Source organism: Schistosoma haematobium, chromosome 1 (genome assembly GCF_000699445.3).
Source record: "Schistosoma haematobium chromosome 1, whole genome shotgun sequence".
NCBI lineage: Eukaryota > Metazoa > Platyhelminthes > Trematoda > Strigeidida > Schistosomatidae > Schistosoma > Schistosoma haematobium.
The window spans coordinates 54,286,281-54,358,369 of record NC_067196.1 but is presented as its reverse complement, the minus strand read 5'-3'; the positions used below and the strand labels follow the sequence as shown (position 1 = coordinate 54,358,369).

General features: G+C 34.8%; 2 protein-coding genes across 3 annotated transcripts in view; one reads left to right on the top strand and one right to left on the bottom strand.

The window, feature by feature from the left end:
* The window catches only part of SSR2 (SWI/SNF and RSC complex subunit Ssr2), a 7,993-nt gene extending 5,302 nt beyond the window's left edge, over window positions 1-2,691 (bottom strand). Inside the window, exons 1-2 of the mRNA XM_051209087.1 lie at window positions 2,465-2,691; window positions 1,403-1,610 (exon numbers count right to left, since the gene is read on the bottom strand). Coding sequence (XP_051074510.1) covers window positions 1,403-1,610; window positions 2,465-2,631 — 375 coding nt within the window. The 5' untranslated portion in view covers window positions 2,632-2,691. The remainder of the gene's footprint in view (window positions 1-1,402; window positions 1,611-2,464) is intronic.
* A 14,514-nt stretch (window positions 2,692-17,205) lies between these two features.
* TRAK2_1 (Trafficking protein, kinesin binding) lies at window positions 17,206-66,540 on the top strand. Of its 2 annotated transcripts, XM_051209086.1 has the most exons (14): window positions 17,206-21,956; window positions 29,960-30,036; window positions 31,199-31,315; window positions 33,345-33,496; window positions 42,023-42,131; window positions 45,011-45,220; window positions 47,151-47,282; window positions 51,879-52,204; window positions 52,854-53,041; window positions 55,396-55,528; window positions 56,922-57,146; window positions 57,879-58,177; window positions 58,797-58,851; window positions 64,115-66,540. In XM_051209086.1, exons 1-14 carry the CDS (start codon window positions 21,911-21,913, stop codon window positions 64,857-64,859), a joined length of 2,814 nt encoding a protein of 937 aa, XP_051074509.1. In that variant the 5' UTR covers window positions 17,206-21,910; the 3' UTR covers window positions 64,860-66,540. The 2 variants fall into 2 exon arrangements, with proteins under 2 accessions (XP_051074509.1, XP_051074508.1); XM_051209085.1 differs by lacking the exons at window positions 17,206-21,956; window positions 29,960-30,036; window positions 31,199-31,315; window positions 33,345-33,496 and having other exon boundaries at window positions 40,379-42,131; window positions 47,151-52,204.
* The last annotated feature ends 5,549 nt before the right edge of the window (window positions 66,541-72,089 follow it).

Below are 72,089 nucleotides of genomic sequence, written 5' to 3'. Positions count from 1 at the left end.
CCTTCGGAGACAGCGATGATCGAACACAGAGTCGTCTAACGTCCTCAACTCGGAGAGGCCAGGTTTCACAAGCATAGAGCAAAACTGCTCTCACCGACGCGTTGTAGAACCGAACTTTTACAGCCAGACTAACATCACGAAGGAGCCAAAGACGGCCCAGATTGGGTCATCCGACTAAACTCGTGTCTACTTTTTTATTACTGCCGACATCCAAATGGGATTAGAATAGGTAAAACATACGAAATCAAATGAAGAATCTGTGCTCATGGTTTATTCATCGTTCGTTCGTTTGATCAATAGCAGAGCTAGACAAGCGGGCCTAAAACATCAACTGTGTTGCCACAAAACTAAGTTAGATTTTAATAATACTAAACATTGGTCTGGATGGTTTGTAAGTATTTGTAAATATTTATACTTCGTCAGTGTTTTTCATGTAACCAGTAATACAATCGAATGTTAGTCAGTCAGTCAGCTACAACGTGGGACCAGGCATATATATGCATCGGTCCAAGTTGCCATACCTCATTAACACAACAAGATGGACACCAGATTCATAAAAGTAGTTAATTCAGAGGTGGTAATATATAAAAGAAAGATTGCAATAAGGATATAGTACAGGAAGAAAGAATTAGTTCGTAGAAAGAAAGATATGTAAGGATTTTAATCTCTTAGTTTAAGAGAAGACAGAGAGTGTATACACCGACGCCATTGTGGTCGATTCTGAGCCATGTCACCAAGAGTCTCCAACGATTGGTTACGACAGTCACGCGGACCCCAACCAAGTAGTCTGCATCTATCAACATGGCTCAGACCAGAAGTTAGTGACTTCAAGCACTGATGCCATGTTTTGGTTTGGCCACCCCTAACTTTCTTCCAACCATCTCCAATACTGGATAGCATTGCACGTCGTGGTAATCGGTATTCAGGCATACGTAACATGTGGCCCAATCATCTCAGTCGATGAAGATTCACAACCTCATCAACTGATTTACCATCATTCCCTAATACCCTGCGTCTAACCTCACATCGAATGTTAATGATGAGAATATTTGTTTTTAATGTATCCCCTACTTTTTGCTAGATTCCTTAGATTTGGTTTTACTGAAAACTTATGAACCAATATCGAGTCATTTCAAGGATGTTCATCTGTTAAAAAACTTTTATTAGATATTTCGACAAGAACGTCATGAAACTACATGTAACCCTGAGAAAAAATCATTTTAAAAGAGCCAAAACTTTTCTAAATACCTTACACATACTACGAGATGACGACACCTACTCTATGCATCAATCAGAAGCTTAAAACACGGAAACGAATGAAACAGTTAAACAGAATAATTATACAACAATGTTATGGAAGTTGGAAATATAATACGCAAACTAGCAAGAATTTAAAACTTACGGAACTTTTCTGCAAATCACCAGATTTGTAAGTAATTGTAGCACTAGAAAAATTATGGACGCCATTTATTTGAGGTTTGAGGATTAAGACATGAGTGACGTTCGAGGAGGCAGGTATAACAGCCCACCGAGCAGAAGGGCTCCCATGAATCAGCGTAAATTCTGTTTCGGCAAAGATATCAAATAGCTCAACATCTTTGGCAGCGCGGCTGTGTAGAAGGACAACAGCATGTGTTTATGTATTAGGGGACGACTAGGTATAACTATAATATTAAAAAAAATTAGTCTGTCCAAATGCAAACATGGAAAGAAAACCAAGTAAAAGCAACGTAGTTTCGACCTGAGTTAGTCAAGAATGCGTCAAAGGCCAATATGAACAAAACAATCACTTAATACGGATAATACATAACTCCCGAAACAAAATAACTAAAGCTATGAAAACCCCAGAGGATGATGTAAATGAATGAATAGACTACTAAAACTGAACTGATTACACTTTTGTACTTAATACCAAAAAACATAGTCTCAAATCGATAGAACCACTGAACCACGAGAAGCGAGGTGGCAGTTATAAAGCGTTTACTGCTATACGCAACACTCCAAAGCTAATGTAGGATTCGCTCTTTTTTCCTCACGTTCAGTGCTTTATTAATAAAGCTACTTTATGGGTTGAATTCAATCTTTACCTAGTCAATCGTTTTCTCAACCCTCAGATTACATTTCTCCTACAGTTGTCAATATCCTCAATTTATCCTATATTTACGAAAAGTAGTTTAACTTCCCTTCACAACTAAATCAACAACAAGAAAAATGCAATAATTGAGACTAGTATTTCCCCTGAAACAAGGCGAACCGACTGTTCCAATAATATACCACCTCAAAGAGAACGCATGACCCAAAAGGTGGCCCCAAGTATGAAATACACAACTTTCATATGCTGTTTCCACACTATTTCAAAATCCTTAAAATATCAGCACAATAGGTGCAGCATAGAGAGTAAAATTTAAATGTGTAAATTTACTTGAAAACAATGACTTGCGAGTATAACGACATTAAAACTCACGACTCATGGAAATTATATATTGTATATAGAATAGTGATTTCTTTTTCTTGAAAGACGAACTCATTCAAGATTTCCTTGGAGACAGCCAGTCGGACATTGTCCACGGAATCTGAAGACACCAGGACAACCAAATAAACAGCCAAAAGGATAGCTAAACCAAGCTTCATCACGTTGAACAAACTTCAAAATACCCCCCAAGCAAGGTGCACTACGTGGCAAGGTCACTCATGTGTAATACGATAATACTTTTAATGTATAGAAAAATGCAATAGAATGAATATGCTCCTAATCAGCCTCTCTGTCAAAAAGAGGTAAATTGACAACATTTTGCGTTCAAATCTTATAGCTTTCAAGAAGATTGATTTGGAGGTGTGTTGTCATTGTGTTTATTAGATCCGAGTGAGAATGGTAAGAATAGGGATTATGAGGACTAATCGAACGGCATCAGTGAACTCACAGGGCTTCAGGCCACAGAATGAGTGAGGCATTAAGCCAAATGTGTGTGGATTCAGTGAGATGTCCATGAGCCCTAACCAAATAATTCATCAGGCTGAACCATTTCTAAGTGAGACGACATATCAATGAACATCAGACAGTCTGTCGAACAATTTCAAGGTCAAGGATGACGTAAAGATTAGTTGATTGAATTCCATGGACAGGAGTTTTCGGCAGTGGTTCCGCCCTGTACACTTGTAACGTTTTAATACTAATGTGTGATGTTTACTACTGAGATTACTCTTGCTAGCCAGTCATTAAGAAGGTCGATTAGCCTGGTTACACAATATCCTTCAACTAGCCGTGCTGCCAAAGATGTTGAGCTATTTGATATCTCTGCCGAAACAGAATTTACGCTGATTCATGGGAGCCCTTCTGCTCGGTGGGCTGTTATACCTGCCTCCTCGAACGTCACTCATGTCTTAATCCTCAAACCTCAAATAAATGGCGTCCATAATTTTTCTAGTGCTACAATTACTTACAAATCTGGTGATTTGCAGAAAAGTTCCGTAAGTTTTAAATTCTTGCTAGTTTGCGTATTATATTTCCAACTTCCATAACATTGTTGTATAATTATTCTGTATTTGATTATCTCATCCGTTGTTTATGCTCCCAGACTAAAAGACTAAGCACCTTGCGACTGACTCATCATTATGTGACTACCTGATCTACATGTTTTCACATCGTAGTCATATCACCGTCAAACCTATCTCACCCTATCGGTGAAGTCAGGAGTACTCTTTTGCGAGAACCTCCAGTAGTAAGTACAATGTAAGAAATGGAAAAGCATACTTTGCACAAAGTCAAACGAAATAAATTCCGTGTGACCACTTATGCATGGCTAAACCGTGTAATCTTGATGTTTCCACACTGACTGTAGTGAACACTTACTATTCTTCGACAAGTATTCGTTGTCCAGTGTCTTTTCTTCGAACACAGTAGTGGTCCAGATTTCTGGTTTATTTATGGCGATGGTTCAATGTTAGTTGGTTGTCACTACAATCGCCAATTTAATAAACGTTGAAAAACGTTCGGTCAACCCTAACCGCCGATCGATAAAAATACAGGTAACATTCCGTAGTTGGTGAAATGTCTAGTGATGAAGGCTCAAAAAGAGTACGTGCATGACATCTAATAAGATTATAATAACTTATTTTTTATATCCTCATCTAGTTTTTGATTTCTTCACACAAGAATGAATAACACGACGAAGTTCTGGTGTGGTGTTGTATGTTGAATGTAAATCACGCTTATTATATGTTCGGCTTCTAGAATCGTGTGGTTAGGAACAAGTACCACTACACCTTCACCCCAGAATTGCAAAAAATAATGTTTTGGTGTCGTTTTAGACACCATACAAGGACATTGCTACTGATCTTTCCATACTTTACATTTACCATGATTGCTCTGTTTGTTACTTCTTATCTGAATTCCAGTCCATACCTGACGGTAAGAGTACGTTTGGAAAGCTTGGGGATTATATTTCATACATAACTAATACCTCAACTGTAGGTTAGATTTTCTTACAACACACCAAGGTACGTTGGTGATACGTTATACCTTACAAGTAAAACAATATGTGGTCGTAGGATAATTTTTTGCACCATTTAGTGTGGCGAAAAACGTAAATTGTATAAAATGCGTTGACGAATGATAACGATAGTTTACACGGCAACTGAGTTGCACAGTCGTATTTGTACGATAAAATACGAAATGCAACAAGAAGATAAATTGCTAAAGAACACAACAAGATCATTCGTGAAAGAAAAACCATGCCTCTGACAATCAAATGACATAATGATCTAACAAGTTGACCGCTCAAAGGAAGACAGGTAGAGTCAGGCTGTTAAGTAGCACGTAATTAAAATTTTCATACACAAACGCACGAATAGATATCAGAAGACCCTATAATTGATGTTTAACCTACTGGTTCAATAGTTTGCAGTGAAACACCAGAATAGCTCGAGACAGTAATCTTCGAAATGTTGCAATAACTTCACCTATTAAGGCACTGTCTCAATAATTTGGCTTTCATCACATACGACAAGTCCATATTAGTCTACATAATGACACGGTATGGAAGGATGAAATGCAAACACTGTCACAATTGATTGATCACTGGGTGGTGATCAATCTCATGCTTGTCTAGTCCTTAATAGTGCAGATCGAATGCTATCGTGATTACATCTCAGTCCTACAGGAGGTTAGTCACGGCTCGGATAGCTCAGTGGTAACGTCTCTGACAGTGAAGCTGGGTGACACGAGATCGAATCCGCCAGGGAGCACCAGTTCCCTCAAGATTACAGGTACACCTTGCTGACGAGTGCCAAGTAGCACGAAACCCGGGTCCAGGGTTTCCTGTTGACTACCTCCAACCACCATCTAATGCAAACACTGTGGTAGGAAGGAGTTCATATTACATACTGAAGAACTGCCACAGTATGGACAAGACTTCCCTTAAATGATGTGTTTGCTGTAACTTGATTTGATCAAGATTAGAGGACATCACATCGTCTCAATTTTTTACTTTGTCGAACACAAACAGCCAATATATTTTTCCCTAGGATATATATATTGATGACATAAAACTACACAAAGAAATGGTATCGGCATCTATGTCTTGCAAGTGTTTGACCTACAAAGTAATTGAGGTAGGAACTGACAATCATGCGATGAAATAAGACACATACCCCTTACTGAAGAATATAAACGTGAGACTTTTAAGGTAAGCCTGTTAAGCGAAAGAATCTTCTATTCTGTCCACAACCATTTGAACCATTTGAATGTGTAGCATGGCGTCGAGTCGAGATTGACTATGAACGCCGCTACCAAAAAGCACGTGCCAAAATATCTATAAAATCCCCCGGAAGCCAAGTATCAGAAGTCAGTTAATGGACCAAGTCGAGATATATTTGCTGGCGATCTCGTGGTATCGAAAGGATACCGAGATCGTGCCAGGAATAGTACAGGTGGAAGCAGGAGAAAGGAGTACGTGCGTACCGTACCAAAAACTGTGGAACAATGATGGAAGGTAATGGGAGCACAAAATGGCTATAACTAGCACAGTTGAACAAAAGCACATTAAAACAAGAACTGGTACGGTTGGTTATAATAATAATAATAATTTTTTATTAAACCAGTCGTGTTCTCGTGATAAAAGTGAGTCACTACGAATCATCTATGGGAGATGCTCTTCATAAAGTCTATTCCTCAATTCGACATTGTTACTTGAGGATATGCCCTTATATGGTAGCTTTAAGCGACTACTAAGCTGTATGTTTTTGGAAATCACCTAACGTGTTGGTTCTGGTATCGTAAAATGGATGAATTTTCATATTAATAACAGCATTAGACAAACAGAGACTATATTGTCATCAACATTTGTGAAAGATATGATAAAATAGCTTATATATAGACGGTTCATTTTGATATCTGCAGGCATACTATGAAAAATTCAGTAGTCGTTAAGTTACTGCGAAAGTTATGTAATGCTTTAAAACATGCAAATTACAGGTCACACTGAATGTAAATATGACCTTGTCCTAGTCTTATTTTGGATTATGAATTCCATGTTGACGACACCATAGTTTCCTTGATTTCGGTATTTAAGACATGTAGGTTCATACCTTATTGCCATGTTTTGCGCAATAACATATTGTTTTTCTGGGCTTTTTCTATCGCGAAATTTTAGGAATTATAATATATATATATACTGTCTACAAAGTGAACTGAATCGCTACTAACATTTAGGAATGTAAATCTAGACTTGTAAAAGTTCTCTATCTATATTTACAGTTCTGTATCGTTTTATCAACTTATACTCTTTGTTTTCAAAAATTCGTTTTCTGTGTGTTTTTCGCAGTTTTCGACATGGAAAATCAATTGTGTGTGGTAATATCAACTCGCCCTACTAACAATCTGATATAGGTCAGTAATTCTTGAAAAGTTTGGTGTCCTTTACTCTCGATGTTCTTAGGTCCTGTAAGCTAGATGATTACGTTGGAGGAGCGTTCACTGTCATTCTGGATAACATTGTCAACGCCCACTTGATGTAGGAGTCAGCGTCTTATTTATTACACGATTTTTCCCTGGCAATTTCGATCGTGACTGGTTATTCTCATGTGTTTTACCGTCCTTAGTCATCTTTGTGTTCAAGTTGACTGTTTGACCGGGTTGTTTTTTTAACCTTTTTCAAACGGGTTAGTAGATGGAGTACAAACTGTACCCATTGATTACTGAATAATTTAAATCCTATGCTCCCAAAACTTCAACGATCCGAATTTTTGACGTTTTCCTGGTTAAATTCACGTTTGTATTTGTCCATTCGCATGAACATCGGTGATAGCGCATCGTGTCGTTTCACTGGTAGTTTGCGTTCGTGTTTGATTAGGTGGAAAGGGGATCTATTTTGTCCTATATGATACTTATCACAATGGAAAGCATCTGTTTTATAGGTGGTTTTGAGTCTGTCTTTTGCTGTTGTATCATTTGGTCTGCATGAAATAACATTGTTTACTTCTAAAGAGGTACTACTCGTATTTCAGAATATTTCTACACTTATGCAACTGATTTTTGCAAATTTGATCGCATCACCCGTTTAAAATAACTAGAATTTCGTGTAGCCCGTTTATGTTTGCTTCCTTCAATCTTCACTTTAGTTTTATTGTTACCTTTATGTTATGATTTCTCTTATTACTCAGTCAGTCAGTCAGTCAGTAACAACGAAGAACTTCGTTCGTACGTACATCAGTTCGAGTTGCCACACCTCATTAGCACACAGATGTAGTGGCCGATTCAAATCCCGTAGTGGTAGAGGTAATAAGAGTACAAGCAGTAATCGGGAAGATTAGTGTTTGGAGATGTTATTTAAAGAGTATAATACAGCGAAATAAATTTGGGAAGAGAAAAAAAGCAGACAAGGAGGAATAAGGAGATCAAAATTTGGGAGAACACAAAGAGTGGATGCACCTGCGCCATTGCAAACGATTTTGAGCCATGTCATTCAAAGTCTCTAACCATCGGTTGCTATCATCTCGCGGTACCCAACCAGGTAGTCTACACCTACCAACATGACTCAGTCCACTTGTCAGTGACTTCATGGACTTGTGCCATGTTTTGGTCTGGCCGCCTTTAGCTTTCTTCCAACCTACTCCTACACCACTGAACATCGCACGTCGAGGCAGTCGGTCGTTGGGCATACGTAACACGTGTCCCAGCCATCTCAACTGATGAAGTTTCACTACGTCATCAATTGATTTACAATCCTTACCTGGTACCCGTTTCCTAACAACTGCGTTACTCGATAGTCCCAGAATATACGACCAATATTTCGAAGACACCTATGATCAAATACTAGTGACCTACGAATATCCTCTACTCTTACCGGCCATGTTTCACTGCCATAAAGTAGGACGGAACGAACTGTTGCGCAGTAAACCCGTCCTTCTCTTATTACTACCCAGCTATTTCTATTGCCTAGTATTCTTGAACACCAATTCACTCGACAAGTCCCCAAATCAGAACACGGTTGAACAAGAACGAAATTATATTCCAAATAACAAGGGTTGATGCAAGTAGGAAGCACAATAAGAAAAAAACATTAGTATATTTATGGTTCTTACAAGAGAAGACTCCAGAGTCTTCTCCAAGTTTCCGCTAACACTTTAACTTTCGCTGTTCCAATTGTGTTCATATTTATCCATTGCCAGTTTTGTGATTTTGGATAGACATATTGTTGTTTCCGTTTATTTATATTGCGTACAGATCGTAATAGTGCATGAGGCTTCAGTAGGCGGCTAATAACCAGCCTGTCGGTTTTCATTGTTTCTATTCATGTTGATATGTATTAACCATGCTAAACATTTGTTGTTTAGCTTGTATTTTATCTACGAGAGTGTATCGTTAAAACTATCCCACGATTTCCGGTTTATATCTGATGTTTAAGTTAAAGTGCAGTTCTTGCAACACTATTGTGTATTCCCTTTTTGCCGTACTGTTTTTAATCCTATTATCATTTCAGAGGGATGCCAGAGGAAATCAAACATCTTTGGAGCACTTACTGATGGGTAAGGTGCTTATACAATCGTTTCTTGTTTGATCACAGCTTTGTTCACCTTATCTTGAATATATATTCTGAAACATTATTTATTTAGTTTCTTGCATATTGTATTCCAGGCAGAAACAGACTAATTGTCTATGCATTCTTAAGTTCTTGTGTATCATACTCACCAGGCCTAGTGCCCTCAAGCCACTCAACTTGATCTACCAAACAAGGAATCTTACACTCACGCTCTTTGCGGAAGATAATCACTGGATATTAGTCATCGGTACTAATGCCCAACTTATATTTCAGACCGTCAATCTCATCAATCTACTAAGTTCCTCGCCCATCAAATTTAGTATACGGTTTTTACTAAAGCTTCCTTCTGCTTTTACTACTTTAAATGTTTCTGACATTTTTATTAGCTGGCTGAAGAACTGTTAAAATTTCTCTGACAATATCTACAATTAGTCCATATTATTTCATTGTATAAGTGTGCTAATGATAATAGGCATAGTAATGCCAAACTAGTGATTTACAACATTCTAGAAGTATAACAGTGGTGCTGAGGTGACATAAGATCTCAATGAGATTTTTTTGTACAGCTCAGAAACAGAAAGTCATCTTGAACTTACATAGTAGTATTAAAAATGCATGTAATATATCTATCGCTCACGTAATAACATATCCTTCATATTATGTAAATATTAGGTTTCGATATATTAAAGGCTCTATAAATATGTTATACAATTATTACATATAGCCGTATGAGTTACGTCAACGATCCAATCAGAGCTGCTACCGTGGCTCATTGGTTGAATCTGTTTGTAAAGTCAACGCAGTCGGGCTATAGCGGTCAAAAAAATTGGTCCGCAAAATCCCACCGTGCTAGCCAAGTTTAGTAACGAGCGGTAAGGTCAAAAACAGCAAATTTAAGATTTTACTGAGTCATACTGCTAACTTTACTAAAGTGTAGTGTCAATAAAGTACTTTTTTGTGAATGACCAACATCTTCAGCGATGCTACCTTCACAGCAACGAGAGGGTGGCTTTAAACAGATTAACCCTAAAAATAGTATGCCTTTTGTCATACAAACTCCGCCTGTAGCTCTTCTAGAGTTACTGCCGGTCCCAAGCCCGGGTAAAGGAGGAGGGTTGGGCATGGGGTTAGCGTCCCCATCCCGTAGAAAACTAACTCGCTAAAAAAACGCTTACCAGAAAAAATAATTCAAACCATTTTAACTCTGCCCTGAGAGTTAGAAGGTCTTCATTTAGAAGAATTATGACGCTTCATGGTGAAAGCCGAATTCCTTCGGAAGCCACGAGGCCGATGCCCCTTCTAACAACCAGAGCAAAAATTTTTATAGGTACATGGAACGTTAGAACAATGTGGGAAACCGGGAAGACCAGCCAAATAGCAACGGAAATGAGGAGATACAACTTGGCAGTACTGGGAATCAGCGAAACCCACTGGACCCAAGCTGGACAGAAAAGGCTAGCTACGGGAGAGATGCTGCTATACTCCGGTCACGAAGAGGAAAATGCTCCACACACACAGGGAGTTGCTCTTATGCTGTCCAAAGTAGCACGAAATGCACTTGTAGGATGGGAATCCCACGGATCCAGAATCATCAAAGCATCATTCAAAACAAAGAAGGAGGGGATCTTAATGAATATTATCCAATGTTATGCACCCACCAATGATAGCAACGACGACATTAAAGATCAATTCTACGAGCGGCTGCAGTCAATCATAGAGAAATGCTCAAGAAAGGACCTCACCATTCTGATGGGAGATCTAAATGCCAAGGTCGGAATAGACAACACTGGATATGAAGATATTATGGGACGACATGGACTGGGAGAGAGGAACGAAAATGGAGAAAGATTTGCAAATTTGTGTGCATTCAACAAATTAGTCATAGGAGGCACAATATTTCCACACAAACGTATACACAAGGCTACGTGGATCTCACCGGACCACACTACAGAGAACCAGATAGACCATATTTGCATAAAAAAATTCCGAAGGACAATGGAAGATGTGAGAACCAGGAGAGGAGCTGACGTAGCTTCAGATCACCACCTAGTTGTAGCCAATTTAAAACTGAAGCTAAAAAAGAACTGGACAAGTGGACAAACAGCAATACAAAGGTTCAATACAGCCTTCCTTCGAAATACTGACAGACTCAATGAATTCAAGATAGCTCTCAACAACAGTTTCCAAGTCTTACAGGATCCACTGAAGGAAGAAGAAACTACTATGGAGGACAACTGGAAACGTATCGAAGAAGCATTAACTTCAACGTGTCAAGAGGTTCTCGGTCTAAAGAAACACCATCATAAGGAATGGATCTCTATAGAAACACTGGACAAGATCAAAGAAAGGAAGAACAAGAAGACAGCAATTAACAACAGCCGAGCACGAGCAGAGAAAGTCCAAGCACAAGCTGAATACATAGAAGCAAACAAGCAAGTGAAGAGGAGCATTAGAGCCGACAGGAAGAAATACGTGGAAGAATTAGCAACGACGGCAGAAAAAGCTGCTAGAGAAGGAAATATGAAACAGCTCTACGATACAACGAAGAAACTATCAGGGAAATACAGTAAACCAGAGAGGCCGGTCAAAGACAAAGAAGGCAAGCCAATCACTGAAATTCAACAACAGCGAAACAGATGGGTAGAATACTTCGAGGAACTCCTGAATAGGCCGGCTCCAATGAATCCACCGAACATCGAAGCAGCACACACAGATCTTCCTATAGATGTCAACCCACCAACGACGGAAGAAATTAGAATGGCCGTCAGACAAATCAAGAACGGGAAAGCAGCAGGACCCGACAACATACCAGCTGAAGCACTGAAATCAGACGTCGAAGTAACCACAAGCATGCTTTACCCTCTATTCAAAAAGATTTGGGAGGAGGAACAAGTGCCAATGGACTGGAAAGAAGGACACCTCATCAAGATTCCAAAGAAAGGAGATCTGAGCAAATGTGAAAACTACAGAGGCATTACACTACTGTCAATACCAGGGAAAGTCTTCAACAGGGTGTTGCTGAACCGGATGAAGGATGCAGTAGATGCCCAACTTCGAGATCAACAAGCTGGATTCCGAAAGGATCGGTCGTGCACAGACCAAATTGCAACACTACGGATCATCGTCGAACAATCAGTTGAGTGGAACTCGTCACTATACATCAACTTCATTGATTATGAAAAGGCATTCGACAGTGTAGATAGGAGGACATTATGGAAACTTCTTCGACACTACGGAGTTCCTGAGAAGATTGTCAATATTATCCGGAACTCATACGACGGACTACAGTGCAAAGTAGTGCATGGAGGACAGCTGACAGATGCATTCCAAGTAAGGACCGGAGTCAGACAAGGCTGTTTACTCTCTCCCTTCCTCTTTCTTCTGGTGGTCGACTGGATTATGAAGACCTCAACATCTGAAGGAAAACACGGAATACAATGGACAGCTCAGAACCAATTAGACAATTTGGACTTCGCAGATGACCTAGCCCTCCTATCACGTACACGTGAACAGATTCAGATAAAGACAGCCAATGTAGCAGCAGTCTCTGCATCAGTAGGCCTCAGCATACACAAAGGGAGAACCAAGGTCCTCAAATTCAAAGCGGAGAACAGCAATCCAATCACCCTTGATGGCGAAACTCTGGAAGATGTAGAATCCTTCACATATCTGGGAAGCATCGTCGATAGACATGGAGGTTCAGATGCAGACGTAAAGGCGAGGATTGGCAAAGCAAGGGCCGCATTCCTACAATTGAAGAACATATGGAACTCAAAACAACTTTCAACCAATATCAAAGTGAGAATCTTCAATACGAACGTCAAGGCAATTCTACTGTATGGAGCTGAAACTTGGAGAACTACAACAACCACAATCAAGAAAGTACAAGTATTTATAAATAGCTGTCTACGCAAGATACTCAACATCCATTGGCCGGATACCATCAGCAATAGCCTTCTGTGGGAGAGAACAAACCAACTTCCAGCTGAAGAGGAAATTAGGAAAAGACGATGGAAATGGATAGGACATACATTACGCAAATCGTCAAACTGCATCACGAGGCAAGCTCTAACTTGGAATCCTGAAGGGAAGCGGAAAAGAGGAAGGCCAAAGAACACATTACGTCGGATAATAGAAGCAGATATGAAAAGGATGAATTACAACTGGAAGGAGCTGGAAAGGATTGCCCAGGACAGGGTTGGATGGAGAATGCTGGTGAGCGACCTATGCTCCTTCACGAGGAGTAACAGGTGTAAGTAAGTAAGTAAGTTTTGTCATACAGATATCAGATACTGGCGGGAAACTTTAACAGGTATGGAGTCGACACAACGGAAACTGTTTAAAAGGTATGGGTGTACATCCATTGTCGGAAAACTTCTCTGTGGGTTATATGGTGTTACTCTTAGGTGGTTAAAACCTTTAACATTAATCCGCCTTTTTAGTTCGAGCCGAAGCGTCAGGTATTTACATTTGCATTAAGCGAATAAAATAAATTTGACTTCCCTGAAAAAGGCTGTATAGAGTCATTTCGAGTAGGGAAAATTGGTGTCCACTTCCAATCTTGCTAAGGCCTCTGGAGAACTTCATATTCCACTGTTCGAAAAAACGGACTAGCGTGGTGTTCTGGATATTGTACAATCACGTTCATAATTATCTTAAAACATGAAGTGTTACCTCTCCCATTCTGTGTTTATCGGCTCATTTTATGATAAATATCTTGTTACACTGTTTTATCCGGCTCAATATCGTTGTTTAGTCTCAATCCTTTCCTTAACTTCAAGTATTAATTAATCTTCAAAAGTATGTTATTTTCAATATTTAATGACCAGTGCATTTCTATAGATAACACAAACTGCTCCGACGTTCAATTATGCCAAGATGTTGATAATCAGTTGCAAATTTGTTTAACAGAAGAGCTCAAATCCCTACATTCGTCCTCAGAAACACCTCCCAATCATTCCCATTATTCTTCTCAGTTAAACGCAGTCAGTCATCCAGCTCATACTGTTTCAAACCAAATATCTGTGATTGGTTCAAAAGACCAGACGTCTAATAGTACCGTTGTTCAAGACGACAATTTTGTAGCGGATATTGAACTAATTAGTCTTACCAGTCAACGACAGTCAATCCCACGCTATCGTCTTCGAGTAGATCCATGCACTGCCTTCTTAGGTTATAGAAACAAGGATTTTAGATCTGCCAGACGAATTACTCGTGACTTTTCTAGCAAATATCCCTTGCCCAAATCATCATCCGAATTAGCTACAATAGGATACATTAGTTCTTATACAACCAATACTCTCAATAGAACAACTGAATTGAACTCAGAGGAGGACCGTTCTGAAGGAGAAGACGAAAACGACGACACTCTCAGTTTAACAACAGAACAGATTGAAAATACTCTTGATTATTTTAGTAAGCAGATTTTTTCGATTTGTTTGTTTGCCCAAGTTATCAACGATTAAATCCAATTATTTAACTTTTCGGAAACGTACTTTCCAGGATACTCTCTGGTCAGCTTAAATTACGCAAACAATATTCTTTAGCCATAGTTTAAAACAAAATCCTGTCTTTTTAGCATCTGGAAGTATGGCGTGAGGTGTGTACTTTTTAATGTAGTTGTTTAATTTAAATCTATGCTCAGTTAGTAGAAATGTATTCAGTTTATTTAAATGATTTAAAAATCAAAAATATAATTCATTAGGAATACCACACAAATCCTCTGTAAAATGCTTCTAACTGAAGTAGGATTGAGTCAATGGAAGGAAAGCAACTCCAGTCTATGCAATCAATGGCCCTCATCTTGAGTTTAGCACATATGAACATACCTAATGGGTGAGGTCTTTTACATGGTTGATTTACTGGAAGAAGTGATTCACAGTCGATCAAAATTTTTTATTATCAGTTATATTTCTTTCCCAACCAACATTCTTTTTTTCTGAGTTTCATTTCCTGCTTCACAGAATTTATATACTTTCGCACACGGTTTCATGTTAATGAATTATTTTGACATTACTTGGTTTCATAAAGTGATGTAAGTGGGGTAGAGTGCCAACCTAAAATAGCTGTTGAAAGGTCAATTACTTATACTAGTTAATTTCAACCCTTGGTGGTTTTGTTATTTCTTGTCTTGACTGAATAATTTTTTTATAGGTTTTTTATTATAATGTGACATCGGGTACCAGGTAATCTTATTAACTTTTATTGATTGTCGATAATGTAAATAAGCAGTGAAATCGGAAATTTTAAACTTAAATATAAGCTTAGTCACATTTGAATCACTTCGTTGGTTCCTTGTTTAACGTTTTCCACTCTAACACACTTGCTGCATAGAGTACCTCTTATTTCAGTATGTGTTAGTGTTATCATCTTCGTTGGTTCAGTTAGTCACAACTTTTCCACCCATAACTAACTGGTCACGATGCCACATATACGTTCATTTCTCATCCACCTCTAAATCTTTACCATGATATTATTTCAAACAGTTCATCCCATCAGTCATTCGTTTTGAACTATATCTCTCATGTTTGGTTTTCCAGTGCTATTGGCACCACTAGTTCAACTTCTTTGTTTTTATTTTGTTATTGTTTTGATTCAAACTACATACTTATCCTACGTCATAGATTTATTTATTTATTTATTTGGACACATGAATATTGGTACAAGAGAGCGCCAATATATATGCGCCACACAGAACAATGAAAATTCGAAGAGGAATACAAAGAAAGAAAGAAAAAAGCTAAGGAGCACAAAAAAAAGAGAGAACAATAACGAAGAGATTGGTGTAAGGTAATGTGCTAGTAATCAGGGAACGCAAAGGTACAATCGGAAGAAATCTTTCAGGTAAAGGAGACACAACCACTTTTTATGAAGAAGGTAAAAGAAGGTTACAGCAGGATCGCCACTGGCTTCTATTCTGAGCCATATCTGATAACGTCTCTAGCCACTGTGTTGCACCATCTCTCAGACCCCAACCAGGGAGTCGTGAAGGACCGACACAAGCCAGTCCTTTGCAGCTTTCTTTCATACCACGACACCATGTCATGCACTGACCACCTCTCCGCCTCTTCCAACCAGTCCCAGTATCAACAAATAATGCACGATGTGGAATTCTCTGGGACGACATTCGGAGAACATGTCCAAGCCACTGAAGTCGGTGTTTCAAGATGGTGACACCAATTGAATTATCATCTCTGTGCCCGAACACACGATGCCGAACCTCTGCATTACTGACATGGTGTTGCCACTGAATGTCAGCAATCCTTCGGAGACAGCGATGATCGAACACAGAGTCGTCTAACGTCCTCAACTCGGAGAGGCCAGGTTTCACAAGCATAGAGCAAAACTGCTCTCTTCGACGCGTTGTAGATCCGACCTTTTACAGCCAGACTAACATCACGAAGGCGCCATAGATGGCCCAGATTGGCATAAGCCGCTCTGGCTTTCACTATTCGTGCATTGATCTCATCACTCACACCCCCACCAGCACTTACACAGCTACCCAGATACACGAACTTCTCGACTACGTCTATCTGCTCACCATCCAGGGTGAGTACAGGATTGGAATCCTGCCAGTCTTGTAGAAGTACTTTGCACTTCGAAGGTGCAAAGCACATACCATACCTACGGATACTGATTGCCAACTGATTAAGTGCGGATTGCATGCCTTGGGCATTATCGCACAGTAAGACAATATCGTCCGCATACTCAAGGTCGAGAAGTCTTTCTCCAGGCAACAGATCCATACCACCATTACTTACCTTCATCAGAGCTGTTTCCAGAATGTCATCGATGGCAAAGTTGAAGAGGAATGGTGAGATTGGGCAACCCTGCCTAACCCCACTACTCGAATGGAACAATGGAGAGAGGTGGTTGTATGCCCTCACTCTGCCTGAAGTGTTTGTATATAGGGCTTTTAGGATGTTAATAAACTTCTCAGGCACACCCTTCTTCAATAGACAATCCCAGAGAACAGTTCTGTCCAACGAATCGAAGGCAGCCCTGATGTCAAGAAACACTACGATTGTTGGCCTTTGATAAGTATGGCGGCGTTCTAACATTTTGCGGAGGGTGAAGATATGATCAATACATCCTCGACCAGAACGAAACCCAGCCTGCTCCTCGCGAGTCAATCTTTCTCGAGTTGTGAACAACCTACGAAGTATGACGGAAGCCAATAGCTTGGACGCAATCGGAAGTAGACTTATCCCCGGATAGTTGTTGCAGGAACGACGTGAACCCTTTTTAAAGATAGGGACAACTATCGACTCATTCCATGACGTTGGTACACTCTCTAGTTCCCAAACCTTGGTAAACAACGTCGTCAATTCCTTAGTCAAAAAGTCACCACCATCTTTAAAAAGAGTCGGAGGTAAGTCATCTGGGCCAGGTGAGTTGTAACGCTTCAAGAGTTGGAGCTCCTTGCGGACTTCCTCCTCGTTTGGTGGATCAGTCGTCACCGGTCATGGAGGGCAGGACAGTCTGACCGATGTTGCCGGAGCAGCAGGCCAGTTGAACTGCCCTTCGAAAAATTCTGACCATCGTCCAAGACGTCGATGGATGTTAGTGATTGGCATCCCATCATCCTCGCAGATTGTTTCACTCACATCAGACTTCTTGCTTCCAGTGGCTCGGATGAGCTGGAAGAGCTTCCGGTAGTTACCAGATGCAGCTGCTGCTTCCAGCTCATTAGCACGCTTCGACCACCAGGCTTCTCGGTCCTTACGCAAGCTTCGCCCAATTTCCTTACGTAACATCCTTCGTTTATGGTCAAACTCACGGTCACCCGGAGTAGACCGACGGGCTTCAATGAGTTGTAAGGAACCAGAAGAAACCCAGTGCTTAAAAGCGGGACGTTTCGCAAACCCACAACTGACTGTTCCCGTCATTTTCATGGCGTCATGCAATTGCAACCAATGCTCATCTATAGTTTTCGGTGGAGTGGTAGCTAGTCTAGAGGCTAGCTCGGTTCGATACTTATTTGCAACAGAAGTTGCAACCAGCTTGCTAACATCAACCCGTTGGTGGCGGTCACTTCGTTGTCCACTGAAAAGTAAGGTAAGATTGGCGCAGACCAGGGCATGGTCAGAGTCCAGATAGGTACTCCAGAAGGAGCGGCAGTCTTGTACACAACCACGCCAGCGGTAGCTGATCGCGATGTGATCAATCTGAGTCCAGGATTGAGATACAGAGGGAGGACGCCAGGTGGCACATCGGCGATGACTGTGCCGAAAGTTAGTGCTAGCCAGAAACAGGTTGTGGTCTGTGCATAGTTGCAGTAGACGGTCCCCGTTATCTGACCTGAGACCAACGAGTCCCCATCGGCCACCTAAACGACTCTCTTCTGTGCCTAGACGCCCGACCTGAGCATTCAAGTCTCCGGCTAGTACTACAATATCTGTCGAACGCACTTTCTGGAGAAGAACAGATAATTGGTGGTAAAACTCATCCTTGATTGCATCCGGGCTGAAATCTGTCGGGGCATAGGCGGAGATAACGAAAAGACATCGTTTCTCACGCCGATTTCTTCTCACTTTGATGGAACTTTCTAATCTAACAGCACATAACCGACTGTTAATGGGGATCCAATCGACTAGTGCTGCCTCAGCTCTAGCGCTTAGTGCGACACCAACGCCAGCAAGACCAGACGAAGATGCCACAGGGTCCCCGGATAACCGCACGTAAAACAAGCCTTTTGAAGTGACAGATGGAGAGCAAATTTGTAGTACTTCACTAGAGTCTTGAATACGGGTCTCGGATAGACAGCAGACATCGATATTAAGACTTTCCAAAGACATAGCCAGCCCTATCTGTTGTCCGACCTGCATAAGTGTGCGAACGTTGAAGACAGCCAGTTTGAATGGCGCACGTGGTTTCAGAAAAGCTGCTTCAGTACTCCTATTCGATGGTAACATACAATTTTCGACCGGACAGTGACTCGAGAACGTTTAGATACAGTCGGATTTCCACCAAAGACGAGCCTCTGTATAAGTATAAAAGAGGGTGAATAATGTGGATAATAATAATAATAACGACAATAATAGTAATAATAATAGTATTAATAATGACAATAATAGTAATGATAATTATTTGAATCGATTGATTGTTTTTGTTTTTCGGAGCGATAAAAGTAGTTGCCATAGACATAGAGTTCATCGTTTGTGTGTGGGCTGTGATACTGCCCGGGTGCCCAAACCGAAGCAGGTGGTTATCTTAGGGGGCCACTCCCCGAGCCTTTGACCTAAAGGTCTAACCCACAAGGCAGTGGAGCATCGTAAGGAGATGCAATCCCATGGTAGCCGGTGACCAAAGATTGGTTCATACGCCATTTGTTCCCGCAGGATACTGGAGCCCATGTGCACCATTGGTTTGTGATCCGGTTAAAGCGCCGGACATTCGCTTTTCGTCCTCTCATTTTCGTAAACAACACCCCCGCCACGAGAAGGCAATGAGTAGGACTTCCCTGGCAGAGGCTGTATACGCGCAGCCGTGTGAGAGTATTTCGAGAGGGAGAGCGGACTTACCCCACTCTCGGCCGTACCAGGGCATTCGGGGGCACGTCATAGATTGTTTATATCGTCTACACAAATCACCTTGTTTATTCTTACTTGTCCAATATTTATAAAAATTCTGCTTTTAATTAAAGATCTGTTATATGCTTTTCTTCGCTTTTTTTATCGTCCAATAAAATTGAATTTTAAGGTTAATTAACTGTTTAAACATAAAATCATATGTTTACATAATAAAGAAATTGTGGTTTGGGTTATTAACTTCATTTCGTTATTTTTTATCAATCCATTCACAGTAATCATACCTTGACCACGCAAATGTAGTTCTGATTCAACGATTAATTACATTAATATCAATGCCGTTGTCACTGTATTCATCGGAAGCTTATTATTTGAATGGTTTTGTCATTATTCTTGTAGCTTTTGCTTATTATTACATTTGATGTTGAACAGCAGTTAAATTTTTCTTATTTGTAAGTTGTCTGTTAGAAGTAGCCATATCCTGCTCATTTTTGTTCCTATTAAGATCCGAATTAACACCCTCTCCATTTCTCTTTCTTTTCACTGTTTGATACAATGGATTACATTTTGCTGAAATAAAAATTAGGTGTACATGAAGCTAGTGCGCTGGATTATTAAGATAGGAGTCCGTCTAAACTAGTTCACCGTGTCATCCTCTTCGGCGAAAAACTCTTCTTGACTGTGCTTGACAAATTTCGCTGCATTTTAATCTGGAACTTTTTGAATATTAATCGAAGAGTAGGAAATTTATTCGGTGATAATGTACTACTTTGCATCTATATAAGTAGTTACAAATGGTTTTGTTTAAAATCCAGCCTATCAAAGCACTGATTATTGAGATGAATGGCTTCGTCATAAGAGATAGTTATTTCTTGAATTAAATAAGGCATCTAAGGTAAATGGAATACCGGACTTCATACTTACTGTTTGTGGCTACTGAATATTTAAATTTTTATGGGATTCCTGTTTTTTTTACAGTCTTGATTTATACAATAAAACCACTGTACACACGGACGAAAGGACTGCAGGTATGGTAACATGCTTTTTTCTTGATACAGATTTGGGTTAACTAAAAGTAGTCGGCTGTAACATCACTTTCCAAAATTCTGACTCTATGATTTTTTTTATACAGTTATACTTGGATTTATCGTCCCTAATGTTTACTGTGCATTCTATCCGGCTAGTAAATAACTGATGTATGGAGAATAAAGGTATAAAACTAGATCCTAGATCTTTTGGTCCCTCAATCTCCAATATCCTTTAGTCACGTCCAAGTTTTGGAATGATTACACTAGGTCCACTTATGTTTCAACCACAGTTTGTCGTGTTTATTTTACTTTGGCTTAACGTAGCAAGTTACTAACGAGACGTAGATTTGAGTGAGTTTACTTATGACTGTCATCCAACAGTCTATGATTTTTGTCGGACCTATTTCTAGTACATCTGTCTGCTCAAAATATCTACAATAATAATCTGCTTCTTTAAATCTCAACAGAAGTAACATGGTGATTAAAAGGAATAAGCACACTTCATTGTAAATTTGTACAAAATAAATTATTAATTATGACAAGTTATTTTCCAAGAGGGTGGTCTGTATTATTTTCATAAAGTTCTTAATATGACTGATTTTTTCCGGATTCTGGAATTTACTAGTTCAACATGATAAGTTGCATTTTGCATAGAGGTCAAAAGCCCTTTTACAGAAAACTGTTGGTCTAGACAGGTTGCTCTTAAAATGGCATTTAGGAAAGAAAAATTTTTCTGTAAAAACCCGTAGCTAAATCCTGTGCTGATTGACCACATCAGGGTTGCAGTATCATGTTTCCATGTGTTTAAGTAACATTAATCATAATTGATATATTCGTACAGGTTGGATTTCATGTATATTAAGTTATTCAATCGATGCAACTAGATAAAACTCTTGTAAATCCTCCAATATATCCTCAATTGGCGAATTGATCTAACTTTTCACTTTCTTATATTCTTCATGTCTGCCCCTAGCTAATCACGTGTCTTGTATAGAATCTGACATAAATACAAACTATTTCATTATCGAATCATATGATTGGTTAATTCACCTATTAAGGTTGCTGTAACCATGTCCATCCTGTCCGTATCACTATCACCACCACACAATCGATCACAAATATTTCCACAATTGAAAAAAAAGTTCATTTTTATCGCCTTGTCGATTATTTTCATGATATGGATTACTCGATTGTCTGATGGGATGAGTGTTCCTTAAATCGTTGCTAATTTTAAAATTATCATTTGGATAAATTAACACTCATGTAATGCAAGAATATTCGTCGTGAATATTTCTTCCATCTTTCTGTTTAAAAAATGGGAACACCTGTTGAGTTTTTAACACCACTGGAAATAGAAGCTGGTAAATTGGTTTCATTTTTAGTCCCGTTGTATTGTCGTTTGATTTATTCGTCTCATTTTTCTTCATGTTTATGTGATGCTATGATAAAGTGAGTGGCAATTCGAAGGTCATAAAACTAAGATGTTATCTAATAATTGAGTTGTGGTAGGAGATTTCTATTTCTAGGAATCCCTACCAAGCAAGTCAGAAACTCGCGATCTCAGAAGTTTTTATTTCTATTTTGTTGTATGATTTTCAGTATCCTATTCTCATTTCATCCGTCTTAAAATGTCTTATAGTAGTTTTAATAGTAAAACTAAATCATTGGGACAAATTTAAGGGACTACGAAAATGATGTTGAGGATTTTTTCTCCCGTTTGTATCTAACCAAGAAGTAAGCGATGTAAACGACTAGTTTCTGACAAGCAAATTATAGAAAACAAGTAGTTGAATTGTATACCATGTTTTTATGTGATATGAGTTTCTCTATGTTATTTAGAATTTCTTGAGATTTGATATCAAAGGAGTTGCGATATATTAATTCATCCACAAAGCTGAAAAACATTTTTCATTTTAAACCTTTATGCGCTGTAAGATGGTTTCTCAGGTGCACCCACTGTAAAATGTGATCGATAGACGAACTCACCAATAATAAAGGGAAACGCTCACCACCACATTAACTCCTTTTGACCTTGTACTACTGTATCTCTTTATTAACCAATCACAGTTTGATGTTCATTGTAAAACAATATTTGCTTGTTGACTCATTTTTCCTATTCTTTGGCTACTGTTCGGTATGTTGTTTGTCTGTTTTTCCCTGTATTAATAGACCGTACAGTTTGTTTGTACACTAACGATGTTAATTTATATTTTAGAAACAGATAAAGTTTATCTAGCCAAATAGCTTGCTTGTTCTGACTTTGGCCAAACCAAGACTCTGTATTCGACGGTCTAGAGAATAGCTCAGAATTAAACCTGTAGGAAATTGCCCCCTACACCCACATTGTCTCGACGTTTGCGTACTCGCCTTTGAGAGGGTTTACAAATGCCACTTGTGAACAATCACTTATTCAAATATCCTGAGGCACTTATATACCTTCTAGTTGTTTTTGTAAATTTTTATCCCTGGCTCAACTGTTTATCAAATATAAATCAACATAGAAGTCATTCAATCTGGTACTCTTCCAGCATTCTTCACGCCGGTGTTCAAAATGCCGAAAATTTCGTAATTAGAATATCAACACTTACCCCTTCCCCTTTTAAACTTCTACTTCTGGATGTGCTATCTTTTAACTCAAAGAAAAACAATTAACATCCGAAGATACAAATATCGCCTACCATTTTTACCTCTATTATACTTTCTCCTCATGATTGTTTTATCAATCTTCACGATTCTACCTTTACCACTAACAGATATTGTTGTCTTCATCACGAATTTCTAGAACATGACCTAATAGTAGTGAAATCATTGTACAAATGTAACTTCACCCGGACCATCAGGGGTCTGTTTTGGTTACTTGTGCTTGGATGATCCAGCACATCCCTAAAAATCTATACTTTTCAGAATCACTTTTAAATGAGAAAAAAGTCAGTTCTTATAGACTTATTGTCCTAACATAGTCGTTGCCATAGTGTAAGTCATTGTGTTTATGTATCTTTGTTTAGTCTTAGAAATATTTTCATTGTAAATTAGTCACTATTATAAGTATTCTTATTAGCTTAATGTCATTTTGTTCGTCTTGATGTGACTTTGTTAATATATATATATATATATATATATATATATATATATATATATATATATATATATATATATATATATATATATATATATATATATATATATATATATAGTCCGATTTTAATGAGTCCAAATCGACTCTTAAGTGTCAATAGTATTAGTAGAAAGTTTCTGTCTAATAATTCAGCATGGATTCCGAATATGTATAATGTAGTACTCATTATCATTTCATCAGCTTTATGATTAATGAGTCTGTTTAACGGTCAACCCAGTTTTTTGAGCATATATCATATTTTGCCTATGAGTTATCTATGTTTTCGGTCACACGTCTTTTCTTAAGTAATTAAGCACGTTCTACATCATCATTGTCTTTGTCCGTTTTTCTCTTTTTGAATATTCACTACATAGATACTAAACCAGATAAATTACGACTAAGTTTACTTTTAGGCAACGATTTTTAAAGCAATACAGTCGTCGATTTTAATTTCCCACACCTTACTGGAATTGCAAGTTTCTTATCAATAGATCATCGCGTAGATGTGTGGACCTAATAAATATGTAAAGCCAGGTTTCTTGAGTTAAAAAACTTATGGACGAACCAATAAGATTTAAGGTGAATGCCTTTAGATTTTAGCGCGAAATCCATTGATTCATCCAATCAAATAGCATTTTGTCTTAGTAGCTGATGTCAGTTCGTGATGAAAACTCTAAGTCGTTACACTAATTCTTCACACTAATTCATAACCTTCTCTTGACCCTAGCTAGCGGTTTAATTTCCTCAAGGTCATTCTAGTATCACTCTAAGGTCGTCCATAGATGATGGTCTTACCGCATGAGTCTGTGTTTACTTCTAAATAGTTCCCGTTAAACATAAGTCTAATAGTGCGTTATTTATCAGCAAGCTTTTTTCGCTATTTATCTGGTTATAACTTGTTTTAACTTATTTTTCAATATAAAGTTTTCACTTAATCAAAATCCCTTTGTTTAGTTGTTCATTTGAGAATATTAAATAATGCACTCAACTAGTTAATGTTTATTTAAATGGAGCTATAGCTTACTAGTTGGGGCGATCGGCTGTCAGCCACTTATTCCTTGGTTTGAACTGTGCCACACTTATGTTCGGGGAACTGGGTGGTATCATTAGTCTTCATACTTTTTGCGTGACTTATACCCGTTTACCTAGTAAGTAAGTTAATCTTCTCTCTATTTTCTATACCGGACTGACTACTCCTTGGGATCTGATTGGGTTAATGCTGATTTCTTGAAGTATAGTAATCGGTAGCGCGTTCAAAATTTTGGGATAGTAAAAACTAAATTTATTAGGATTTCCGATATTCAGTGTTTCTCTCCACATGTAAAATGTAAATTCAAAACTGGTGCAAGTGGAAGCACATAGTTTAACAACAGGAAGAATTGTTGAGTTACATTGACCATTTTATTAACTTAAAGGTTTTTCCACTCTCAAGGATTGATGACTTGGGAAATGTTTGCTGAAATAACAAAATACTTGTTAATTTTCCGCTGATATGGACCATCTGTATCGGTTACCTATAAAGTATCATGAGAAAGTAATTAGTAAATCGAAGGTAACTCATACGTAAATTACCTAGAATTCAGTATGAAAATGTTTCTTATAAATACATTTAAACTTTAGAACATTCTTGTCCTGGTATAATTTTAGTTAAATAAAATTTTTCTAGAAACTTTGGCGTATTAACATGAGTTACCAAAAGTTTGTTATTTTTCTTATAAGATACAAAAGTTGTTCATTCTTTGATAACATTCAGTAAACCTTGGCAAAATTCATCCATCCCATTTTTTAAAACATCATTTAGTGTAGAACCATTTTTAAATGTTATGAATTGTTTCAGTGTCAATTTGTATTTAAACATGGTCTTTTTTCCTGTTCCATTCAATTTCATATTTATTTTTCCTGAATAATTGGTTTATTATTATTATTATTATTCCAGGACACCATTTGCCATCTGTATTTTGATCACCTTTCACAATAGGTTCGTCCATTTTATGCTAATTTTATCATAAGCTGGTCACACCCTTATACACTCATCATTATTGGTAATCTTTGTCTGATGTGAGTTAATTTAAGAATTAGTTTTCATTTGTTTACCAACTTTGTTTATTCACTGACTTTTCTTTGTCTAATAATGAGTATTTTTTAGAAATAAACTCAGATTGTTAACTGTTGATAAGGAAAATAGTTAGATACTGTTTTGTAATGCGTAGATTGACTAACTGCGTAAGTATAGAGTTCATAAGTTGGAATATTACCAGGATATATTTGTGTATCTCTGAATTGTCACCATAAATAATAAATGTTCATTATTTGTTTATACTGAGATATTTATCTTCCAGAACTATTAATAACCCATAAATTTATTGAGCTATGTGAAGTATGTGATGAACCCAATTACACTATTTTTCTCAGCTTAGTGTAGTAGAAAATATGAACTATTGAATTTCAGTCTATTAATTGGGAAACGGTTTCTTAACAGCGATACTCAAAACACCTCAGGCTTTTTGCTGTAGAGGTTAAATCTCTCGAACTCGTAAGAAGCCTGAAACTAAGACAAAACGCCTAGTAAATGCATCCTACTTTTTATTTACTCCAGTTTTTCCAGTTTATGTTGTACTCAAATTAACAGGACCCACTGAGTTACAGGTTTATAAATCCAACCAGTTTTAAGTTATAGGACAAATGTAGGGAGCTGAAAATTAATAATGTAAGCTTATTTTTCGTGGTTGTTATAATGCTTAGTCAGAAGCAGTTATTGACGTTATGATTGATCCAACTAAGTTATAGGTTATTTTAAAGTTACTATTAAAATTTTGTCTTATGTTAGTTTTTCACAATACTAATATGAGTTCTTACCTATAATCATATAAGTATGAAAGCTCAATCAATCATTCCAAAGTATTATTGAACTAGTGTCGTAATAGCGTGTAAAAATCGGATGTCATTAGGCTTTTTGGAAACAAGTGTTCTACTATATGATAGTGACATCTAAACGGAAGTGTTGCAGAATAAGTCAAAGCCTCTGTATTTAAATAGGTTTCACAATAAATGACATTTTAATAATCAATTATTGAAAGCGGCCCATTCTAAGTTAAGAGTTTTTTGTTTCTACATATCCTATAAATCGATTGCATTGTCCAATAAGACAGCTAGGAATGTAGGAAAAAAAACTACAACCGAATCACAGTTGAATTTTTTTAAACATTTCTTTTATTCACCTATTGGTAGTAGTGGTAATATGCATTGTACAACTTATAAAGAGTATGAATCTGTTATTTTTTGCATCTAAGTAGAGAGTGAATCGATTATTCTAACTGAAATATATTATTTATAGGCGTGTGTATAGCCATGTGTATTGTCTGCTTGTGTATCTAATTAACAATGTATAATTATTGGTACTTCTTTTTTGTTCTACAGAGATTTATTTTCTGATTGTACCTCTTGGTTGAGAAATTTCATAATTATGCACTTATTATCGTATTAGTTTCTTTTAATAAGACATATTGTTGTTTTTCTTCATTTCATCTTAGATAATAACATAAAATGTCATTATTGTTATTTAAGTAATATTACAGCTTTTCATTATCCATGTATGCATACTTGTAGATGACTTGTCACTGATAACAAATGTTGCTATAAGCATCGATTCTTATTGTAAAAAATGTCTATTAATTAGGCGTTGGTTTGTTTTAATGCTTTACATATTGTTGTTGTTATTATTGTAAGTCTCGATTGGCACTTGTCTCTTATGGCACCAAAAACATAGATTTCTCCATCAATTGTAAGTGATTACATTAGATAATACCCCTAATGTATTATATAATGTATTTTTCAATTTATTTTGAAATAATTTGGAGACGATTTTGTCTTCAGTGTTTCTGATTGTGAGTTAATTAACTGATCATTATCACCTAAAGACAGCATCATACCTTTTAGTGTTTATACCATAATCCAACTACTTCGGTTATTTGATAGAATTATCGATTGCTAAACATGCATAACACTACAATTGTTTACTCTTTCCATCTGGAGTTTTTCTCTGGTATTATTTGTAATTGACTTAATAAATATTGATTGCTTATTGCAGGAATGAAGGCTTTTTCAATTAAAGAAAATGGATTTTTTTTTATAGAATTACCAACATGTTTCCACTACAAGAATGGTTATTTATCAGCTTCTGTTCTAAGACGTTGAATTGAGATAGATTGGGGTGGAAACTAATCGTCATTTGATGGTGAATTAGTTGGTAGGGTTGCCTGTTTATTGTCCTATTAATGTAGATATCTGAAGTCTCTACATTTGATACAAACAGTAATGTATTCTTACTTGGGCTTCAACGACTTATCATCACTTGCTCTCCATTTCCTTCAATCTTTTGTCACGGTTCCCATTTTGCATTGACGTGTACGAGTAACATGTTTTTAAAACGGGAACAATTTTTTAAATGTATGAAATATCCCACCTCCTCAGTGTACACTGGTAATGTCTTTTATGTGTAAAAGTGTGAACCAATCTATCAGTTACTTCAATCAACCAAATACGGTGATTGCGCTCTTAGTTTACTGTCAACATGTTATACGATCAAAGGTATATGCCACCACATCACGTATTACTATGTCGATTTTTGTTGAGCTGTTTTGATCTATCTTTTAGGTTTAGTTCAGAAAGTCCTTAATCCTGTTTTGGAGATTGTTTTTTTGCACTTATCACGTTTATGTACCTTTCTAAGCTAAACAGTCAGTTCGTGCCTATCTAGTTTCTTTTCAACACAGGAACTTCAGAATTTTAATTCAAACAATGGCAGAGGATTGCCAACCATAATATATGCAAGCGTTCTCGCTATCGTCTTTTCCTCAAGTAAATCATGATTACAAACCAATTCTTGCTCATCTTGTCTTTCCTTAAAACTCTACATTGGTTCATTAGTGAATGGGGCATTGTAAGGATGAATTGTGACTGGCCTTAATTAAAACGTGATTTTTTGAGAAAGAAAACTCATATGCCGATAGAATTAGGATCATTTCTAAATATAGAGTTTTAAATCCTTTAAACACATTAATCCATCTATAAGAGGCGTTGATAAATTATCTTCACATGATTTTCTATCCTGCTTGCTCGGGATAGTAAAGTTACATTTTTTCATCAAAAAATAAGATGATAATATAGATTATTTTGTGAATTGATTGATCGACTTCAATTCCAATAATTAGAATGTTTTTTTGTGTGGTTTGGCAATGTTTAATACATTTTGGAATGTAAATGTATATATGACCTTAGTTATTCTGAGTTTCAATAATTATGTAGTAACGATTTGTCATCTAATATAATTTTTTTGATTATACTTAATTTTATCTTGGAAAGGGTACCCTGTAGAGTAGTAAGATAGATTTATTGCATCAATTTAACTTGTTCGGTAATAAGTATACTACCTTTAATAAATCCTAAATTAATTCGATTGTTCAATAGTAAATGGTGTCTATCGCAACTTTTTCATAGCGTACACTTTTGTTTGTGTATCAAATGTAGCTAAGAGTGTATCTAATACTAAGATAAGAAATTTTTTAACGTTATTTTCTCTATTTGGTTATATTTAAAAGAAACTTTTATGCCAGATTCATTGTACTAACAAGAGTTCACTAAATTGAATCGGATAAGCTAAAACTCAAACGTGATTACGCTACTACTACTCACTCATGATTTCAATGGTGTTTTATAACGTCTAATCATTTAATACGGATGGTCTACTTACTAAACTATTGATTTCTATCCATAAATGTTTTGTTTGGAGAGTAACCAATCTATTTGCCATAATATTCGTCCTAATCACTATGATACACTATCGTCTTTTTAACTATACAGTGAACATTTATTACTATTACATATATTTATGTGTCAAAGACTAATATATAAACGAAGAATATTCTTTTTAATAAGTTCTCTTCAGGTTCTACAATCATATATCCAAATTAATAATCCGAAAAGTGGCCAGGTTTAGGGCACAGTATATTGTTTAATTGAGGTATTTGAATTTAGGATTGTTGAACAAAATAAATTTGTTCATGTTGAGACGACTCATATGTAATGTCAACTTGAGTCAGCTAGCAGGGTGAGAGAAAGAATAGTGCAATTGCAAATCGTGCACCTATTCAGATGATTCTTTACTTTCGTTTTACTGCTCTATATCTAACCGTTTAGGTTTCTGCGTAAATATTTCTGTATAAAATGTCAATCTCTGCATTTTTCTTTCAGTTCTTTGTGGTCTAAGAGTTAGTCAGATGGCTCAAACTTATGAAGATTTGGATGCTATTACCCAACTTTTAGAAGAAGTAAGTATTTCTTTTTATTAGCAGTTATGGGAAACCAAACTTGAAGTAAAGATTTATAATATCGAATAATTTATATGGTCTGTTTTCACGTTAAACTTCCATTCCGGTTATAAACAGTTTAAAAAGTTTTAATATGTGCATATCTTTTAAAACTGAAGATGTGAATTCTCAGTAGGTTTTTTTCATTTATTACATTACAAATAAGCGCAAAAATCAATCAGGATTTAGACACGATGCGAATATTCAGACTTTTTAATAACTCCCAGTTTATTTCCTATAGGTGTGTGGCTAAACTGTTTCATAGTTATGAATCTTCATCGACTGAGATGATTGGGCCACGTGTTACGTATGCCTGAATACTGATTACCACGACGTGCAATGCTATCTGGTATTGGAGATGGTTGGAAGAAAGTTAGGGGCGGCCAAACCAAAACGTGGCATCAGTGCTTGAAGTCACTAACTTCTGGTCTGAGCCATGTTGGTAGATGCAGACTACTTGGTTGGGGTCCGCGTGACTATCGTAACCAATGGTTGGAGACTCTTGGTGACATGGCTCAGAATCGATCACAATGGCGTCGGTGTATACACTCTCTGTCTTCCCTTAAACTAAGAGATTAAAATCCTTACATATCTTTCTTTCTACGAACCAATTTTTTCTTCTTGTACTATACCTCTATATGCAATCTTTCTCTTATATATTACCACCTTTGACATAACCACTGCTATGAATCCGGTGTTCATCTTGTTGTGCTGATGCGGTATGGCAACCTGGACCGATGCACATATGTGCCTGGTCCTACGTTGTAGCTGACTGACTGATAGTTAATTGGGAAGCTTCACTAATTATCAATGGAATCTTTCTTAATTTATTTCTTACTCTGTACATGTATTTAGTATAACAAAATTACTTTGATAGTATACAAAAATTCCTATCAATGAATATATATATATATATATATATATATATATATATATATATATATTTAATGCTAATAATGGAATTTTAATGAACATCAAATATCGATGGAAAATGTGTTCTGACATTCGTCATTATTCTGATAATTTCAACAAACCTAGTGTCAATCAATGATTCTTGTTTTTTAGAATCGTTTATTCTCCTATTACAGTTTCAAAATATTTGTTATTCTGCACTATAATCTAGAAACAAACAGATCTTGAATTGGCAGCGAAAATCGGTAAAAATCTGTTGGCGAAAAATCATGACCTTCAGTCGAGACTATTAGAGACTGAAAAGAATCTTAATGCACGTGATGAAGTTGTAAGTCGTATTTATTTGTTTTATTTGTGGAATTTTATTTTACGTATTATGTAATCAGGACAAGTAAGGAAAAAACAACTCGTACCTTTTGTTTTCAATGAGTTATATTTTTTAGCTTTCTTCAAACCATTTTCAGTTATTTAAGAAGTGATTTCATTGTTTTTCACGGTCATATCTTTTTCTATATTGATGTTGCTTTTCTTCATTTATACCGTCTACCCTCTTACCAGAATATTTTATCATAGATCTAGTATCGTCTAGAATCAGTTACCAGTACTACTGCTGGATTTTAATCTGATCTTGATTCTTTGTGTATTTCTTAATTTATTATTCATAGATTCTTATTCATTGTTGCTTAATCATTAGCTTTTTTTGTTGTGTTACCGTCCGGTGAACAATTTCCAAATATAGTAAAGTTAATAATTTATTTATAGTGTAATAATTAAATTTAAGTGATATCAAAACAATGTATCATAGATACATGCCTATTTGTTTGCTTGAATTAATAATGTACTTTGTATGGTGATGATTGTCTTTAATCTAGACCAAGTTCTTTTGTTGTTGTAAGTAGAATAAAATAATAAATTATTGTCACGATCTCTGGGTTTTTTTCTGCTACATTAAGTAACCTAAAGTGGAAACAAAAGTGATGGGATCACATCAGAACAGTAATATTAGCGTATGCAATTTTTCTTCTCATGTCAACTAGAACTAGTAAAATGAATTAATCCCTTTGATAAATTTCGAAAATGTAATAAGAAGACGAAGATTATCAGAACTACGTGATATATTCGCGCAATACATTTCGAACAATCTGATCACACATATACTTGATAAGAACATTTAGATATAAAAATAAAAGATCAACTAGATTGGAAATGGGGTAAGAGGATCAGATTGTTCGAAATGTATTGCGCTAATATATCACATAGTTCTGATAATCTTCGTCTTCTTATTACATTATCGAAAATGAATTAAGTCAAAAATGAGTTATTTGGTGCTTTCAATAGTTGAAATCATGAGTCAATTGAAGTTAGACCACCATGGAAAACCTGGAAGCACTGAACGGCCGTTTCGTCCTAGTATGGTACTCCTCAGCAGTGCTCATCCACGATACCGTTCCTCGTGAGATTCGAACCCCAGGACCTATCAGTCTCGCGCACGAGCGCTTAACCTCTAGATCACTGAGACAGCATCTAACGATGTCAATGTCTAACTTCAACCAATCCACGAGATCGCGCCACCGTACACCATTGTCTTCAGTGAGCTGATATCTCACAACAGACTTGGTTGAACTCCACTGATCACGGCTTCTTGCTGGAACTCCAGGAAATGCCTCTTGAAGTCAGTCACTAGTGAGCAGATGATTATTATCAGAAGGGGTTTTGTGGAGATCTTAGCAATTTCAACAGTTGAAATCATGAGTCGGTTGAAACTAGACCATCATGGTAAACCCGAGGAGTCCCATACTAGGACAAAACGGCCGTCCAGTGCTTCCAGATTTTCCATGGTGGTCTAGCTTCAATTGACTCATGATTTCATTTATTAAAATTACTAAAATCTCCACAAAACCCCTTCTGATATTTGGTGCTTCACAAACGTATATATATATATATATATATATATATATATATATATATATATATATATATAAACTTTTCTAATTAAAGATGTTCTGGTTATATTTTTTTCTATGCTGATTTAAGTTACAAGATAGCAAATCTTTTGATATATAAGTAAAAGTTGTGCAGTCTGAAATTCACCAGTCTTGGTTATAAGACTTCAGTGTCATACAGTTAAAATGTGACTGAGCTTTTAAGGAGAACGTTACTATGACTTAATTTCGAACGATCTAGCTGCACAAGTTCAGTTTTTCATAGTTCATTGTAAGTGAGCACCAAGTCGGTAATTCAGTAAATTTCCATTCCCTTCTATTATTAGCATACTAACAATGTAAAGTGTATAAACTGTGCTATGTGTATACGGCTTATCGATTTTGATTAACTTTATTTCTTGTATATTTTTTCAGATTAGTCAGCTAAACCATAATCTCTCTGTGAAAGATAATTTACTACGTATATTCCTAAGAGATTCCGATCAAATTACTGACATTAATGATGATGAAGTTAGTGTATTATCCAGTGGACGTGCATCACCTGTTCGCAGTCAGCAGGGATTATCGTAAGTTTGTACTCGTGAATAGTTTTTTCTTTACTTTATTGTTATATCGCTCAGTTACTTACTTTGTAAGAATTACTACTCAGTAGTTTGATCATTTGTCAACAGAATTTCTTATGCTCACTATACAATAACTTCAATTTCAGCACATAGGGTTACCAAGTTACGTCAGTTGGTAAAAATGATACGAATACTATTTATTAATTGTCTTCTACATTGTAAATATATGACTGAGATAATGACGTGTTTTCGAAGTATTTCATCCTCTGTTGCTTACTTACTGAACTAAACTGACTACCCACTATTGGCTTAAAGCTTACTTAAGTAACAACTTTTTGTGCATGCTGATAAGCACTGGATTTGGTTTCTTCCGTGAATGCCAGTACTGGGATCCATTTGGATCTAGATGCGAAGTCCTAATTAAAATGAAATATGTTTACTATATTTATGGTGGTATGAGCTATTGATAATGAATTAGCTATTGCTTATTAAGAATCAATCAAACTTTCGCATGTGTAAATTTCGCTTTGTGTATATATCATTATCTACTTCAGTGCTACAGCTATGTGCGACTTATTTTCATTCATTTGGTTTCTCATAGACACAGACGATGTCACAAATATATATTGTTTCATGTAAACACATTCATAGTCCAAATTAAATTACCTCTGTCTGTTCGTGAGATAGTTAGACAAAGGCAGATGTCAATGCTCAGTTTTATACAGCCGTACACCCTACCGATATTCTGCACAATGCATCACACAAAGTACGCACCAAGTCGACACGTTTTGCATCAGTGCACTGAGAGGAAATAAGCAAGATACAAGGTAGGATAGTGAATATGGTGGACCAACCAAAGTCGCCAAGTAGAAAGACTGCGTTGCGTTAATCGAAAGTGTAATCGACAGATTCATGTTATTGGCCGTGAAATGGTTTCATTTTCTATGCAGACGCGCATATTTGTATAAATGAGTGCTTCCTTCACTTAGTCTTCTCATTCAGTAGCCGGTTTGGCGCTTGTATATCAAAAGTTTGTGCATCAGTATCAGACTCGGACACTGCGCGTCATATATATATATATATATATATATATATATATATATATATATATATTAAAATTGAAGATTTATTTAGGGATAAACAAAAGCTGATTCACATCATTCAACGTTTTCAATCATAGGTCGCGTTTATTGCACTTTCTCTAACCAAGATTTTTACGTCTTACAATGTAACTACTAAAGCCAACGGTTAATGACCTGTTTACCATTAGACTTTCTTCAACCTACTCTTCATGCTAGTTTCGATTGTATTTCACATTGATTTGGTCATGGTGTTTACGTCATATATACTTCAAGTAATCCAGTCGATGAAATCCAAAGCCTCATTTTAACTTATTCAGTATTACACATTTGGTCGTTCATTTATACGCACAAAGCCACCTGTAATCAAATGATAACAGTTTACGCCTATCATCTGTCTGTCTGAATGTCTAATTTTCCATGTTCTCATTACTTAAAACCTATTAGAGCAAATATAATAAGCTTAATTTCCAGTAGTTATACACTTATTTTCTAACATTGCCAACCCTATTCATAGACAATTTGTTTTCTACTCAATCTGATTTCCTTCAAGAAAGCACTTGAAGAGAAAAAGATCAATTGATTTTTCAAAATTGTTTCACTACTGGCATTTAACATTTCAACATAAAAAATAATGCATTTAATCCTGTCGTTCACATCCATTAATGAGTCACTTAGCTGGTTGCTTGACCTTATGGTTGATTAATAATGATTTCGGGGCAGACCAATTAACTATTGATTGTCTAACTTTTCTAAGCGTTTCTATCCCCGTTGACTCATTCCCAACCATTTATAGCTGTGCCTTAACATTTCCCTTTTGTAATTACCCTGGGGTTAAACTTAGTCTTTTTCTTTTCATTATGTCCCGGCTACAGAACTGTTATTCCAAATGATGGACAGTGAGTACTTAGCGAAAGTTATATTTTGAATGATAATAGGATAGTTTGGGAAAAACACGCATTAGAGTCGTATTTTGTGTTTGATATCAGTTTTCATTTAGGAGTATATAAATTAGTTAATATATTTTATCTATTTTTTTCCTAGTGATACTTTTTTAGTAGTATAAAGGCTGTTATTTTGTACTTTTGCATATTCTCAGCCCTTGTTTAATGGTCTCCTTTGTAAATGCTACGTATTATTTCTACTATTCCAGCATTGTTTTTTTTATAAACATGTGTATGTATACATAAGTTAAGGTGTAAATAGAACTCATGTGATCGTTAGTTTATTCAATTGATTCTATTACATTTTACTAAATAATGTAATCTCACCTTCAGACAGTTATTTCTTTCTGCATAACACGTTTTTATTTTTATTTTCGATGATATAAAGGAAAACCATTCGGATTGAAAGCTAACTGTTGTCGAATTTATTGTTCCTTTACCCGATAAATTGAGGTGTACAGAACTCAGTTACTTACTGATGCTAACCCGTAACTGTAGGCAAATTACGGTAAATTATGCCTGTTTCGGTGGGTGACTTGCCTAACCAGTGGGTTGGAAGGACCTCCTTCTCCATCCCGCCATTTTAGCCCCCAAATGCCCTGGTACAGCCGAGAGTGTAGAGAGTCAGCTCTCTCTCTCGAAATGCTCTCACATGGCCACGTGCATACAACCACTGCCAGGGAAGTTCTATTCACTACCTTCTCGCGGCGGGTTGTTGTTTACAAAATCGAGAAGACGAAAAGCGAAAGTCCGTCGCCTTAATCGGGTTGGTGGACACGAAAGGGTCCACCTAAGGAAGTTGGAAAACCCTGATTTCAAACTGACGGCGCACATGGGCTCGAGGATCCTGAGGGAACAAATGGCGTATGAACCTATTGTTGGTCACCGGCTACCATGGAACTGCATTTCCTTACGTTGCTCCACTGCATTGTGGATCAGACCTTTAGATCGAAGGCTCCGGTGTGTGGCCCGTAAGAAAACCACCTGCTTCGGTTTGGGCACCCGAGCAGTATACCAGCCCTCACACAAATCGAATGATTTATGTGGTGTATATGTATTCGGTACCCCTTTTGTACCAATGTTTATGTGTTTAAATGAATAATAAAATAAATAAAACTCTAGGTACCAATTATTTCACCCACCCATTATTACTGTTCTCTCTCCACAATAGTGTTTGTTCAGCTTAGTTTTCTTGTTTCATTTCGAGTGAAATTGAACTAAACATCGGAGTTCAGTTAATTGTTAATAAGAACTGACAGGGACTGATTTGAAAACTTAAGACCACTTTAAAAGCTGTATGGGTAGAGTACCTATTAAACTGTTTGTGTTTCTACATAATCCAACTTTTCTCTCATTTACAGTATTCCCCATTTGTCTCGTTGCATTTTATTTTGTGGATGAAAATGTTTTTAATCTTCATCATTCACTTAGTATATGTTGTTTTGGATTGAAAAAGTTTAGTCAGTTATCAATTGTGTATTTCCAATTGGGTCATTTAGTTAATTGTAAACATTCTTATTTTTCAGTCAATAGTAGTTGCAAACTGACAAGTATGTGTGATGAAATTTAAAGATATTGTTTTTTTCAATCAACTAAAGGACATTTTTTAGCATTAACTTAGCTATATGTATAGTGGATGCTGGAGATTTGGTTGTTCATACAGTCGATCCTTAGCCAGTGAAACTCAATAATGCAATCTGAGAAGATAATTTATGTTGATGTCGTTCATCTACTTATGTCTACGAGTGGTGATATTTATTACTCTTAACTCTACTTACCAGGTAAATATTTGTGCATTTAGCTTCGAGCCATACTTTGAGTATAAGAGCTAGTGATATTATATGGTTCCCCAAACTGAGTCATGTGTAGAGGGGTTGGAAGCCTAACTACTAAGCCACCACTCCAACATTTATGTGATTGCTATTATTCATATCTACTTCTTAATGTTAATCCTCGTTTACTGTTTTGCTAGAATCTTCTCGTTATCTACAAGATTCTTGATGGTATATACCATGTTAAGTTAGTTACCTGTTTTAAATGCAATATCTTTGAGTTATAAATTTATGTCAATATTATGTGGTCTGTCTTATCCTAATATGTCTGTAATCAAACTAGTATTTGTTCCTACTTATCTTGCTAAATCGCGGTTTTTTCTCAGTAGATAGAATGTATTTGACCGTTATTGTTTATCTGTAACATGGTGGCATAGTGTTTTTTTTTCAGTTATCGTTGTAGACAGTTAGGTAGTGTTTCTAAGACAGCTTTTCCTCCACATTATGAATTCATAAACATTTGTTTCTTTTGCCCTAGAGAATTTAGTCTTTGTTCTCGTAGTTTCTGTTCTTTCTGCCAAATTTGTATGGGTGTTTTTTCTGTACTCATTTTTATCCTCATTGTTTAGTATGTTTTAAAAAAGTTAAGTACACCACTATGATTATTGCTTCACACACAGCTAAGTGATTACAAATAGGATCAGTAATGTTTAAGATAATAAAGAAAATAATCTACTGAAAAACTACTTGGATGTCCAGTCTAATTTTTTGCGTCATCAGATGATGTTCATGTGTATTCAAACTGTATCTGGTTTCACTTCATCACTAGTCCGAGAAAATCCATCCTTAAGACTTATTTACATGTCCAACTTTTGATCGGCTAACAACAATTTATTTATGCCTGAATGAGTATTTAATTCATCACTTCACAATCAGAGTAGTCATTACATTCATCTCCTTCGTATGGTGATTTCGGCTCATTTTCTTCGTTTCTTCTTGTATTACCAATCCCATTAAAATTACGCGATGCATCACACCTGAATAGTATGCTAACACATAGACTAGTATGAGATAATTTCAAAGTCAATCTGGACTATACAGTAGAGTAAAAAAACGCCACTAGTTTATGTCACTCATTTTCCGTACCAATAAATTAGTTGAATTATGTATTTGGTTTTTCAATTAATCTATTCTTGTGGATTCGGATATCCAGTATGTTGATTTTTTAAGCTACCATCTAGGTGTCCTTTTCGACCAGATAAGCGGATTTGATTTATATCCAAATGTAATGCAAATAGAAATTTAAACGTTGAATAAATGAAGTATATTGTGATCATAGCGTTGGATTGATAACTGATATTCATTTAGCTAAAAGCATAAAAATGAAACTTTATATCCTGTGTGTTACGTCGGAATATTGGTAGAAAGTGATCATGATGTTTGAATATTTTATTCTTTTGGGTAACACTGTTATATTTCAAGATTTCTCGTGGTTATATGATGAATACATTATATTATGCAATTTTTCACCCAAGAATTCCATTTTGTAATGCATTACTTTTCTCAAATATACATTGTTTCCTCACTTCTCTAACATTTTATCTCAATATATTTTCCTGCATATATATGTATGTGTAGATTCTTCAAGTCACATGATCTTTGGTGTGTAGGTTTTTTTCTTTTGTCATTGAAATAATAATTTTGTCAATACGATCATTTTTCTTATCTAATTGATAATTTAACGATATTGTGAATGTATAAATGTACTTTAGTTTAATTGTTGACCAGCTTATAAACGGAATTACTAATTAAAAATAGGTGAATACGAGATTGTTAAGTCCTTCTCTTTTTATTGTGTAACATTTTGTATTCACATTGTTTTTCAAATTGAAATTCCTTTAGATTATTGTTTATTTCACTTATCACTTCCAATATTTCCTGCAAAGTATAAATAGTAGCTCACGGTGTGGTGTTTATCGGGTTGTTATGAAACTGTATAATAATAATAATAATAATAATAATAATAATAATAATAATAATAATAATAATAACAACAATAATAATAATAATAACAACAATAATAATAATAATAATAACAATAATAATAATAATATTCAGTTAACTATTATGATTTGCTCAATTGTATAAAGCGGTTTAACTAATACAGTAGACCAACTTGCTAGCTTTCCGTATTGGTTTTATTTGGTACATGTGTATGAATCGTTTTTTTTAAACAACTTATCTCTGTGTGAAGATTTATGTTCAGAATAATTGTTCAAGGAATTGAAGCAATCTGATCATACGTTTCCTATTACATTTCTTCTAAAATAATCTAGTTCGAGATATTTTCATGTTAATTATTTGTATAACAGAAGTGTTATAAATAACGGATCGTACGTTTAGTGTTGGAGATATTGTCAGTTTTTCTCATCTCACAAGATTGTTTGGTTTTTTAGCAAAATAAAACCTTGGAGTGGGATAATTGTATTATTATCCACTACTTATATACTTTGGGTATAACAGTTGTTGGATTGTTATTATGGCTTGTTGTAAAGACTGTTGGATTTACAGCTTCACATCAGGAAGCACTGGACATCTGTGCACGAATGGATTAAAATTGGTTGCCAGTTCAGTTATCCATAAGTCAGTTGTTCGTCATAAGGCTCTAATATCCTGTATTTAGTCCCAAGTGAGGCCGTTGATTTACACTTCTGAGAGATCTCTTATTAAGGTGAAATGGCTTCTTGGTGCTTCCTCATCTTCGATGATTATTTAACGAAGGCAGATCATGATATGAGACCTTTAACTAGCTGGTGGAGATTTGTAGCTCAGGTAGATGATTTTGATGGAGTTTTGTTCTCTGAGCTGGATGGTTTGGTCGTGGAGCTTCCATCGTTCTTCTGAACGACATCATCAGCACAAACTTCAGATAGAAGTGAAGTGTTCGAATTTCTCCATATGCGTTTCACAGCTTATTCTGTACACCTCGACGTTTATTGGTTCTTATTGACCTTAAATTTGTCATTGTTTACTCCTTTGTTTTGGTTGTGTCTCTCATTGGTTTGATTTTTGTTCCTATATTTGTGCATAATTTTCCTGATTGGTTGATAAATTGAGTCGATTTCAATGTGCTTGTTGATTGCTGATTGACCTGAGTGCCAGGCTTCTAAAAGTTCTCTAGTGTTTTTGGAATTTCCTCTGTCCAACATTTCCACATTTTTCCAATCGAATGAGTGTCCGCAGTTGTCCACGTGTGCTGATATAAATGAGGAAGTATCATGGCGTTTGACTGCTAATTGATGTTCTTGTAGGCGAAGGTGAAGGGGGCGTCCGCTTTGTCCGAAGTAGTGTTTTTCTCAGTTGGCACAATTTATTTTGTAGATGATGTTTGATTTGTCTTCCTTTGTTATTTCATCCTTTGGTTTGCATAGGATTGATTGTAGTGATTTTGTTGGTTTGTGTGCCACACCTATTCCGAAGGTTTTCAGCAGTCTCGTTGCGATTTCTGATATATATCAGGAACAAAAATCAAACCAATGAGAGACACAACCAAAACAAAGGAGTAAACAATGACAAATTTAAGGTCAATAAGAACCAATAAACGTCGAGGTGTACAGAATAAGCTGTGAAACGCATATGGAGAAATTCGAACACTTCACTTCTATCTGAAGTTTGTGCTGATGATGTCGTTCAGAAGAACGATGGAAGCTCCACGACCAAACCATCCAGCTCAGAGAACAAAACTCCATCAAAACCTTTAACTAGCAGAATATTTTCATACAAAATGATTCAGAGACTTATATTCATCTCTTTTCAAACTGTAATATAGTGCTATTGATGTACCTCCGTAATATTTGATATTTCGTGAGATTAGAATTGTACGAAGTTGTATTGATTAATATTTCAGCAGTCAATGCATATGTACTCTTAATGACTTGTTGGTCTGTTACATTTTACAAATTATTCAATACATATCTATACGTTTTTGGAGTTAGATATGAAGACCGTGCAAGTTGAAGTTCCCTATTTGTTTTATTCACCAAAGTCTCATCTAATTTTTCTTGTATTTCATTATTGTGTTCAATGTTTAGGGATGTGTTTGTTTATACTCTATGTTTCTAACTGCTTTCTTTAGAAAATTAAATTGATGATTGGCACAAAAGACACTATAAATAACTGCATAGTCGCTGGCATAACAACGTTTCACTGGTTATTTTGTGCATTGAGTGTGTGTGCATGTCTAAAAGATTTTTTATCATCGACAAGATTTTTTATTTCGGGGATGTTAGTCCTTGAAAATTTTTTTCTTCAGGACGTCTTGATTTTTTTTTTTATTGTGTGATATTCTGCTGTGTTCATGCTTAATTGATTTCCTCCCTAGGGATTCTACTTCTTCGTATTGGATCCTCATGTCCTTTTCAGTCGAGGTTACTGTAGTAACAGCTATTGATATTATTGCAAACTCTTGTCTGCTGAATATCAATATTGATTATAAATATACTTGAATATTTGGTTGTCTGACAGGATAAATTCAGTTCTCTGTATATATTGCATCAGTTTCCTATGTATGTTAAAGGGAAACGAGGTGTTGTTGTTTAGTCATAAATAAATAATCTTTAGCAAAGCGATCGAAAGTCTTTCGATGATTACCAGGATCTTGTGTTTCCGTGTTTTTCGTGTTTCTGGAGTAACTGTTTGCTCATTGATATTATCATTATATTATAATTATGACAGATCTAGTGCCGGAGGAGGTGATGGATTTTCCTTATCTTCAGTCAACTTTGCACAGTTGCATAAAAAACTTGAAGATCTAGAAGAGGAAAATAATCTACTACGTCAAGAGGTATGTATCTATGTATGTATGTGTTACTGAATGTTAACATTTATTTCATGGTATATTTAGGTTGCCCCAAGAATTATTATTATTATTATTATTATTATTATTATTATTATTATTATGTTTTCCGTCCTAACACTGTGACTAGATAATGCCTACGTGGTTGACAACTATTTCTAACGGGTTGCTCTCTGTTGTAAGGCACTTAGGTACAAATCTTCTTATGGCGACATTAACTATCCAGACAGCTCCTACTATCGAAATCCTCTTACATATACAGTTAAATTATCCGGGAATTAACATTCAGTAACCCTGACCTCGATTTTATCGTCTCGCTTTACTTCCTATGTGTATGCGTGGCATTAAATAAAGTGCGGTTTCCCCTTGAACATTGCTTCAACTTAATAGATACCATAGGCTGGGTTTGGGATTATTCTATGTGCCTTCAGAAGATTCTCGATCATTTCCTCTGTCGTTCCTTCCCCTTGTGAATTGAGGAGGACTCGCTTGGATTTATCAACAAAACTCAACCTGGCCGTTCAATTGCGGGTGGTTGATCTCTTCCTCGCAGATGCAGACGTAAAGGCGAGGATTGGCGAAGTAAGGGCCGCATTCCTACAGTTGGAACTAAAAACAACTTTCAACCAATATCAAAGTGAGAATCTTCAATACGAATGTCAAGGCAGTTCTACTGTACGGAGCTGAACCTTGGAGAACTACAACAACCATCATCAAGAAGTTACAAGTATTTATAAATGGTTGTCTACACAAGATACTCAACATCCATTGGCCGGATACAGTCAGCAACAGCCTTTTGTGGGAGAGAACAAACCAGCTTCCAGTTGAAGAAGAAATTAGGAAGAGACGATGGAAATGGATAGGACATACATTACGCAAATCGTCAAACTGCATCACGAGACAAGCGCTAACTTGGACTCGTGAAGCGAAGCGGAAAAGAGGAAGGCCAAAGAACACATTACGTCGGGAAATAGAAGCAGATATGAAAAGGATGAATTACAACTGGAAGGAGCTGGATAAGATTGCTTGGGACAGGGTTGGATGGTGAATGCTGTTGAGCGGCCTATGCTCCTTCACGAGGAGTAACAGGCGTAAGTAAGTATTTATTATTAATTAATCAATGATTTTTTAGGTGGACACATTTTCGGTATCAGACTGTTATATCTAGAGCTTAGATTTTCGTGCTATACAGCGTATTACTTGAGCACTGAAAGGTAAGTGAGGACACAGAAGACCATTGAGAAGGAATGTTATTCCAAACAGTGTAAAATATGGTACAAAACTCTCAGGTATTTATAGTTTTTAGTAAAAGTGAAATTATCATTACAGTCATCCAATCCGCGTTCACTGGTTTTTAGCTTTTGTTCAATGAGGAAGCTACACGTCGAAGTCCTGGAGTGTTCTTCCCAAAGATGATTGGATGGAATATCCGGCTTTTTCTGAGCTTCTTAGAGTTCATCCGGGGGCTGTCCTCACACAGACTGATCGATTTTCATACTGACTTGATTTTGCTCTTTAGATCATGTTAAATCACTTTCCTCTCATGAAAATAGGCTCGACCGAAAGCATCGGAATCAGCTCACAGTACTTAAAACATGAATACTGTTTTGTTAGTAAATATGTTGATTTATTTGTCTCACATTTTTCAGTTTCACTCCTGGCGGTTGATTATAGGACAGTAGAAAAAAGCTCCATTTTGATTCATTTAGTCGAGCTTGCCCCATGCTTCCCTAATTCATCTATTACATACGGTATAAGCTATAAGAATACACATCAATAAACCTAATCTTTATGTGTCAAACTGTACAATCGCATAGAAAATTATTTTAAGTATTAGTTCCGTGAGGACAAATGAACAAAGACTAAAGATGACGATGTAATAGAAAGGTTATAATACTAGATTATGCAATATAGATAATAACAATAAAAGATGTGTACAAATACAAAGCCTTGTAAAACTAAGTTAGCAATGAATTATATTATGAATGAAGTAAGGTATTTAGAACATTTTTATTACGGTAATTTAAGGAAATAAAGGGATTAGATTAAATGTCGTGATATCAGAAACAATTATGAAAGAAATCATGGGGATATGAGAAATAATTAGATAGTGAGGGGAATATTTTCAAATGGGAAATAATAATAAGTCAATTAGTATATTTGTAATATCCCAATGAGTAGAAAAATGAGATTTTCTGACGTTTCGTGACTCAGTGTAAGTCACTTCTTCAGAGAATAAATAACCAAATATTAATAATAGTTTAAGGTCATCAAAATTTATCACAGTGAATAAAGTAATCATACATATACTAGATAAGGAAAGGTTCTGATGTAACTTATTTATCCGTTTCATTCCTAGTGATGATATTATCAAAAAACGGTAAACACATGTATCTATTTTTCACAGGGAATTGGCTTTAAGTGTTTGAAGCACCCATTTTTTAACCGGTAAGTTACACGTTCGATTCCATCTCCACCTTGATTTGACCAGCCGAGTTGTATCATTAATTCCCATATTTCACAGATGACTCATGATTTCAATCTGTGAAATTTCTAAAATCTCCACAAAATCCATTCTGATAATTCCCATATTCACAGTTTTACGCAATGTCGTATACACGAACTCGTACTTGAGGGAATAAATAAGTTACATTGATTTGCCACGTTAATTATGTTTATACATCGACTGCTCTTTTTTCAAATCTCCGGATCTATGTTTATAGCTGTTTATTTGACCTTAATATTTAAGTTTTTTTTCCAATAAGATTGATTCAACTAATCGATTCATTCTATTGTTATTTAGCATGATCATCAATACTATTATTGAGTAATATGAGTTCTAATAAAACCTGTATTTTTATTTGTAGCGTAATCGATTGTCTACTACGGCGGACCAGTTAGATGAACATGAAGCTGCATTAGTTCGAGATTGTGCACGTCAATTAATTACTGCTAATATACATATACGTAATTTATCCGATGAGTTGGCTAAGAAGTCTGATGCTTTCATGAATCAACAATCTGAAATTACTCGCCTACTTACAAGAGGTTTAGATTTAGAAAATCGTGTTAAACAGGTAAACTATATTATTATTATTATTATTATTATTATTATTATTATTATTATTATTATTATTATTATTATTATTATTATTATTATTGATATGCTGAAGATTAACCTCATATATTATTGATATGTCTTCTGGATTGAACACTAATTTTTATGATTGGTGGTCGACTTTTATGACTGCATCATCACTAATATGTATTCCTTTTGAACGCCAGATCGGGCTCCTAAGCTCTGCTAATAACGCCGAAACACGACGACGACGTTAGTCGAAAATACACTCATTTATATATTGATTCATACACCCATTTTTGATTAATAATTAGAATATAATCACATGAAAAATACTTACAGTTATAACAAATCATATGCTGAGTTCATGTTAACTTAACACAAGAATATCGTACAGAATAAAGTATCATACGAGAAAACAAAACATATACTATACTGAGTAATCACCACATTAAATTAAAACGAAAGTAATGTTAAATAAAGATCATAATGAGTAAATCAATCGAATTTTGACTTTTCTTCTCGTCATATCAATTATTATTATTATTAAACTGTAAAAGATTGATCAATAAAGGATATTTGTGACACTGTAAAAGTTGAATTTACCCAATTGTTAGATTTGTAAAAATAAAGTTTTTGACCTACCACCTTTCTGAAAAAGTTTACCTTTTCCTTGAAAATGGATTTTATTTCTCGGTCTCCAACATCTTCAATCAAGGTGATCTCGAGTGTTGTTAGAGGGATGAGAAGGGTTTTCACTCCCTAGTTCTTTTCTCCGTGGAACGATACCGCTTCCTAAAGGGTCTGAAAAAGAAACTGGGCTGGAGGTAGTCTTGATTACTTAGTCCTAACGCACTTCAGTTGACGTGTTTCGTATGGCAGGACCCAAAAAAACGAGTCTTCCACCTAATATTACTTGATTGAGTCATCAAGATATGGAAAATTGTCCAATACATCAAGTTAATGGCTACTATCGGGCTAAAGTTTAACGGACCAAGTGGTCGCTGTTTTAAATCTTGCCAGAACTTTGTCTTCGAACACCGATCGCTATCCGTAATCCCAAAGAATTGTTTTATCAACTAACTCTTGCTTGCTACAGGCTGATTGCAAATACTAATATTTGGTGAGCCTATGATTGGAATTCTGGGCACGCCGTTTTGTCTGGAACCTATCAGCTGGATATACCTGCTTTCCAGTGTTACTATTCGCACTTTTCACTTTACGTCCTGGGTTACACTGCTAACCACATACCAAATATGATTTTGACATAGCTCTGTTTTAAGTTAATCTGAATAAGAATGTTGATATTAATCAAATAACTATTGACAATTAGTATTTACTTGACAGTTCATTGTATTTAAGGTTAATCCATATTGTGGTTAGAATTACTGAATTTCAGTGTTAAACGAATGTTTCCCAACGATACCAATCAGCTTCACATCAGATGAATATCTATAGTAGATTAAAAATTAATTATTTTTTGTAAAAGATAATGGCAACAACTCTCATATTGTAATTTTTATTGGTTCAAAAAATTTTAATTCTCTATTTCGAGTTACGTCCTACTGATTCGAAATCTTGACAATTTATTCATGTAGGAGTTCTGTATATTCAGCATGTATTTACTTAATATTTAACCTCTTTCACCAAGCATCGTTATATTGTATGAAACAGTCATTTCCAAGCTTCGTAATATCCATCTGCCAAATTCTATGGAAAATAATACTCTGCTTAAATTAAATATCACAACTTATTCTACTTATAGTTTTATCTATGGACTTTTATTATTATTATTATTATTATTATTATTATTATTATTATTATTATTATTATTATTGATTTAATTTTATTCCTTATGCTCGTTTAATTCGTATTCTAATTGTTGAGAATTACATCTCTCCCTTTTTCTGTTTTACTATCTAATTTAGTTGACAGCAGAAAATGAAATGTTAATTGGTCGGCTGAAGGAAACACAAATATCGCAATCATTACTGACAAGTGAATTAAAAAATTCACGTGATAAATATGATGAGTGCCTAACACTTTATAATGAAGCTAGGGTAATCACTGTTATTTATAATAATAATTCTAACCATGTTAAAACTGTTGGTGTTATTTATTTATTTTTATTGATATTAAACACTGGCAGTTGGGTCGAAGGAGTACTGGACAACTGCTTTGTTTATATTTATAAGAAAATGTTAGTAGTGTTCCCTTATTGCTTATTCCCATTTTTGGTGTATATAGCTCTTGTAACAGGCATCTTTGGGGAAATATCTTTGATTGCTTCGATGTAGTAGTGTAATACGACTACCGATTATTTGACCCTGTTACCTCTCATGGTACATAGACCGCTGATCAGGCATCACCAATCAACTTTATCCTCGTCTCTTCTTTCCAGATATCACCAACTGGTATTCATAGTCATGCTGTATGCTTTCAACTACTGGCACCATTTGTTATTTGGTCTATCTTGTCTTGCCTTGAGAACCTCAAGTTGGAGCCTGCTTTGTGATACGGTTCGATGGTTTCCGTAAGTCGTGACAGATCCACCTCCAGAGTCTTTCCCTGATTTCCTCCTAAGCTAGCATCTGGTTGGTTCTGTGCCATAGTGGGTCATTGCTGATGGTAGTTAATGTAAGCAGTTAACATAGATTGCCGATCAGAGGTCTCTAAATAACTATTTGTGAATACTTGTAATGTTTTGGTGATGTTAGTGGGGGGTTTTCGAGGTTTCAGCTCCATACAATGAACTGTTTTGACATTAGTGAAAACTCAGACTTTCTTGTCGAGTAAAAGTTGTTTTGAGTCCGTGATGTTCATCAGTTGTAGTAATGGATAGTGTTGTCCTGTCAATGCGTACCTTCACATCTGTATCAAATCTGTATCTTAGTTTGTGGATGATGGTGTTGAGGTTCGTGAATAAGTGCATGTATTGCAGAGGAGAGCTTCAGTAGCGAGTGTGACTTTATTGGTTCTAGGTTGTGTGCTTTTTGTGATTGTGTGTTTTGCCTTGTTTGTGTTGAGCCCTATTTTTGTGGAAGTGGTTGCTGCACTAACTGTCTTCGTTTGCATTTATTGCTGTGTATGTGTGTGTTTTAATATCAGTGATTGGTTCTTATTTGTTCTTGACTGGTTTCTTATTTTTCTCTGCTCGTTTCTTAGCTGAGCTATATAGTTCCTCACATTTCTTCCTCTTTCAGCTTTTCTTGCTTTCATTGTAAATTGTTCCACACATTCTTGCTTATCAGCTCTACTTCTCCTCTTCATTCTTTCGTTTGCTTCTGTATATTCTGTGGATGCTTTTAATTCCTCGGCTTTTGTCTGGCTGTTGTTCATTTTTGTCTTCCTGTTTTCCGTTGTAGAATCTTTGTCAAGGTATATATGGAGATCCCTTCTTTATGTTGGTGCCTTTTAGAGCCTAATATCTCTTGACACTTTGAATTTATACCTGTAAAACTTATATATCTTTTTGTATGCACGTATGAGGGAAAATTCTCCTACCTGTGTCCATGTTATTTAAAGCATATAGATCTGTCAGTCTCTCATCATTCTCCTTCCTTTCTCTCAGTCCATGTCGTCCTATGATGTTTTCACACCTGTTGTCAATCCCAACTGTAGTGTTCAGGTTCTTCATCAGGATTGTCAGGCTTTTACCCTGGGAGTTTTTTAAAGATGTACTGTAGACCCCCATAAAGTTGATGTCATCTTTGCCGCTTTCGTTGGTGGGTGCATAACACTGGATGATATTTATTGTAATCCATTTCTTTGTTTTGGAGGATATTTTGATTATTTTGAGGGAATTTCTGCCTCCCTTGGAGAGCATCAATTCAACTCCTTGTGTATGTGGGGAATTCGCTTCATGAAAAAATTCAGCAACATTTCTCTTAAAGTTAGTTTTTTTCTGTACAGATTATGTTCAATGGGCTGCACTCATTGAAAGCATAGCCAGGTTTTGTCTTCTCATTTCCACTGCTATTTAAATGACCCTCTCAGCCTCTCACAATGTTTGGACGATCTGCGTATCTATATTTAATTTTACTCTGGTTGTCAGAGGGGGCATCAACCTCGTGACTTTCAACGAACCTTGGCTTCTATCTTGAGCCTTTATAATTTCTTTTACGAAGATCCGTTAACCCTTAGGTTCGTGTAATAATACTCAAATCATTCAGTTATTTAATAGTGTTTCGAATGAGTGTACTATTATTTAAGGCGTAAGTTTCACACAAAAGGTTTTCACATTTGGTTATACGGTTGTAAGCGGTTTCCTCATAAAACGATATTATTATAAGGACAAATGGTAGGATTTTGTTGGATTTTTTCCATGAATACGTTTCGAAATGTTCGAGTAGTTAATTTTAATTTTCTCGGCATGATGGAACTGTATTATGAACTTCCCGATCTTATATTCAGTTTTCTTATACATTAAAAAGTATTTGCCTGATGTAATTTCGTTCAGGGAGGCTTGTTTATTCATGTATATTTTTTGAAGATCCTAATCATACATACCATCTTTCATTCTTGTACAGATCAGAATTCGATTTTCATTAAGCTCACTGTATCACTGAATATTGATCCGAACTTTCTGTCCAATGAATTTATTTCCTGTCTTACCTCTGATTGGTTTAGATAATAGGACGCGTAGCTTAAATCAGTGTTACCTACTGTTGTTGCCCAGTTAGTTGTCTAATTTCCTCACAGTAATTAATGGTATATCTATTTAAGTAAGTGAATTTTGATACTTAAGAAGGTGTACTTCAATGAAACACTAGTGAAAGAAATACAAATTAAAAGTACAAGGAGGACCTTTTTTAAAAGAAAAATCTCGTTTTGTCATATTTGTTCTGATTAAATTATGCCAAAATTTATACATGACACTATTATTCCACATATGAAATATTGCTTAAACTTAAAACACATTCTTTCGAGATTTTTTGTTTATTTTTTCATACAATTCTATTTTTAAAAGGATAATTTCGTGTTCATTATTCAGTTGTCAATAATAATATTGGTATGTTTACCATTGTTAAAAGAAATCTAGATTCATTGACATAAAGTGAGTGTATCGATGAAGAAATAAATGCTAACAAGGAAGAGAAAGTTGCAAAAACATTAAAATAGGATAGCTTTCCGTGTCTGGTACTATGTCAAGTCCGCTTGGGTTATTCTAGCTTTTGTACAGACCTATTTATCTATTCTTTTTCAGCGATATTTTGACCTTATTTTAGTAATTAACCCTGACTTTTTTCATACGAACGTATGTATGTGCATAGTTTGCCTACTCATCATATGTCTGTAACTTATTCCACCTGACTATAAATTCACCCTTGAGATGGCTCACTCGCCACTTCCAATCCGCTTCACTTTTCCGTTTCCTATTCTCAATATCTGTTTAGACAAAAGAATTCTTGAAATAAACTCCTCTAACGCAACCTTTATTTGGCTTCTTAGTACCACCGTCACACAAACGTGGTTAGTCCAAGTAATATACGTAATTAAATGGACGATTTCTGTCCATACCATGTTCATACGTCCATCCAAATCGGAGTCAGATCAGTGGGCTACAAAAAGCTATTCCTTGGTGAATGAGTTTTTCCTATTTTTAGTATCTATTAGACAGTTGGTTCACTGGTTTATTTGTCGGAAATCTTGTTTGTAAGTCACCATCTCAGACACATTGGTCATTTTATTATCTTTTAATGCTCTTAAACTATAGTTTAATGGAACTACAGGTATGTTACTTATCTTCATGTCAAAATATCCTAGTTCCATGCTTGCTGAGATTTGTTATATGTGGTGCGTTGTAATCGTATATTTCAATTATATGATTACGTGAGTCATGAGTTTAAATAATGGAAGTATTTATGACCACTCATCTGGCTTTCCGATCTCTCGATTGGAGGTGTTAGAACATAGTTTATCGATCGCACTACAAATACATTGATATTTATAGGATTATTATTACTTGTGTAGGCGAAAACATAACTGAAAAACGACCGGTAGGCTCGGCTTATGGTTTTGCCTTTATATTCTACATATCAGAGAACTAGTAATAGTTTCGATTTCGGTGTTGAGTCACTTTGTTTAGACTCTTTGAAAAGCATAAGCTTTTTCAAAATTTCAAATTTTTCTAGTGATAAGCATTAACTTATACTTAACTATATCACGTTTACTACCCTAACTTGGTTATAAATTGTTTTTGAGAATTGAGACATAGGTCCTTTGTATATTTTCGTCAAGATACACGAATTAATACTTTAAAGTCTTCAGTGATATTATGCAGACGTATATACTTGTAAATTCTAAACACGTCTGTGTAGCTTTCGTGGACTCACCTATTTTCGGCGTATTTCATCATACAAATTTCATTGATCCCTTCTTTGGATCATAAGTGTATCATTTCAATCTTTGTGTTATTGCTTACAAACTTGTGAACTAGACTATTAAATTAACCTTAGTAACTAGACTAGGGATGAGATGTTGTTTATGCCAACGAACATGGGAGCTAGTGATAATGTTCAATCCAAATATAATTACAGAAAATTAAATTCAATTGCTTATGAGTGAATCATGCCAGCAAATTCAAAATATTTATCTTTACAATACAATTTTTTCCAGTCCTATCTAGCATTGAACGTCTACTTTTCTCGTTTTAGTTGGAAATTCGGGCCTTACGTAAACGTTCTCGTCGTGGTTATTATCGTCCTAATTCACTTATATCCTGTAGTTCTGTAGTGAACACTGCAGTGTTACCCTCACTACCACCTTATTTAAGTGGAGCCGCTCTAACACCACAGTCAGATCCGGATCCTATGCATTACTGTCATCATTCGTCATTATCTGCTCATCAGCTAGCCAGTGATGGCAGTACATCTTCTCTGGATATGTTGACTACACAAAATCCAAGTTCAGATCCTGTGGAAACTTCATTAGCAGCAGATTTGGTACATGCAAGAATGAAAGAACATGCGAAAGATAATATGTATGTTTTTTTATTAACATCAAACTCTAACAAACTATTATTGTAACTTTCAACTGTTATCCGACTGTATAATTTAACAGTCTTTCTTGATCTATTGTTTAGATGAACTAATAAGCTATGTAATAATTTTAAAACTAAAATACCCGTTGTTTGAATTAATCACGATGTTCTACAAAGTTTTTCGACCCAGCAACGCTATATAACCGTTGTTGAGAGATATACCACGTTCGTTGTTATGTGTTTTACAGGAATAACTGATAGAAATGATAGCCTACAAATTTTTGTCATTTATCTTTAGAGGTTTGAAAATAATTCCGGTTCATAGTAATGCCAGGTTATTTAACTCGATGATTTACTCTGATCTGTCCGTTGTAACACCAATTATTGTGAAATCTATTATAGTGCTGGTGTTCATCATTTAGTTTTTCATGCAGTAAATCTGCTTCAATCAATTAGTCACAAATATTTCTAGTTATCGCCCTGAATTTTGTGTTCTTAATCTGTAATTCAGTTCTGTTCGGGTTGCAAATGCTACACTACGTTCTAGTTGTGAATAATCTTTGAAGACATTTTATTTGAAGTTATTCCATTCCTGTTTACATTGTCTATCTAATATGTAGTTAAATTCAATTTTCTCACTCCACTTTAGAAAGCATTTATTTCGAGCAATGGATCAAGTTCGTCATACGCGTACACTCAGTAATGGTCCTACTCCTACTCCTACTGCTACTACCACAATTAATTCTAATAATGACGATAACAGTAGCCATAATATTATACTGATTGAATCAGGTCTGGAAGATACTGTTTCTAGCAGTGGTTTTGTTAGTGGGTCAGGTAATTTTCTTTCTTTTCTTTTTTTTTTTTATAAAAAAAAACTATCTAATCACTTCATCTTTGTATTCGTGGTGAAACTATAATTTATGGACGACCTTTGAGCAATGCTAAAATAACCCTGGAAATGTAAAGGACTAAATGAGGATTATAAAGCAGCGTGAGGAATTAGATGTAGGGTTTTCATAATGAACTGACATCAACTATAATACCGAAATAGTATTTATGAGTGGATGAATTTTGCGCTAAAATCCAAGTCCTGTTATCTCAAATTTGATTGGTTCGTCTCAGGATTGGGTTGGATTGACACCCGAACTAATGATAGGGAGTGAAGTAATTGAGCGTGTCGATCGCTTCACTTATCTTGGAAGTCTCATCAGCCCTTGTGGTCTGGCGTGTGACGAAACCTCAGCACGGATACAGAAGGCCCGATTAGCTTTTACCAACTTGCGTCATTTATGGCGTAGGCGAGATATCCGTCTATCAACTAAAGGACGTGTTTACTGCGCAGCAGTTCGTTCCGTCCTACTTTATGGCAGTGAAACGTGGCCGGTAAGAGTAGAGGATATTCGTAGGTTACTAGTATTTGATCATAGGTGTCTTCGAAATATTGTTCGTATATCCTGGGACCATTGAGTAAGTAATGTAGTTGTTAGGAAACGGGTACTAGGTAAGGATGGCAAATCAATTGATGACGTAGTGAAACTTCATCAGTTGAGATGGCTGGGACACGTGTTACGTATGCCTAACGACCGACTGCCTCGACGTGCTATGTTCAGTGGTATAGGAGTAGGTTAGAAGAGAGCTAGGGGCGGCCAGACCGAAACATGGCACAAGTCCATGAAGTCACTGACAAGTGGACTGAGTCATGTTGGTAGGTGTAGACTACCTGGTTGGGTACCGCGAGATGATAGCAACCGATGGTTAGAGACTTTGAATGACATGGCTCAAAATCGTTTGCAATGGCGCAGGTGCATCCACTCTTTGTGTTCTCCCAAATTTTGATCTCCTTATTCCTCCTTGTCTCTATTTTTTCCCTTCCCAAATTTCTTTCACTGTATTATACTCTTTAAATAACATCTCCAAACACTAATTTTCCTGATTACTGCTTATACTCTTGCTACCTCTACCACTACGGGATTTGAATCAGCCACTACATCTGTATGCTAATATGGTGTGGCAACTCGAGCTGATGTAGGGACGTACGAACGAAGTTCTACGTTGTTACTGACTGACCATAAATTATAGTCTCACCGTATTCGTTTTTGTTTTTATGTTAAGTATATATGATATGAGCATATGTTACCAAGATGTTCATGGTTTTGTTCCAATACAAGCAGTTGGTAGGTCTCCAGGACGTTTAGTTTAGTTCTTGTTAGTACTTTTAGTCTACGTTTGTTTACCTTATCTACATGTTTTTTTCTGAACTTTTCTTTCTTCTGTAATCTAACAATATTACTGTATTATGGATTGTAAATAAGTATATTTTTTAACTGGGAAATAATCAAATTTGAAAATAGGTAGTCTACTATGTACTTATATGTGAAGAAGAACAACGTAAACTATCGGTCAGTAAACTTAATGAATAATTACAATTACTTCATTGTTTGTTCCATTTTGTATGTATGATTCGTAAATTTTCACATTTATCATAATAACTGATTAGTCGGAGCGTAATTGATGTTTCATATATACTCTTCTATAGTTGTAGAATTAAAATTTAAAAAAAAAAGTAGGAAAAAAAGATGGTTAATAGGTTTGCGTTTACTTTCTCTTAAAATAAAAATTAATAATTTATACTCTGAATAATATTCATAAGAAATTCTGTTTTATGTAATTGTCTTTGGGATTATAATTTCTATGTACTTGAATCTTGAGAATTAAACTGGCTTCACAAGACACATGATCTAAAATGTTGAAGTATTGTATTCTCGGGAAAATTATGTATAATATGATATACACTTTAGCTTATCTACTAACATATACTCTTGCAATATTTGACCAACCCAACTAAACCAAGGTCACATACGCTTTGATCAGCTGACAAATCATTTGTTCATCGTGTCTAGTTCATGCTTTCATTTGATCTTTCATATAATCTTGACACATCATGTAACTCACTAAATCCTATTTAATCTACATGTAATACTCCTACCTAACATAATGACTGCACTTTTTATGTTGAATCTTCATTACTCATTTTTTAAAATACTAGATAGACGTGTAGGTGAATGATTCTTTATTGACTGTATCAGAAATTACTCTATCATTTTCTAAGATTCATTTGTTTAAATATGTGAATTAAATTATTACATTAGTACATATACTTTTTATGTTAAATTGTCTTTTTTTTCCAGAACCGTCAGATAATCCTCACAAGCAAAAATTCATTAAAAGTGAACAAACGTCTAATTCTGGAAGTCCGTATTCAACTAGACCATTTATCCCAGATTTTATCACTCCTATTCGCTTGGCTGATGCTGACAGAAGGTATATATATTACTTCGTGTGGTATATAGCAACTCTGTTTATGGACATATCAAACGTTGCTTCATCTTCATAGTGTAAATCATTCATCAATATTCGGCCACTGTTGAGAACCAGGAAGCACTGAATAACTGTTTCATCCTAGTATCGGACTCCTCAACGCCACTCATCCACGATCCCATCAGAGATCGAATTCAGAACCTTCGGTTTCGTAAGTGAATTCATAACATCCTGACCGCAGAAGGGGTCCAATGGTGTGTGTATTTAACTGTAATCGATTCGCGACGGACTGGGCAGCTCCCCAATGCTTCCTGGTTTTTAATAATGGTCTACTAATATCAGTCCGAAGATTTAATAATCTCCACAAGACCCTTGTACCAATACTTTCATCTAATGCGTTTTCTATTTAATAAATGTAGTTATGTTAAAGTTAATCAACGGTGGTAAAATTGTATCGCAGTTGTGTTTAAATTTTCATCTTCACCTGAGTATTGTCTTCATTTTTATTCTAACTGTCAACCTAATCATAAGACTGTTGACTGTTCTTTGAACCCCCTTTTTCTGTTTTCGTTACAATAGTATATGCTTGATTGAGTGTAACGTGGCGTCTAAATCCGATTAGCTATTTTCTATATGGCGATTATTTTTGGGCGTTGTTTTTGTTTAAGTAAGCTAAAAGTGGTCAAACGGAGGAATGCTTTTTGCCTTCTGTTTGCGTCAGTGAATAATTATCATTGAAAAAGCTAGATATTTATTTGTTGATGTAAATTTCTTGAATTTCTGTCTCGTATCAATCGATAAGTGATGCGTATTGCAGAAATATTTAGTGACTTTATTGGTCGTCATATTTATTATCGTGGTGTATGATACATCGTGTAGATGGATAAATAGGTGTATAGCCTCATTGGTCATTATATGACGACCTCAATCATCTCAGTATTTTAGTTCACATTCTCTTTGTCACTGTAAGTGATCGAGATCATCGTTCTGTTTTTTAATTATTTTGTTTAGAAATTCTCATCCAAATTTACGTTTGTCATTTTAATTAGTAATAATTCATTATTTCTGGCCGTTGTAGTTCGTTCCCAATTTTTCTAACGTTCTCAATAGTAGCTTTTGGTAGTATTATTTCTGCTGAGTTATGTTTTAAGTCGTGATTAGTACCAAATTGCACAGTTTTGAATACGATTTCTTAATAGTAAGGGTTGTATATCTAAACTAATAAAAATAAAACCAAACCATATCCACCTGTCCTATAACAACATCTTGCTAAGAATACCAACCAATTTTGTTGTATTGCGTATGAAATGTCAATTTATCAGCCACTTTATGTATTTACTTTGTATCTTTGCTAAGTATACATATATTTCTCGCTTTCTCTCTCTCTACCTTTTAGTAAATCTAATTTGGTAAATTATCGCTTTCATCAATCTACAAATCCGAATTATTTACTAGAGTCTGAAAAACGACATAGTTGGCTTGGTTGTGACGTAACTTCTAATTTATCTGACAAAGGATATTATTCAATTCCTGATAGTGGACTGAATTTTCAAAACAGCTTTGATGATAGTCTACTTTCATGTGATCCAAATGTGGTCTGCACTAGTAAATCATATTGCAAGTAAGTTTCTAGAGTCAATTGTGTTAAACATTATACTCTATTGAATGAAATCTGATTAATTACTATCTTTCTCCATGTTAATTGAAATTAAATAATTACTGATTGCTATTACAGGAAACTGGACTCTCAAGTTATTTTTTGTCGGTTTATGAGCTGTTTGTAATTTTCTAGCATCTTCTTATATTCATCAGTTGTCATTTGGAAATTATGTAGACTAGTTTTTAGTAACACAGTGCTTACCATATGCATTATTTGTGTAGCTTAATAGATGTCATAATGATAGTAATACATTAGTTTAAATTCATATTTTTGTTAACAACACTAAAGAATACAGAATAATAAAAATTCCCCAATTACAAAAATGTTTCCCCACTAATTTTAGGTTACTTTCTTTTACATCCATGGAAAACTGGTTTAGTATTAAAGACGTACAACTCAAATAATAAGCCTGAAGTTCTATCCTCACGGCGCTTACCTCGGTTCGGGCAGATGATTGATATAAGTAGCCACAACACCTTAAGTTCAACTAGAAGTTTGGTACACAAATCTGTTTGTTAGGTTATGTATATTTATCTACATTCAATTATCATTCATAACAACAATAGTTAAAGTGTTTACCATTGTATGGAATGTATATTCTTCATTATTATTATTATTATTATTATTATTATTATTATTATTATTATTATTATTATTATTATTATTATTATTATTATTATTATTATTATTTAGACTGCCTCAACGTTTGAAGCTGATTAAACCATTAGATGGTTCTAATGTTCTTCAACATTGGCAGCATTTAGCTACTCCTAGTTTTACCCGGGCACTTTTTGAAGCCCCACTACCTGGAGTTCAAAGTCGTGCTGGAGTATCAGATTCAACCAACACAAACTGTTCGATAATTGCTAACACGACCGACTCTCGACAACGTCCTGTTTCAGTCGGATCATCACCTTGTATTTCAACCAGTTCTGAAATTTCACTCAAATGCAGTAGTCTGACTGCTCATTCACCTCCGGATTTGCCACAAGGTAATTCTCCCTCTACTTTGTAATAAATAATAATAATTATTATTACTATTTTAAAATATCTAGACACTGTCTATGGACAAACATTGCTTCACACTAATAGTGACTTATAGAATGTGTAACCTGAATAAAAACGAATCTTACCTTGTATTTATACACGTAGGCGGTTTAACGAAGGACAATGCAAATTTCACATTTTTAAACAAAATCTTTCGTGCGACCACTTGTATATTTTTTTATTAGAAATACAATTATAATTTGTTGTAGCTCAATGCTAGTTACAAATCTAGTCATTTTTATGTGTGCACATGCTCTCACATGATTTGAAAACATTCTCTGCAAATAGACGACTCTTAATTGACATATAATAATTTATAAGAGTTGATACTTGAGTATGTAGACTGTTCAAGGTACATTGATATTATCAGCATTAAGACATTCTTGTTTTTTCTAATGAGAAAACAGATTTTTTAGAGATCATATGTACATAAAATGTTCTTGAATATTGAAGTAAAGAACACAGTTGAAGTGGTTCATTGTTTTTATCTATATGTTTTTGATTTTCTGATCGATTCAACATTATCGTGTGTTTTTTCTTGAACATTTCATGCATATACAACAGGTCAACCAAGTATGAGATTTGTTCAAGAATCGTTAGAGAAATGTACTAATTTAAAGTAAGTTAATTAACTTTCTTGATTGATATACCTGTAGAATAAATAAATCATAATGTATTCTATTTAATCAAATTTATGTATACACTGATACATCCAAAAATTACCGATTAGAGAATGTGTTATATAGTGTACATTAATATTATTGAATTATCTGGCATATGTGATAATTATGTGCTGGATGCTACTTATATTGACAGATATAAATAGTATGTATCACCGGTCAGAGATGGAATGCCTGTCAAAAGAGGATTGCGAAGACTGAACTAAAGAAAACAGAAAGGAATGTACTACAATTTAGAAAAGCTTTGTTTTTAATTTATAGTAGTTATTATCGTCATGTACAGACGCTTATTGTATATTCTAAGTTTTGTTATGATCTACAAAAGTATAGAAGTACTTGATATGAAAGCAATAGAAATTGACAATAGGTCAACTATAAATCATATTCAAGTTTTAATTCTTTTAAGTACACGTCGATGAGTTACTATAGTTGTACGCTTCTCTATATAATCTTTTTTTTCCATAAAACCTTAAAGAAACGCTGAAATTAATATTAAGTTTGTTTTTATTTGGTGTTATATCATTGTGCTTGAAATCTTTTGTACACTATACTAGCTGTTGTTGATAGACATATTCGGACTCTGTCAAATTACTTTATAGAATATTAATCTACTATTTCATAAGTTTTTTTTAAAATCATTTTGTGAACCACACAACCAACCGTGAATCATAAGCTGACAGGATTACACGTTCTATCGATCTACATGAGCTCGGTAAAATTAAAACAATCATATGCATGACCGTGATAGGCCTCAGTGTATACTACATAATCTTGTAGGTATGAATAACTCAATTGTTTAATTTTCTGATCGTAGATTCTACGACAATTTTAGATAATGTCAATCCAATGTTACCGCGTAACAATGAATAAACTTATTAAGAATTGCTATTCAATACACTTGATATCTTAATAAGTATCATCTGTTCCTGATGGTATTGCATGCGTTTTATGTGCACTAGACACTCAAGAAATAGATCGATATCTTGTTCATTATTCATGAATTATTTAATTTCTATCATAAACCTTTTACAAACTTTCACTAGGTTTTAACTAGATCTAAACATGTAAAACAACTAAGTGTATTTTCTGTATGCTTATTTTTATACTTGGGATTCCTGACTGAATTCGCTTTACTATTTATCGCATATTCATAACTCTGAAATACAAATGACTGATCACTGAATAGTGATCGAATTCTGTTGAACAAATTACAGAGAAGCCAGTAGTCTAAATGGTTTAACATTATTTAACCAGCAGGAAATCATGGTTTTAGGTTGTCTGCTAGTTTGCACTTATCAATAAACCTTACCTGTAAGTTTGAAGGAATTGAAGAGTACCAACTATCATAAAATCTATTTCAAATAAGCTGTACTGGCAACTACCTCCAATCACTTAATTTGAAATATTTAAATAGCAATTCTTTAACTTTTTATTTTAAATGCTGTTATATATATATATATATATATATATATATATATATATATATATATATATATATATATAACTAAACAGTAGGAAATATTCACTTAGTTGTACATTCTTTTCTTTAATTGTTTTTTTTCAAAACTAGCTATATTTATCAACCATTAAAAATCTTATAGTAGGTTGTTTCATTTAATTCTACCGTCAAACAATAATAATAATAATACGAATCGATGCATTTAATTTATTGTTTTAAAAAGAGCATTTCACATATAATTATTATCTTTCTCATTCAAATTTGTTGGTTTACTGTAGGATTTAGTATATTTTTATTTGTTTGTCCATTTAACTGTTGTGCATCATTTATGTTTATGTGGTATTTGTATGAACTAATGATATCCTGGTACTTGATTCCTCACTTATTACGAATTCCAAATACAACATGTTCATTTGTGCTCATCTAGTTCTACCCGGCTTGATTTGCACTATTTTGGGGAGTCTTGATTAATACATTAATTCGGATACTTCTAATTATCATAGTTTATCACATACAAATAGGTATTTTAGTTTAACTCAGTAGATATATGTTAGTATAACTGTATTGGACTACTGATTGTGAGTTACTTTTTTTTTATTAATGTACCTAAAATTATAGAGTTAGGCGTACCGTCGTTTATTTTTATTTATTTTGTTTTTTATGAGAAAAAAGTTGGTGTATGTGTTTGTGTGGAGTAGTAGATTGCACTAAATTACTGCTTCTATTAAGTCTACTAGTTTTTCCTGTTATTGGTTACACGTATAGTTGTGCTGTATTCAACTGTTTCAGTAAGCTTATTTATAGTTGTAATATTTTAAAACTTAGATAAGTATTTGTGAATGTAACCATGTGATCAATGAACTTTTCTCAACACGACATTGTAATATAAGGTTATTTAATTAGTAGAATATTGTATAATATACCTACAAAGCAATTATTGAATTAATTATTATTATTATCAGTTTAATATTTTAATTACTCATTGAACAGATAACTAGATAGACTGACATACGACGCGCGATGATGGCTGATTTAGGAGGTTAGAATAAAGGTTAGGAACAGCCAAACTAAGACATCGGGCCAGTTCACGAGAAGAATGACTGTTGGATTGAGCCATGTAGGTAGGCGGAGACTATCTGATTAGGGTCCTCGTGGTCATCGAGACTAATGGTTAGAGATTTTATGTGATATTGCTCAAAATCATTCGTAATGGCGTAAGTACATTCACGCTTCTTATTCCCTTGGATCCTTAGCCTCTAAATTCCTCATGATTTATTATTACAGCAGTTTATATTTCTTCAAATTGTATCTTCGATACCTAATCCTTTTTATTACCACTAATACCGTTACTACCGCTATTATTCTGAGATATACCCTGACAATTTAGTCTTACTGTACTCATGAGGTGTGGCAAATTGAATTGATGTACACATGTAGCAAATTCTACTTTGCGTCCGCCTAACATAAGAAATAGTGAATTAAAAAGAAATCACACTAATTGAAAGAATACTGTAAATACAAAATTAGGTAAAGATATCTCTCATCTATGGGTTGTGACATCCACTGGAGAATTATTCAGAATAAAGGAATTCTGAGCAAATGTTTCACACTTATAATATCATATTCAAGATTATGGATCTAAGGTCTTCCTATTTCATGATAAGTGCGATATAAGAACAAAAGAAGTACCGGCTATTCAGTGTTGCTTGATTTTCAACGAATCTTCACCTACTAAAACACTTCAAATTGCGAACTAACTAATCACTCAAATAAATTATGCTGTTCAATAAATTTCTGCATGAAAGATTATTGTACCGTATTTCAGGTGGTTTTACTTCAGTAGTAATAATAAAACAGTTTTAGTGGTAGTTCGTACATCTAGTCCATTATTACTCAGTGTTTGGCATATAATTGAACTGAAGTAGATCAAGTATTAGGATAATAGTAATTATAATTCATCAAAAAATAATACACTAATGTCATTAACGAGGGAATTGTAACATTTTGCTATAAGATGTAAATAATGTGTAAGTAATTTTGGTGAAAGTGGTTTTGATATATGATTGCTTTCTTATGTCATCAATTGGAAGACATTTTTAACTCGTTATCCATAGTTCCTTCTATTATCTTGTACAAAGAGAGCGAAAAAAGTATGAGTTGAATAAGATTATTCTGTTGATTTCTTTAGGTTCTTTTCAGCTGCTTACAGTTTATAATATTTGAAAGTCGAAATTACAAATGTTACCGATGTATCTTAAACTATTTACATCATGAAATTTTTTTCAACTCTTTCTATTGACTACATGATCATAATAAGTTGAAAAAAATTCGGTGAATTGAGATGAATCCATGTCATTCTGCTCAAATCTCTTTTCTCGCCTTCTGTTTCTAGCATTAAGGATTTCTTATTATTTAACTAGACTCCAATTCTCAAGACCTTACAGTTTACTCGTTGAGATGCAACTCATTGGTTTACATGTTCGGTTCGCCCTACACCTGCTTTCGTTTAGGGAGCTGGTTGGTATCACCAGTCCACTTCTTAAGCTTATCACAATGAAACTGGAGTACACCTATCTGAACTTATAAATAAAAATAATATATTTGTAATATCCCAATGAGTAGAAAATTGGATTTTCTGACGTTTCGTGACTTTGTGTAAGTCACTTCTTCAGAGAATAACTCTGAACTTAGTTTGTTGGGCTTGCATAGTGATTAAACATGTTAGCACACACATATTGGGGCTGTGTTCACTGACTAAATGAATTTATGTTGTGCAACTGAGCGCTTTTTTTAAACTACGTTATTTACTCTAACCAAAACACATGTGTTAAATAAACCACTAAGAAACAAGATATATTGTAACAACCATATCTTGGTGTATTTAATCAAAATAGTTAACTGATACACTACCAATGAACCCAAATGGTTGCCAATTTTATTTCCTGTGATCATATTACAAATGTCAGTTTAATTTTACTCTGAGTTCTGAAGATAATCAGTGGAATAAATACACTTGAATTGAATTAACCATTTAATAACTACATAGTTTAATACCTTTAATTCTTTTATTCCTTCGGTGATTTTATCTGTGGTGTACGTTGTGAATATGTTAGTTTTGTAATGATTTTACGTAACTTTTCGTTTGGTTTGTTAAATGTTGGATTCATACTACTCATTAATATTCAGTTTCAGTGATAATACTTTGGTGTTTCTTCAGATGTATATGTTCTTCATATAACTTATAAGGCTATTTGAAAATAGAATATAATCCATGATAGTTGTTTACAAAATATCTAGTTTTTGGTTAGGAATATTAGAAGTCTTGTCTTTTTAGGGGAATTATTATGGTTGGAGTGCAGTCATTTATTTGTCTGGCTTTTTTCTTAGTGAACTATCTGTGATATTCTTGTCTATGGCTACTGTCAGCACGATTGAACTTTAAATCAGGACTAACACACTACTTGAAAGCATTCGTTTCTTCATTTAATATCGGATATTTTTCAGTAGACTTAAAATAGGAATATAAAACAGTCGATTAGTAATTTATTTCTTGTAAAACTCCTTGATCAACTGTTATCCGTTATCAGTTAGAACTATTGTTTCTTAGGAATGAAACATTTTCTCCTTAAAATCTCCACTCATGGTCCGATTATTAAACTGCTTTCAGGTATGTTTTCTAGGAAAAAGTATGTTTTACTATATTTGTTACCATTATGTACAACTTGTGTTCTTGTGTTTTGCAGCCGATTTGGATTCAATTCATCAACATATTTGCTGAATAATCAACTAAGAGCACGATCGTTAGATCATTTAGTAACAGGATCCCCATCCTTATCGTACAGTGATAAAAATAGTAACAATGATTATAAATCTATCCAGTTTAATCAAGCGTTTGATCATGTAAAAAGCGACGAACCTGCATCATCATATCTTACCTCATTTTCCCTAACTTCATTAGTGTCTGCTATATTGCCGTTCACTACTGCTGTTCTCCCTTCATCAGTAGTATCATCATCTGATCCAAAAGGTGTCACAATCAACAATAAATTAACAAAAGCAAATACACGACTCAGTGAATCAACACATTTGCGACCGAAATGTCCATCATCATCAACAGCGGTGACTGGTCTACAAGGTTTACTTGATGTAAATAAGGAAGATGCTGATTCGTCAAAATCATTATTACATAGAACGTCAACATCAAAATCAATTGATCGTAGTGCATTATCTCCTAATAGCAATGTACCAAATTCAATTGCTCTTCCAAATCCTCAACCTCCAACATTAATTTCTCCAAGCGTTAATCGTACTGCTATTTCACATTCACGTCCTGTACGTACTAGTAACTTGACAGAAATCACTGAAGAGTCTGGTTCACCACCGAAATCAGAAAATGGTCAGAAATCATTGATATCTTCGGAAAATCAACAACAACAACCACAATCTGAAGTAGTAGTTGTTTCAGAAAGATCGAAAAATTCAGAATAGTAGATTCATTTAAATAATAGAGTTGTTGTTCATTAGTTGTATTATTGTCACATATATATTAAACATTTAGAACGAATTATTTAGTATTATATCATTTGTGTACCAGTTCCATATGAAAATTTTAGTCTTTCATTATATATATATATATATATATATATATATACTTGTGTTTTCCCATCATGTATTTTTACTACAGTGATCCTTACCAATCAATCACACATAGAAACATACACATTACGTTATAAAAATTACATTTGTATAAAGCAGAACACTTCTAAGAGAGAGAAAGAGAGGATAAAAAATCTGATTATTTATCGTTTATTTAACGTTATCTTTTCCATTTTTCTTCGTGTTTTCGTTCTTCACTTTAATTTTTTTATATTTTGTCTAGTTTAATTAATGTTGAAAGTATATTTTGTTGAGTTGATAATCTTTCATTTTCATAATTCATGTTTTTCTTCAATAGATTATTATTGCTTGCATTTGAACTATCGTTTCTTGGTTTATTTCCATTCTTTATTGTTTTCTGTTTTTGATATTATAATATTTGTTATCTATCGTATAAGATTGATAATCATTTTAGTGTAACAGAGTTATAACAAAGCATGTGAAGTAATCATCATTGATCACATTGGAAAATAAACACTTCATAAGAATAAATTTGATTTTTTATGGCAAAAAAAACACATTACGTTCCACTAGTACTACTAGTTTGTTAAGTTAGTAGTGTTATTTTGGTTTTATAAAAAAATTGTCGTTGCGACTGGTTGCTTTGTTGAAATTTGTCTGATTCCTCAGACATTTGTTGTGTACTTGTTTAGTTTACATTTTGTTTTTTTTCCTATGACCCAGTGACATTATTTTAGCCCCACTTTTTATTGAAATAAAATAAATCATTAAAATTAAGTGGTATTTGTTAATTCTATTTTGTTATCGGAGTAGTAGTTACACAAGTGATTTGTATTCCAACTATTATTACTATCTTTGTACATGGTTATTAGATGGTGCTTACGTATTGTGGTACAAATATATGAGGACCATACGCTGAATACTTCATTTGCAAATTTTCATCATTTGTCTTCCACATTTTGTGTGGTTCTTCCGATCCACAATTTCTTTCTAATTCCGTCTCTGTTTTCTCTTCAACTTGGTCTTCCTAGCCCTCTGCTACCAGGGTTTCCACTTACGATTGGTGTTACATACTACTCACATCTCTCGACACAAGTAGCATACGCTACATAGTTACTAAAAAAATCTGTATGAAAAGATTAATTCAAGTGGCAAACTAAAAACTAGTTCAGACAGGATGGTGAAAATTGTTTGTTGCAGTAGTTTTGTTTACTCACTTTGATTTGAAGATATTTTATCTAGTTACTCCATTGTATTAATGATTCTTTACATCTTATTATAGAAATGACACGTATGTGAAATATGTCATTTGACTAAGCTTGAAAACTGTTTCCTATTCTATCTACCTTTTATGCTATTGAGCTTTTAGTTATGTCGAATGAATCTAGGTAATTCACATAACACATCGGGATGTTCATATTCCAACCTACACTAATCGAATTTTAGTGAGAAATATCAACTCCGGGATAATCCAAACTGCGTAAAGTGAAATTATATCATTGATGTTACTATTGTTTCAGTTCATTTACCGTTCATCTTAGTTTCATATCACCGTGATTACATAATATGGCTTATTAGGGTTATACATATTTGTTCCAGGCTTTTTGTTCATTGTAAATTACTGAATTAAATTGACAACCCACTTACTGTGAGATTTATTATTGAGAAAACTGTAGTATGCACAAAAGGAGTAGTATATTTCTAAAGGAGGAAAAAGGTAGATAAATGAAGTTATTCAGGTAAACAAACCCTCTGTTGTAAGAGTAGGATTTCGCCTACTAGTCCAGAATAAGTTTTGCAGTGTACCTTATAATTTATAAATAAATAGCTAATAAATGTAGAGCATAATTACATGTATCGTTGCGATTATAGTTGCTTTTGTTTTAAAAGTTTAACATAATATGATAAAAGAATTGTTGGACGAAATCTTGTACACAAGCTGTCTTATCAAATACTATTTTCGGTAAATCTTTGCAAAACGTCATTTTGTGTATAAGTGGAATTATCAACTACTATTATGAGAACGGTGATTGTTTAGTACAGTAAATTGAATGAACTGGTCGAAATGTCTATTCATCAAGGATCTGCATGTCAGTGGGACTTGATGATTAAGATATGCTGAAACAGCAAAGATGTAAACGTGAATAATTGAACTTCAGTAGCAACCTACATCCGAATTCACATCATTAAGTTCATTCCTATATTGACAAATTACCATTAAAGTTTTGACTTACAAGTGAGAAATATTTAGTAAACTACAAAAGATAGACTTATTATCTATCATTTGTGAAACTCACATAACATCAATAATTGGATCCTTCAATAAAGTTGAACAGTACTAGTCAGTGCGTGGTTCATAATAATATATTAATTAGTCCTGTTTTTCAATTTCATTTCATTCCCTACCAATTTAGTTCTTCGTATATTGTTCATACTACTTACTAATTTTCAGTAGCTTGTATTATTATTATCCACTTCTGAGCATGTAATTTTATTATCTACGCAATGTACCGAAGTTATTAAAGAGAAGCAACTTGCGTAATTTGTGCACGATAGAGATATATTTTGGTTTTTTCAATTGCTAGTACTGATATGAAACAGCTTCTTTCTCTCTTACAATCTAGTAGTTGCCTATTATATATTGTATATTATCACCAGAAGTAAGCCCCTTGAAGCGTTAATAACATTTAGATTTCTCATGGTTTGAGGTTGGAATTCTGATTGATTTTGTCATTTTTTTTATCTAACAGCACTGTTAGCCGACAAACCTCATGTTTTAATGTCAAAATTTTTCTCGTTACTCAATCGTCTGGTCAAAATCCTCAGAAGTATTCTATGAACACAATTTAATAGCAATTATGTTTTTTTAATACCTACATTTATGTGTTTGAATAACGTAGGAAAAACAGTTAATGCAGAATAACATAAATTCATTTTTATTTCGTAGTTTTTCATTCGTTGCTCACAATAGCATTAATATTGAAATATCATATGTATGTATAGAGATGGTCCTTGCCGTTTCGATTTTTCAGTCATCACTGTTCATCAACTAATATTAATTTATATTTCCTTATGAATTTCGGTTGTAAACAGCTTGTAAGAAACTATGAAATCGAAATGAAGTTTTCTTATTGTATTTCAATAGTCGTATTGTTTTTATTGACTTTCTTCTAATTTCAATTGTTCTTTTGTATTCTATAAAATAGAAGAAAATTGGATTGTTATCTTTAATTTCGACTGTTAATTAACTTTTTTCTCTTTTTTATATTTTGAAAAAACAATGTATAATAAAGCGTATCTTGTTATGGTGCTCTGATAAAACATTCAGTTGGTTTGCTAATTAACTGATAACCAATGTATCATTTCGATTTATGTTGTCAGAAAAGACGACTATTCATTTTAAAATTCAAGTCATGACTTACTTACTGGACCTGTTACCACCCTTGGAACATAGATTGCCGATCTAAGGTCTCTAAATAGCTATTTGTGAATACTTGTAATGTTTTGGTGATGTTAGTGGGGGGTTTTCGAGGTTTCAGCTCCATACAATGAACTGTTTTGACATTAGTGAAAACTCAGACTTTCTTGTCGAGTAAAAGTTGTTTTGAGTCCGTGATGTTCATCAGTTGTAGTAATGGATAGTGTTGTCCTGTCAATGCGTACCTTCACATCTGTATCAAATCTGTATCTTAGTTTGTGGATGATGGTGTTGAGGTTCGTGAATAAGTGCATGTATTGCGGAGGAGAGCTTCAGTAGCGAGTGTGACTTTATTGGTTCTAGGTTGTGTGCTTTTTGTGATTGTGTGTTTTGCCTTGTTTGTGTTGAGCCCTATTTTTGTGGAAGTGGTTGCTGCACTGACTGTCTTCGTTTGCATTTATTGCTGTGTATGAGACAACAGGGTAAATCTACCTGTAGAGTTCGAAGCATCTTGATGTATCGAATGCTTTCATTGTATTTGTGTTTTTCCTGAAATGAGTAGGTTTTCACAGTCCATTCAAAAACTCAACAAAGAGTCGGGAGCCTTATCTATGACTGGTGCTCACTGGGGATGGATTAATAAGCTGGCTTCTATACGGGACTGTGCAATTCAGTCTCCTATAGGGGTTCCGTGTAATTGTGACGATCTTCTCAGGTACTCGATAGTGTGATAGATTTCTCAAGGTCTTCTTATCCACAGTATCGAACATGTTCACATAATCATTGGAATTCATGTATGACGATGAGTTGTATTCAATCGATTAGTGAAAAATGATGTGCAGTGTCTCGATTCGATCTAGCATTACAGAAGCCAGCTTATTGATCTCAACGTTGTGTTTCTGCTTTATGTACGGTTTAGTTCAGCAGTACTGTTGAACATTTGGCATGGTAGTGGTAGTAGTGTGATTCCTGTGTAGTTCTCACATTTAGGATGATCTTTCTTTGGTATCCTGATGAGGTATCCCTCTTTCCATTCTGTTTGTACTTGTTCTTCCTGACGAATCCATACCTGAATTCAGTGCCTGAGCTTGTATGTTGCCTGTTCCTGCTGCTTCCCACTCATAATTCATCTGGTCACCTTGCTAATCTCTTCGACTGTTTGTGTGGTAACATTTGTAGGGTAGTCTGTGTGCATTGTTTCGATATCCGGTGCGCTCAGTGGCTTTGGTCTATTTAGGAGTACTGAAAAGTTCTCTACTAACATTTTACGATGCTGTTGACCACCAGTGATTGGTTTGTCTTCTTTGTACGTGAGTGGTCGCTCTGATTTTTTATATTTACTTACTAGCTTTTTATAAGTAGCACATCGTTCTTTTACATTTCCTTCTCGTACAGCTTTTACAGGTGTAATTGTCGGGTCTTCTACATATTTTCACATACCAGCTCTAATTTTCTTCTTTAATCGTTTATTTGTTTCTGTATGTTTGACCTGTATCCTGGATTTCTTTGCACTTGTTCTGTTGTTGTTGAGTTATTGCTTCTTTAATCCCTTTCCAGTTGTTGTCCATAGTTGTTTCCTCTTTTTTTAGTAGAACTCCTGAGATTTGGAACTTGTTACTGAGATCTATCTTAAACTAACTGAGGTTGTCAACATTTCGACCATATGATAGTGATCTAAAGTTATATCAACTCTTCTCTTTGTTTTTACATTTTTAATGGACCTTTCGAATTATAGCTGATGGGTGCACAGCACTGGTTAACAATCATTTTAATCCTCGTATTGAAGGATGATTTGGTGTTCCTGAAGTCATGAGCTTCCCATTTTACAAGCAATTCCCGTTCTTCTTCATTTGACATCAACCCAACTCCTTGTGTTTGGGTCATTTTATTCTTCATAACCAAAGTAGTCTTTCCTGTTCAGGTTGTATCCAAAGTATTTCAGTTATGGCAAGTAGAGTCATTCATTTGCAGCTATGCAAACGACTTTCCTGGTTTGTCTTACTGCTCGGACATTCCATTCCCTCATGTTAATCTTTGCTGTGATTGTGAGTAGGGGCATCGGTTTCGTGGCTCCTAGGAACTCTCAGCTTTTACCCTGAAGTAGAATAACTCTTCCTTGTGAAGATCGTACAAATAGAGCAAATTTCGTTGATTTAATTAATATTTTCTGATTAGTAACTCTGTATAGAGGTTGTGAGCTCCCTTCTCCAACTTCTATCTTTATTCTAATTCGGTCCAGCAGGAGTCTTAGATTGGCTCCAAACGGAGTTAGTAGTCTGAAACGCTTTCATCTCAAATTAAGAATTTCTAATTTTAAGTTTTCCTCTTTTAATTATCAAGGTTTTTTTAAAATATTTTCTTTCTCATGTTGAAACATTATTTGGCTTTTGCTGAATTTCTTTAGGAAATTAAATAGTATAACATATAATAAACTTGACGCTTTTAAAATAATGACGAGGTTTTTAAAAAACCTCAAAGCATGATGAATATTCTCATGAGCATAGAGAATACTCTGGATACCATATTATTCAAGTGATTATAAATTTTATTTGGTAATATCTTATTTGTACTTATCTTCCAAATTTATGCAGGAAGAAATCTTGTATGCGTTCGTAAATAGTTGAAAGAGATATAACTGACAATCGTATCAACATTCTATGAACGTTTTACAGTAGGATACCAGTTGATAAGCTGTATTTTATTTCCGAAATACCAAGAGATATTAACTTGTCCAAGCCAATCAGGAAAGAGTAAAGATTGATAAATGATTTATAACGTTAGATCATAGATGTAAGATATGGATTTCAGGATTCTTGGATTATAGCTGACGTTAATTCGTGATTAAAATCCCAACTCTAACCCCTAATACCATTCCGTAACCCACCAGAAGCAATTTGCAGGTTCGACATTGTCTTGGTTTTACAGGAAAACTAGCGTACAATCTCTTCGTTTTATCATTGATAGTACTGTGATTTTACTTTTTCGTTTGATTTATTGAGAATATTTTGATTGTTAGGAATTTTCCAACTGTGCATTTCATATCATTTGTTCATATACTTCTTCATTTTGCAATCACATCAATGTGACTAATTAAAGCATTAAAATGAAGGCAGACTGAATTATTAGAAGACGCAGTTAGTATTCAGAAATGTCTGAATAACATGACAGCTCTGAAGTTGGACTTAATTTATAATCTAAACTATCTAGTCCGGTATATGAGTTGTACAACATAATGTATTAGCATAAATGACTTGCATCAGTAACCTGACTGTAACATTTTGAAGGTTTGATATCAGGATAATTGCTCATACTGCTAAGCTATTCAGCTTTATTGACATGAAAGAGTTTGAATTATAAGTCAAGGGAAATCTAATAGCGTCTTTATAGATTGGCAACATGGGTAATATGTAAGCCCTCTGTCCAATGTTTAAATGTTTAATGACCAAGATAAATGTTGATATATAAAAATATTGAAGCAAAACAGTCATTCAGTTAGCTAATACAAAGCTAAAACATTAGAAAAAATAGAATTAAGTTTCACCGTTTGTAATTTAATAGCATAAGTATTTACCTCCACAATTTCCAACAGATTTACATTTATGCTTTTTATTAGGGTAGAAATTGGGTGTCAGCATATATGTACATATATTGACAAAATTCATTATTGTCTATCACACATACTC

Excerpts from the sequence above, each read along its gene's own strand:
- TRAK2_1 (XM_051209086.1), top strand. The coding sequence starts at position 21,911 with ATGGGAACACCTGTTGAGTTTTTAACACCACTGGAAATAGAAGCTG. Across the intron at positions 30,037-31,198 it reads TTACCCAACTTTTAGAAGAA|AAACAAACAGATCTTGAATT; the intron begins GTAAGTATTTCT and ends ACTATAATCTAG. Across the intron at positions 53,042-55,395 it reads TGGTTTTGTTAGTGGGTCAG|AACCGTCAGATAATCCTCAC; the intron begins GTAATTTTCTTT and ends TTTTTTTTCCAG.